At 45.8% G+C, this 70964-nt stretch overlaps 2 protein-coding genes across 9 annotated transcripts; one reads left to right on the top strand and one right to left on the bottom strand.

Annotated features, from left to right (window-relative positions):
- The first annotated feature begins 20854 nt into the window (after positions 1-20854).
- ALDH3A2 (aldehyde dehydrogenase 3 family member A2) lies at positions 20855-40630 on the top strand. 3 transcript variants are annotated; one of them, XM_045824624.1, is made up of 11 exons: positions 20855-21005; positions 21218-21380; positions 22727-22958; positions 23942-24027; positions 25980-26188; positions 27353-27470; positions 29947-30088; positions 31951-32117; positions 33656-33755; positions 36028-36263; positions 39006-40630. In XM_045824624.1, exons 2-11 carry the CDS (start codon positions 21228-21230, stop codon positions 39018-39020), a joined length of 1458 nt encoding a protein of 485 aa, XP_045680580.1. In that variant the 5' UTR covers positions 20855-21005; positions 21218-21227; the 3' UTR covers positions 39021-40630. The 3 variants fall into 3 exon arrangements, with proteins under 3 accessions (XP_045680580.1, XP_045680579.1, XP_045680581.1); XM_045824623.1 differs by having other exon boundaries at positions 21215-21380; XM_045824625.1 differs by having other exon boundaries at positions 20871-20905; positions 21215-21380.
- SLC47A2 (solute carrier family 47 member 2) lies at positions 36282-67844 on the bottom strand. Of its 6 annotated transcripts, none has more exons than XM_045824616.1 (18): positions 67647-67844; positions 66673-66774; positions 66326-66394; positions 65521-65669; positions 64807-64849; positions 62277-62321; positions 61952-62049; positions 61446-61543; positions 60326-60439; positions 59623-59690; positions 58531-58639; positions 57288-57363; positions 57014-57139; positions 56812-56881; positions 45825-45957; positions 45653-45747; positions 44143-44263; positions 42598-43157 (listed from the first exon to the last, which is right to left on the bottom strand). In XM_045824616.1, the coding sequence occupies exons 1-18, from the start codon at positions 67767-67769 to the stop codon at positions 42937-42939; spliced, it is 1860 nt and encodes a 619-aa protein (XP_045680572.1). In that variant the 5' UTR covers positions 67770-67844; the 3' UTR covers positions 42598-42936. The 6 variants fall into 6 exon arrangements, with proteins under 6 accessions (XP_045680576.1, XP_045680572.1, XP_045680573.1 ...); XM_045824617.1 differs by having other exon boundaries at positions 67633-67808; XM_045824620.1 differs by lacking the exons at positions 42598-43157; positions 44143-44263 and adding an exon at positions 36282-36779.
- Positions 67845-70964: the final 3120 nt, after the last annotated feature.

The raw sequence follows: 70964 nt of genomic DNA, 5'->3' as shown, positions 1-70964 counted from the left end.
ACAGACTATAAAACTCATGCACAAACCCAACAATGGGAACGTGCTGTATGCCTAACTCTATAGGGCCCATCGTCTATGCCAGTGCAAATGAATCTGAAGTAGCTCTGAAACAGTTGCCATCTATAGTGGGTGTGAACACCCAGGCCAGACATTTATGGGACTCATTTAAATCATCTGGGTTTTGGAAAATTTTGGATGTAAAATGCAATCTACAATGCTGTGTCTTAAAAGCCCAGGCATCTTGTTAAATTTGAAGCTTAAATTCTCAGTAGTTCAACAGGCTGGCATTAGAGAGCATTTTCAACAAGACTAGAATACTCCCTAGGGCAGAGGTGTCAAACTCATTTTCACAGGGGGCCACATCAGCCTCACAGTTGCCTTCAAAAGGCCAAATGTAATTTTAGGACTGTATAATGTACAAATGCCCCTTAACTGGGGGTGAGGAGTTCGGTGCTGCCGCCAGGTAGAAACAAGGTGCTGGGCCAGATAAAACAAGGTGAGGGGCCAGATTCAGCTCACAGGCCTTGTGTTTGCCACCTGTGCCCTAGAGGAAGGAGGTAGGCCATAGTTAAAAATAATAAACAATGGAAACCCATCTCAGTATTTGTGAAAGTCAAAAAGGCGAATGGTTATGCCCCTAATCTACACGGAGTACCGAATTCACCCAATCCTGGCCTATTGTATCTACCCCAGCAAATAGCAATATCTGGTATATGGGAAAGGGGCGTTTTTGCTAGGGAGGGTTAGAGAATTCTTCTGTTATACCAAGTGATTTTTATTGTAATAACACCAAGTTTATGTTGAAGACTACTGGAATATGGTGTAATACTGAAATTATAGGCAAAATAATTTTATCTGAGGTTAAAAAAGAGATTATGATAATATTGATACTGAAAATTCAATATTTTGGGAAATTGAACTTAGTCCTCTCCATGGAGTCATTTTTATGGAAACCAAGTGGCCAGAAAAAACAATAGAGCTTCTGGATAATGAAATAGTAAGAAGTCTTAATTCATCTGGCCAAACATATAAGGTACAAATGACAGTGGACGAAGGAGGAAAACATTATTAGCTTATGAAAGACGCTATGATGACACATGTGAAGGGTTTTCAGTTGGCTGGGATGCTTGTTTCCCTCAGACACTTCCTTGTCTAGTATTAGACGCTTTCTGTCCTAATCGGTTTACTACTGTTGCTCTTGTTCCTAGTATGTAAATGTTATACTAGATGCAGAAAAACAAAACCTAAGACAAGCAGCAAACTTGGATCATGGTAGCTCAAGAACGACAAATGATGCAGAATACTTTTGAACGAGGACAGAGAGGATCTGAGTGCCTCCCAGTCAGCTGCCTTTTTGAATAGTAACCATTTGACCTCGAATGCCATCTGAGGTTACAGTCTTGCCCCATCCCCAGCGTCTGCCCTGTTCAGCAAGACTGATGCTGTCTCTGAGACTGCCTAGGTATGAGCCTTCCCAGCAGCATGGGACCTTGTTATCCAACCAAATGGTGGGTCAGCAGTGCATCCTTTGGATTGATTTATAACCAAGAGAGGGATGTGTGGAAGAAAGGGGCCACATAGTAAACCTGACAAACTCAGGGGAGGTTGTATGGCAGCCTTAACTCAGAGACCTACAGTAACCACATGGGAAAGTCTGAAATTAAAACTCAGTAATTTAAAGCAGTTTCTGTCAGACAGTCATGTCCTAGACTAGAATCTTCCCTGACAAAAGTTGATCTTTACCTTAACTGAGCCTATACACTGCCTTTTTTGCATCTACAATAACATGCCTTTGGAATGTCTAAATACTTTTCTTTTCCCAGACCCTTCAAAACGCGGATACTGAACTAGAGCAAAGACTACAACCCCCCTCATTATTATTGAGTTAATTGTTGGCTGTTAACTGTACTGTACCCACCTATGTAAAAGAAGTGTGTGTCCATCATTTCACTTTTCATCCAGTCCCAGAAATTTCCCCACTTTGTTTTCTCCCACCTCCCTAATCTATCATCAGTGGATTTCACTTACATCCTCCCTTTTGATGTAATGTGTAGAGCAGGGTGCAGAACTCCATTTTTCCAGAGCATTTTCTCAATCTGTTGAGGTTTTTCTTCCTAGCAATTGTCAGTTTGGATCAAATAAAATCACAAAAATTCTCTACAGGTTTGAATGTTGACAAAACTTTTGTGCAACAGAGGACAGTATCAAAAAAGTGAAAAGACACCTACTGAATGGGAGAGAACATTTGGAAACCATACATCTGATAAGGGTCTAAGTATCAGACCTAAGAATATATACAATAAAACTCTTACAACTCAACAACAAAAAAGAGAAACAGCTCTATTTATAAATGGGCAAAGGACTTGAATAGACTCTTTTCCAAAAAAGATACACAGATGGCAAAAAAAAACCTATGGAACGATGCTTGGCATCCTTAATTTGCATTAGAAGTACAAATTAAAACCAACAGTGAAACACTTTACACCTACTAAGATGGTTAAAAAAAACAATAAAAAAATCATAGGTATACTAAAGGTACTAAATATCATTGAATTGTACACTTGAAATTTTATGTTATGTGGATTTTACTTCAAATTTTTTTTCTAAATGTTTTATTCTATGGTATACTTTTCTGTATCATGTTTGCAATATTTGGTTTTATCCTTCTCAGGATATAAGTTTGCTTCTCCTAATAAATTCTCTTTCTTTTTAGTTGTTTCTTTGCATAATTCATTTGTCACAGCTATCTGATCATCCTAGGCTGCCTTCTCACATTTCAGAGAGGGAGATGGAGGGCTAGTGGGAACACTGGTTACTTGGTGGGCTCTGCACTGGGCGTTACACTCTCAGTTACCCAGCATCTTTATGTTTAGGCTAAGCAAATCCCTGATGAAATGTTCTAAATATCTCCTGTCAGGACGGTGCAGCCCTAGCTGCCAGCATTCTGGGAGCTGGGTAGCAGAGGAAACATAAATTTATTTTTTAATCAATATGAAAGTTGCACAAAAATTTGTTAAAAAGCAAAAAACTAAAAATTACTATTTAGATAGATTTTATAGCCCCAAATATTATCAATACAACATTTTAAATTTTAAGAAAAACCTTATACAGCAATACCTGGGATAGGACTTAAACAGGCAATTAGTATACACTCACTAACAAGGTAAATATATTAACACAGAAATATAAATAAAACTAGATCAGCAATTAATTTTTGAGGACAATGAAATGCTCTCCTGAAAGAAGAAAGATATTCAATTATAAGAAATAGTAAAGGACACTTTACAGTTATAAGAATAGTAAAGAGCAGGGAAAATTAAATGTATAGATTTAAAAACCATGATAGAGTTCACATTTGGGAGAAAAGTTTACTTAAAATTTTAACTCCTGCCCTGGTCCATGTCATCTCAGTTGGTTGGAGCATTGTTCCATAGACTGAAAGACTACGGGTTTGATTCCCAGTCAGGGCACACACCCAGGCTGAGGATTCAATCCTTAGTTGGGATATGTACAAGAAGATAACCAATTGGTGTTTCTCTCTCACATTAACGTCTCTCTCTCTCTCAAAGCAATGAAAAAATGTCTTCGGGTGAGGTAAATAAATAAAATTATAATCCCTTTCTTGACTTTCAGTAGGATAGTACAGAATCTTGGAATAACAAAGAATGCATCACTAATATTCTTTTCATCAACAGTTGAGAGCAAAACCAATTTCCAGATGACAAAGTCGCTTCCCAGACACAAGGCATACCTCCGAGATTGTGGGTTGGTTCCAGACCACTACCATAAAGCAAGTCATAATCTTTTAACTAGCGGAGGGCCTTGCCTTCAGTTTGTAAAAACTTAACACCTGTGAAGTGCAATAAAGTGAAGCACAATAAAATGAGGTGTGCCTGTATGGAATATAAGGATCATTTCTACTTTGTGGGCTGTGGATAATTCTTCTATTTGAGCCATGACCATTGAGAACTGTCATTAAAATTCCTGCTAAAAGGACAGCAACAGCTAAAGTGATTTCATGATAGAAAATCAACTGTGTCACTGTCAAAGCATTCCCAAACAGTGGATACTGCCTACGGGTTGTATTCTTGCATTATCGTCAGGTTAATGGCTCTGTTCAGATGGTATCAGGCAAAACCACTCCACTAATTCCTTCATTTTCCAGGATAGTTCCATCTGTTTGCTTAGGACAATGCAATATTTAGTTATGGACTGGAGTGAGTTAAAACAATGTTACTAAAGGTAACATGAAGGGTTGCAGGTTTGATTCCTAGTCAGGACACATGCCTGGGTTGCAGGCCAGGTCCCCAGTAGGGGGTGCTCGAGAGGCAACCACACATTGATGTTTCTCTCCCTCTCTCCTTTCCATCCCCTCTCTAAAAATAAATAAATAAAAATATTTTTTTAAATGCAGATTTTTCTTTTTAAAAAAATAAAAAAATAAAGGTAACATGAAATACACTGTAAGCCATGATCATCAATCATTGGTTGGTATATGTGAAATTACATTAAAAACATTTCATAGGAGAACCCAGAGTTGATCTCCCACTTGTTACAGCAGAGACAATTTTACTGAACTAAAGTGCAGAATCTCATGAAACAAGCAACTCCAGCTCCACCAAGTGTCACCTTGTACAACGGAAACAGAGTGCACAAGAGGATGTTTGCTGTTTGTTGTTGGGGTAGACCCTCAACCCCTTTCAGCCCAGCTCAAACCTGTGCCTAAAACAACTGTCACAGAGGTAAATGAAATGCAAATCAAGTTAGGCTAGTAGTCTTTTGTTAAAACTTCATTTCAGCTACTGCTGAAAGTACTGCTAAAGGATTACAACATCTGGCACAGTGTTTTTGGATCCTGAAAATGACAATACCAATGGAACATTACACTAGACAACCACTTTTCTTCTCCCCAATACTCAGCTCACAATAATAATAAAAAAGCTGCTAGTTGCCATAGTTGCTAATTAACATATCTTTTTGCACCTGTGCCCATTAGTGTCACTAAACACCAAGAAAAGGAATAAAGGCTAAAGATAAATGGTGTTACCATCTAATGGATAGTCTTTGGTCCAACTTAATGTCCCATACACTTTATTCTCTCCATAAATCAAACCAAAGATAAGACAGATATACTTTTGGGTTGTTCAAAAAGTTTGTGTGGTTTTCTTCTGTAAAATAAAAGACACATTTTCATTCTCTCCAATAAGTTTAATCATTTGGATATTTTGAGTATGTTGGTTATCTCCCACATGGCATAACATTAATCATTCTCAGTTAATGTCTCAATTTCATTAGTATCAACTTCAACTGGTCTACCTGATTGTGGAGCATTGTCCAGTGAGAAATCTCCAACATGAAACTCACAAACCACTTTTGACACTTTTGATCAGTCACACCACCTTCTCCATACACTGCACAAATCTTTTTTTGCATTTCAGTTGCATTTTGACCTTTCTTGAAATAATAAAGCATAATATGCTGAAAATGTTTTGTATTTCCTTCCATCTTCGATATTAAAATGGCTGCACAAAAATTGACCACTTTTGATATTATTTAAAAATGCATGCTGCCCTGGCTGGCGTAGCTCAGTGGATTGAGCGTGGGCTGCGAACCAAAGTGTCGCAGGTTCGATTCCCAGTCAGGGTACAAGCCTGGTTTTCAGGCCATGACCCCCAGCAACCACACATTGATGTTTCTCTCTCTCTCTCTCTCTCTCTCCCTTCCCTCTCTAAAAATAAAAAAATAAATTAAAAAAATGCATGCTGATATGACAACTGTCACAATACAGTTTAATAAAATTATTTCAAATGAAGTTGAAGACAACTAAGCACTACTAGAGCCATCACATGGAAAAAACCAAATGAGCTTTTTGGCCAACCCAATACCTCACAATTAGAAAAATCAAAAGCGATATGAAACTAGAGGATGGTCAAAACTTAGACTGTGACAGTTTGTGTACATACTCCTGTCTCTTTATGAGTAATACTTCCCCTAAGCCAACTTCCCATCCATCTCCTCTCAAGCCTCAACACAATAAACAAGGCTGACACTTGATACAGACCTCAATCCTGTGCCCATAGGCATGGCTCTGCCCTGCGTACTTCCCACTGATCACAGGCAGTTAACATTGCTTTTCAGGAAGCCATGGACAAAAAGATTTACAGAAAGAGGACTAAAAACAGACAACAAATCAGTAAAAATATGAAACAAACTGCTATTTTTCTAAGATTACCACAACAAAATATTTTCTAAGGTAATTTTTTTGGTGAGTTCCAATTAGTATATGCTAAAGAAAGTCAAACAAAAAGGAGAATGTGCTGAAAATATGATTTTCTTCTGTTCCCAACCCCCACATTAAATACATTTCATGGTTCAAAGTAAGTCATGTCACCAATGTCAGTACCATTGTCAACCTAAAAGATTCCTCATCATCCCCGTGATCAGTTCAGCAACATTTCCAAAAGGACAACCTGTTACCTGCTCTGCGAATCCATTTTAGTGTATCCCAAACATACATGAAATAGAACACACCTTGAATGACACAAATCTCACTTCAGACCTGAAACCTATGAATGTGAAATGAATATCAATTTAGATCTTCTTCATTGCTGTTCCCTTCATCATTAAAATTCTTCCCGAACTACTTATTGGCAGGGTACACTTCAGTTGAATTAATGTCCCTAAAATTTTAAATAGTTATGGTCCAGGATTAGACCCAAGCCTACTATGGATCTATCGATGGTAATTAATTGGTCGATAAATAATATCATTAAAAAAACCCAAACTGCTGCTTTATACGCTGATTTAACAAATACTGGCTTTGTGCCAGGTATTGTTTTTAGTGCTGGAGACACAGAATCGAACAGACTAACAAGGTCAGTGCCCTCATGGAGCTCATATTCTGCTGAGGGAGACAAACAATAAACAAGGAAACTCAATAATTTTAAGAGGGGTAAGTGCATGAAAGCTATTGGGCAGAGTGCTGTCCTAATGACCTGTGCAGCTGCATGTCAGTGCGCTGCTCTCTGGTGGACGGAAGCCAGACAGTGAGCAGCCAGATGTGCTGGCCCCTCCTCCGAGAAAGGCCCTGGGCAGAGGCAAGAGCAGGCCTGAGCCCAGAGGAAACCAGCCCGCCTGTCCCAGGAGCAGAAAGGCCTGTTAGGAAGGGTAGGGGTGAAGTGGCATGGAGGGGAGAGGTTCAGGGAAGACGGACACTCAGGGTGGGCATTCAAGCCTGAAAGGATCCCGGTTTGATTCGGAGTCTTCATGGGCACCTGCTGGAGGGTTTTAGACTGGTGTGCCCATTTATGTATACGAGGCCTTATGTTTTCAAAGGCCACTTTGAAAACCATCTCTCCAACTGCTGAGGGGAAAAGGTTACTGAGAATATAAAGGGCCCCGTTTTAAAACGTAAAAATGCCTGTGTACTTATGAGATGAAACTATTTAGGCCACTTAAATATCAATTATATATCAAAGCAGATATAAAATATATTTTTTACTTTTGTACTTACATACACTTATACATTAACAATTTTACCAGAGAGCAAGCTGCTTTGACTGGAGATGGGATATGGTACATAAACGTTCATCACGTGTCTGGGGCCCCGCACAGGCGAACAACAGGACTGGACCTCCTACAGACTTCTGGCAAGTAGACAAACTGGAATAAACTTGTTGAGAATAATCTTGTTGAGAAGTAAGTGGACTGACAATTTTATAACCTTTGATCAAGTGATTCCATTCTTAGGAATCCATCCTAAGGAAAGATTCAGGAATGTCCTTAATATTTCATATACCTAGGGTGCTCATCACAATGTGATTCATAAGGAAGAGCAATTTAAATGTCCACTGTTAGGAAAGCATTAAATAAATGATATAAGGAAATGTTATACAGTTACTAAAAACCATGTCTTTAGCATGGGATAGGGGGAAATTACATATTCACTATAATTCCACATTTGTAAATCATAAAAATAAATACTGGGATAAAATAATTTAAAAATATAAAATAAAGCCCTGGCTGGTGTAGCTCAGCGGATTGAGCACAGGCTGCGAACCAAAGTGTCGCAGGTTCGATTCCCAGTCAGGGCACATGCCTGGGTTGCAGGCCACGGCCCCCAGCAACCACATGTTGATGTTTCTCTCTCTCTCTTTCTCCCTCCCTTCCCTTTCTAAAAATAAATAAATAAAATCTTAAAAAAAAAATATATATATATAAAATAAAATAAAATACTCTGCCTCAGCTTTTATATCTTAGAATTGAAATTATAGAAATTTAACTTTCTGTATATTTTATGTATTTTCAAAAAAATTCTATATTGTTAATGTATAACTAAAAATTTTAAATTGCTATTTAACAAATCTGAGCACTTACTAAATACACTAACAAGAAGCACTATGGCAGATAAGGACAGAAGTCTGACATGCTTTTATGTTGAAGGAGTTTAGAGTCTAGTAGGGGAGAGTTTTCCAATTTTTACTTTTTTAAAGTGCAGTTGAATTGTAAAACCCCAGCAGCTTATTAGGGCAGGGGCTCTTGCTATTTGATTAAATGGTATTTCCCCAAGTCTAGGACAATAGTTGGTAGAGATGAGACAGTAACAAATAATTGGCAGCTCTGTGTCCCAAACAGAGAATGATCCAGTCCAGCTTGACATTAATCAAATACTGCATAGGCTGTCAGCCTGTACTGAACTTTAAAAAGAGAGTTGGCATTGAAGACAGTTACTCATTAAGCCGTTAAATGACATTTCCAAAAAAGTCAAGATAAGAAGCTAAGCATCCTGTTTGTGTGGATGAAAGAAAGCTTTTGTGACAGCCACAAGACTAAAATTTCACAGAGAAGTAGAACAGATTAAAAAATGTTTAAATAGCAAAACATGTACTAGTAGGATATAAAACAAAAGGAGTTATTTGAATATATACTACAACATTCAGTTAATCTGATAGACTATTTTTTCCAAAGAAAATAAAATTGCTACTATGAAAATAGTATAAAAAAGGGAAACCCCATTTAAAATGGAGTCAAGAGGTCTGAAGGGGGAGCTCACATGCATTACCACCTCAGTTACAGAGCCCCACAGGAAAAGAGGGCACCTTGCATTCCGAACAGGAAGCACCTCTGCTACTCCAGCAGAAGAAAAATTTTCTCCTCAACTAGCAACACACCCAGCCAATGAGAAATCTCTGTGCTCAGCCAGTGGAAAGACACTGCACTTGGAACTCCGGGTTTCCTCCAATGGGCATTTTGTTTATAATGGCCCTTCTCAATGGCCCCCTTTTTCCCTGGAAAGTAAGCTTCCTCTCATTTGTTCTCAGGACTTGCCTATGGTTTTGCCATAGTTTGTATGTCCTGAATTGTAATTCCTCTGCTATTCCCAAGTAAACCCATTTCTGGTCAAATAACCTGTGGTTTTATTTTTAAGGTTGACATTACTGAAAGAAGTGTATAGAAAATGAAGATGTGAGTATATGTGCAGAATACATACAGTGCATGACAACTTACTCCCCCAAGCACATAATAGATTATTTGTATAATCCTATATATTTAGAATCTTGATAAATAGAGAATTTTTAAAAAGTATATAATTTGCCAAAGTTGACCCCCCAAAAGACAAAGTTTAAATAGACTGGTTTTCAGAGAAAAGATTGGGAAAACTATACAGATAAACTGCTCCAAAATACCAGGTCATAGAAGTGAGGCAGGAAAGAAAGAAGCTAGGAAAATTCCTAGGCAAGTGGAATGGAGAAACTGAGATGAGGAAATTAAACAAGGCCAAACAATTTGAAACCCTTACAGCCAGTTAGTGAATTGCAAGACCTTACCCACCCTAACCAAGGGCCCTTGAGAGCAAATGGTTTACACTGTTCCTCCCTGACCAGAGAACACAAGGCTTAAATTGCCCTCTTCAGGGACATAGAGGACAGAGACTCAGTTAATACCATTAATGCCAGCTAAATCCAAGGACAGATGAACTCAGGTGAACAAATAACAAAAACCCAATTAGAGCCAGATGAACCCAAAATAAAGTACAATGGTAAAACAGACCAAAGAATAATCCCAAACTTCCCTGATATATGCTGATGTTTCAGCATATTAAAAATGCATCTGGAAAACTGACAAATATTCTACTGAAACTCTCCTCTAAGATTCTTGCTGCAGAAGAAAAATAAAAATGCTTGACAAAGACCCAGTGCAAGCTCACTCTAGAGCATGCCCATGCCCCTTCTTAGACATAAACGTTTTGCTGCTTTTCTCCTACACTCTAAGGGTCCCTGTAAGACTTGCAACCAGGGAGGCAGCAGGCAGTGGCAGCTTGACCCAGGCTAACCCCTTGAATCTGTCTTCAAGGCTCCCTTTTCCTCTGACTTCCCAGTGAGCAGTCCCACCTTGGCTCACTTCTTCCCTGTAATGGTTCTAGAGAGCCAAAGCGGAGCACTGCCTGTGCTCCCTCTTATTGCTCCTTGTAACCTAAGTCCTTCCTTTGTTTCACTGACTCCAGCTTTAGTAAACATACTCTCAGAATCACCTGGACTTTTGTTGTGAAATCTTTCCTGCATGAAGTCAAGAGCCCATACATTACAGGCTGGCCCCAGGCAGCCCTGCTCTGAGCTCAGTCCCTGTCTGGCAATACAACTCCACCAAACCTTTATAAAACAAGTTGTTCCTATACTACATACATTCTCCTTATGAAGTGAATGTAATATTAATGTCATTAATATCAAACCCTAAGAAAGATTACACAAAAATCAAACTACGGGCCGATCTTACTTGTAAATATCTTTGCAAAATACTTATGTAAAACAAGAATCCAACAGCTCAATATAAGAATAGTACATATAATCAGAATTTTTCAATATGAGGAAAACAATATCATTTGTCATCATAGTAGATCTAAAGGAAAAATTATAAGATCATGTCTAGAGGCAATAAAGTCACTTGACAAAGTGCTCAACCATTCTTGTTGGAAACATTTAATAAAATAGGCTCCATAAATACCTTCTGAACAGGATTTTTAAAAGTATGCACACATAGACTTGTGTGTATTTGTGTGTGTGTACACATGTGAGCCCCAAACCCAGTATATACATAAAAGAGAAATATTGGAAGCATTAGCTCTAAAGTTCTGAACAAGACAAAGACACTAATACCATTAACACTACAATATTAATTCCATTAATACCACAACAATCTGTTGTAGCATTAGAGACATTAGGCAAGAAAAAGAAATCAATGGTAGTATAAAATCTTTTTTTATTATTTTTTAAAGATTTTATTTATTTATTTTTAGAGAGGGAAGGGAGGGAGATAGAGAGAGAGAGAGAGAAACATCAATGTGTGGTTGCTGGGGGTCATGGCCTGCAGCTCAGGCATGTGCCCTGACTGGGAATCGAACCTGCAACACTTTGGTTCGCAGCCTGTGCTCAATCCACTGAGCTACGCCAGCCAGGGCTGGTAGTATAAAATCTTGAAAAGGAAACTTTAAATTAAAATTATTTGTAGATAATGTTATTATGTCCTTGAAAAACCCATAAGAATCAACTGAAAACTAGTGCAAACTATATGAGGAATTCAGAACTGTAATGATATATAAAATTCATATACAGTAATTAGCAACAGCCACTTAAATTATATAATGAAAGGGAAGACCCATTTACAATGACAACAAAAGAATAAATTGTCTGGGAATATACTTAACAGGAAACACATAAAAGCTTTACAAAGAAATGATAAAAGCATGCCTGAGCAGAAGCTAGCATTTCCAAAATATTCATCAGATATTTGAACATAAATGTTGAGTGTATCAGAGTAGCACCCGTCTCAGACCAAGATAATAACAGAGAAACTTTCCTTCTTCCGTGCCTTTAAATTTTCTTTTTCTTGCCTAATTGCTTGATCTCCAACTTCCAAGATGTCCTTGTCTTGTTTCTGATCTTAGGAGAAAGCTTTCTGTCTTTCATTATTGAATATTACTTGGGCTGTCAGTTTATATATGGCCTTTATCATGTTGAAGAATCTTTCATCATTTTAAAATTACTTTTATAACTTATTCTCTCCCATTTCATTTTCTAAATTGTGGTAAAATGTATATAACATAAATTTACCATTTTAAAGTATGTATACAATTGAATGCCATTAAGTGCAGTCACTGTCCCAAGTCCCTTGTGATTTTAATGCCCCTATTATTTTTGGCAGCTAGAATTAAGTAATTTAATTCTGAATTAGGCCTTTGTTCACAGGTTAACCCCTCTTCCTGCCCCTTTTGTTCTCATAAATGTAGTCACAAGTTGCTGATGTGGTACCCCTCGGTCAAGCAGGAGGAGATAACTTCAGGGTCATGAGGGAAACTGATGAATTTATTTTATTGAACAGAAGATGTCTTCAAGGTAGCTGCACCAGCTGCTGCCACCCAAGAGTCTGTGACTAAAGAAACACAGCCTTCTCTCTCAGTTCCCAGAACCTGCCTCAACCCTACTCCCCAACTGCACAGAACTCCCTGCTTTTAGTTTTTGAGAGAGTTGGATTTGAGAGATCTCACTCTCTGAACCCCTCACCTCAGCCAAATCAGATAAACCGGTCTCTCTTGCAAGCACCAGCATCTCGATGTTTTGGCCTATTAGTACATCCAGTACTCGAACCTGATTTTGGGGAGGTATTCAGTAACATCAGCACCATCCATCCATCTCTAGAACTTTTTCATCACCCCAAATGGAAACCTTCAACTGTGACCTCTTGTTGTCCCCATTCCCCTCCAGGCCTTGGTAACTACCATTCTCTCTGTGTCTGTGAATTCGACTACTCTAGGTGCCCCATGTATCTGGGATCATGCAGTATCTGTCTCCAGTTCACTTTATGTACTTTTGTCAAACTTCCTTTATTATATTTCTTACTTACTCTACCTTTTGTTGTTTTTATTTGGCTTTCATCTCTGTTAAAGTGTTCTTTTTCTCTTTCATTTCTTTCCTGAGTTTTAATTCTTTTTTTAAATATATTTTATTGATTATGCTATTACAGTTGCCCTATTCTCCCCCTTCAGTCCTCTCCACCCTGCACGCCCCCTCCCACCCACATTCCCCCCTTTTAGTTCATGTCCATGTGTCATACATATAAGTTCTTTAGCTTCTACATTTCCATACTATCCTTACCTTCCCCCTGTCTATTTTCTACCTACCATCTATGTTACTTATTCTCTGTACCTTTTCCCCCTCTCCTCCTCCCACTCCCCTGTTGCTAACCCTCCATGTGATCTCCATTTCTGTCCTTCTGTTCCTGTTCTAGTTGTTTGCTTAATTTGTTTTTTTTTTAGGTGTGGTTGTTAATAATTGTGAGTTTGCTGTCATTTTACTGTACATGTTTTTTAACTTCTTTTTCTTAGATAAGTTCCTTTAACATTTCATAAAATGAGGGCTTGGTGATGATGAACTCCTGTAACTTGACCTTATCTGAGAAGCACTTTATCTGCCCTTTCATTCTAAATGAAACCTTTGCTGGATAGAGCAATCTTGGATGTAGGTCCTTGCCTTTCAGGACTTCAAATACTTCTTTCCAGCCTATTCTTGCCTATAAGGTCTCTTTTGAGAAATCAGCTGACAGTCTTATGGGAATTCCTTTGTAGGTGACTGTCTCCTTATCTCTTGCTGCTTCTAGGATTCTCTCCATTTTTATCTTGGCTAATGTAATCATGATGTGCCTTGGTGTGTTTCTCCTTGGGTCCAACTTCTCTGGGACTCTCTGAGCTTCCTGGACTTCCTGGAAGTCTATTTATTTATTTATTTATTTATTTATTTATTTATTTATTTTTTGCCAGACTGAGGAAGTTTTCCTCTGTTATTTGTTCAAATAACTTTTCTACTTGTTGCTCTTCCTCTTCTCCTTCTGGTACCCCTATAAGTTGGAAGTTGGAACATTTGAAGATGTCCTGGAGGTTCCTAAGCCTTTCCTCATTCTTTTGAATTTTTATTTCTTCATTCTTTTCTGACCGTATGTTTCTTTCTTCCTTCTGGTCCACTCCATTGATTTGAGTCCCAGTTTCCTTCCCATCACTATGGGTTCTCTGTACATTTTCCTTTATTTCACTTAGCATTGCCTTCATTTTTTCATCTAATATGTGACCAAATTCAACAATTTCTGTGAGCATCCTGATTACCAGTGCTTTGAACTGTGCATCTGATAGGTTGCCTATCTCTTCGTTGCTTAGTTGTATTTTTTCTGGAGCTTTGATCTGTTCGTTCATTTGGGCCATTATTTTGTTTTGTCTTGACGTGCCTGTAAGGGGAATGTTCACCAGGGTGGGTCAACTCAGTCACTGGGTTGTGATGCTGTACATGGGGGAGGGATCTAAGAGGGAACAATGGTGCTTGCTCCACACTCCGCCGGATTTCAGTCCCTTCCCCCGCTTCCCCCAAGCTAACTGGGCCCTTCTGGAGCTGATTGCCATGTGGGTGGGCTGTGTACACCCTGGGACCATGTGGGTCTCTCCAATGAACTTTCCTGTGAGGCTGGGAGTTCCTCCTGGAACCTCAACCCCCACAGGTGTTTTCAATCAGTGTTTTGAGGCTTTATTTCCCCACGCTGGGACCCTGGGATGCGCAGTCTGTCTCACTTCCCAATTTTGCCTGGTTTATCTGCGTGCAAATGTGGGGCTGCCTGGTCCACCAGTCACCTTGTGCGCTGCACCCCTCCACAACCCACCACCTGGCTGGGTCTGCCAGCTGCCACCTTGCTGAGTCCTCTCTGCACGGCCACCCGATTCTGCCCCTCCTACCGGTCTGGATGAATGTGTCTACTTTAACTCCTTGGTTGTCAGACTTCCATACAGTTCAATTTTCTGTCAGTACTGGTTGTTTTTTGTCTCTAAATTGTCGTTGTCCTTATTTTGGTTGTGCGAGGAGGCACAGTGTGTTTATCTATGCCTCCATCTTGGCCAGAAGTCTTTACTGAGTTTTAATTCTTGTTTTTCTTCTTCTATAGTCTTATTTTCTATCCTTCAATCTTGTACAGTATTTCTTTGGGCTTTTATTCTTTTTTTTCAAAGATTATGTTTCATTCTTTCAAGAGATTGTGAGAATTACACATCTGGATACTTCTTCTTTTGTAGAAGACTTTTATCTCCTTTCTCCTAGAGGTATATGTATGCATGTGTGTGCTACCTATGCATGGGTCCTGTGTTTGCTCTTTTCTATTCCTGATCTGTGGACACAAGCAGCTATGTTAGGCATGTATTTGCTGAAGAGTGTGGTCAGAGTTAGGACAGGTGTCCAAGGCAGTCTGAGGATTCAGTTCAGGTTTGTTGTCTTAAACACCTTTCATAAAATCTGCTATTCCCTGCCATGGAAATATATGTAAATAGTCAATAAATGCATGACAAGGTGACTACTATGGTTAGTCATCAGGCAAATGCAAATTAACATCACAACAAGACAGCACTATATACCCACCAGAATGGTTAAGTTGAAAAAAAAACCCCTGCATTATCAAGCATTAAGCAGAGAAGAGGTAAGCTACCAGACTGTCGTATGGTACTGGTGGTGTTGACGGGAGGCACCAGGTTCTTCTTGCTGACGGATGTAAAGAATTACATTTCAGCAAATCTAGTAGTATGAAATCAGTTTATTAGTGGTGCATTCCCATGGAAGAGAACAGGACTGGGTAGAACAGGGGATAAAAGACAAAGTTTCAGGGCAAAGCGGGGTGAGAAAAGCAAGAGAGGCTGAAGACCAGGGTGGCAAGCCCCTGGGCAGCCTGAGGCCGAGTGGCCAGAGGCCGATGGCCCAAGAGTCAAGAGCACCCTGAGCCCCCGAGAGAGAGCAAGTCCTTTGTTCTGAGGACTTATATAGTTGGTGGGATAGAAGGAAAAAAAGTTACATATTGGTTAATGAGTAAATGTGGTACCAGCTTTCCTGGGGGAATGTTGTTACTGAATAACAAGGTGGGGCCTAAGGGCGATATACTATTACCGAAAGGAACCCCCCAGCTTCATTATTTCCACCGCCTATAGGAAAGACATCTCTCAGTGCCAGAGATTTGTGAAAAGGAAAGGAAATGTTTATTTAATGCTATACAGACTTAAAGTAGTGGCCTATTGTCTTCATCAGAATCCCAAGTCCCTTAAAACACCCACAAACACACACAGTCCTTCATTCCCCCTTTGCCCAGTCTGGGGTACCATATCTCAGGAAAAGATTAGGAGTCCGTGGCTCAGGCAGCTCCCGGTTCTTCCCAGTAATCCCTCTCAGCTGGTAGGCCTCCCTTGGTTCCCAGCACCATCATCTGTGTCGCTGGGATCTCTGCTAAAGCTGGGTGGTGGTTCCCCCTTCTAAAGCTGCGGGGGGTCCCCACTCTGGCAAAGCCGTGTGGTTCTCTCTCCGCAATGGCTGCGGAGGTCCTCCCTCTGCCAGAACCGCGTGATTCTCTCTCCAATGGCTGCTGCGTCTTGGTTTAAATCCCCGCGCCAATCTTCCTCCACAGGCCCATTTCCGAATCCACCCACAATTGACTACACTTGACCGCACTCTCATATCCTTCCAGCTTTACTGGGCTGCCATTGTGAGTCTGGGCAGGCGTGGAGCCTTGTCTTGGAGCCAATCTTCTCCAAGCTCCCATGCAGGCACTGTAACTCGGGGGACCTGCCCCCAAGTTAAGTCTTGGTGGGGAAGTTACTTCCATTCCCCTGGCTCAGAGCATGGCCACAGCTATTTAACGTATCTATACAACCAGTTAAAGGTTATAGATATGTTAAATGACCACACCAGAGGTTAGCTGCAAAGCTGTTGCTATGCAAAACAGCTCTCAGTGGCCCTGCTCCATTTGTCCCTTCCCCCAGCCCACACCTGTGGAAGGGGGTGAGGACATCCTAATATTTCCTAAACACCTTGAGTTCTGGACCCCATTCCAAATCCCTATTTGGGGTCCCCCCTCTTGGCTGCACCCTGTTACAAACACATTTGCCTATTTCATGTTGGGTGATATTCCAAACACACTGAGTGATCAGCAGTTTTTGACAAAAAATGGCATGATCCCTGTACCCCAACTTCCCTATTCACTCGATCTTGCCCAAAGCTACTTTTTTTGTTTCCCCAGATAAAAAAAGCCCTCGAAGGGAAGTGTTTTGCCAATGTAGAAGAGGTGAAACAAAAAACAGCAGAAGCACTAAAAGGCATCAAACTCAACAAGTTCAAAAAATGTTTTGAGCAGTAGAAAAAACATCTGGATAGTAGTATTGCATCAAATGGAGAGTTCTTTGAAGGTGACCAAAACTTAAACATGAAAGAATAAACACACAATTTTTAATAAATAAATTCTGTTTTTTGGGGGGGGTACCCCCTCATATACCATATTCAAAAGCCAGGAGAATGTTTCAACTTCAAAATTTGGTAAAAGAATTCCCAGGCTCCTTTTTGGTTCTATAAATATAATACATTTTTCTGCTAAGCATTTGGATGTGGTTTTAAAATATGTCTGAAAAAAAATGTCACCAATTGATTTCTACAGCTAATGAATGTTCAAGAGTTGATAAGGAGCCAAACCCTTGCTGATTGTGCCATTAGACTCAAAATAGATTATTTTAAAGCTATCCTCACATGTTATCCTCAGCAGGAATAGCCCTTTGCTACTCAGATATTAATTGCTTTAGATGATACTGATTTGTGTTCTATTTTCTATTGAAAATCTGTTCATTACTTACATTTAAAAAATTTTGGCATGGTTCATACCTCAATTTATTCTAGTCTCTTACATAATGTTTATTAGCTTTGGGTTACAAATGGCCACTCAGATCAGATTAAAAAAATAATTGGGTAAACTCTGTGGTGAACTTTGAGCTGATTTAAAACATTGCTACACAGTTCTAGATATTGACATTGGACAGTTGGCCTGCTATGCACAGGTAGCCCATGCAGTTAGTTATGGAGTTGCTTTTAAGACTTGGTGCTGTTGAAGGCTACGACTTTCCCCTGAAATGTAAGAAGACTGCTCACCTGCAGTCTCCCATTTAACCATGACATCTCTTGGTGGACTTTTTTTTTCTCTCCAAAAGGACACAATGGAGAAGTGGAGGTAATGAAGAGTTTGATGGTCATGCCTACTTCCTTCCTTTACCAAGAATCTGTTTATTTTTTAAAATATTTTATTTACTTATTTTTAGAGATAGGGGAAGGTGGGGAGAAAGAGGAGAGAGACATTGATTTGAGAAACATCTATCATACATTGACTGTAAGCTCCACCACTGAACCTGCAACCCAGACATGTGCCCTGACCTGGAATCAAACCCGAGACCTTTTACTTGACAGGATGATGTTCAACCCACTAAGCCACATCAGCCAGGGAAAGAATCTCTCTTTAAATAAGCCTCAAATTTTACAGGCTGCTGAGAAAACCACACTGAGGGACAGTGCCAAGACACTGAGACTATGAGGCAGGAGGTAGTCAGGAAGGAAGCTCCCGAGGCCCCGCAGGGCTGAGGTAGAAAACACCTATACATGACAAAGACCCCCTAAGACGGGTTGTTCCTGTTTTCTGGGATAACTCTGAATCATAGAATGCGCCTGCGCGCTACCCCTGCTTCATTATAATATCATTATAATGAAATAACATTGTGGGACTCCCTTCTCCAGTAGCCAATCAAGAAAGTCATGGGAAACCACGTACGCGCAGTAGCTTTGAAATCCAACTCCTTGTACCTGCGCAGGAAAAGCCCGCCAAAGACTAGCAGGGGGCTTCTGCCCCTATAAGAATGGAATCCCCCAGCCCACGTGCCCTTTTTTCCTCTGCTCAGAGCTGGCTCACTCCTGTGTCCTGTGGTGTGTACTATCACTTAATAAACCTCCCCTCTTTCTTTATGCTATAAACTTTGTGTGTTCGGTTCAATTCTTTGTTCTCGATCACTAAGAACCTGGTTACCTGTGCACACCTGTGCACACCTGTGACAACTAGAGTATTTGAGAGTTTACTACTCATTTTCTCGAGTACCTACTATTGGCCTTGTTCTATAATAAGAATGATATTATAGTGAACATGAAAAAGTCCCTGACTTTTAAGACATTCAGTGGGGAAGAGAGACATAAAGAAATAAACTAAAACAGAGTAAGGGACAGAGCAGCAGAACTTGCTACTTTAGACATGATGGTCAGTGAAGGCTTCTTTAAGGATGTAGCATTTAAGCAGAGATTGAACTAAGTGAGGAAGTTAGCTGAGCACTCAGGCAAAGAAAACAGCAGAGTGCAAAAGCTCTGAGGTGAGAACACAGTTAGCATTCAATGAACAGCAAGGAAACTAAGAAAACCACTCCAACTAAGTGAGAGAATAATACAAAATGAAGTCTGAGAGGAAGCCGGGGGCCAGGTCATATAGGGCTTGAAGAATATGGAGTAGTTTTGGACTTCATTCTAAATGTCATAGTAAGCAGAAAGTTGTGAGCAGGGAAGTAACATGGTCAAGGTACTCTCTGAAAGGGTTGCCGACAGGTAGGTGGGGAAAAGGCTGTATATATAGCAAGTTGTACTAGTCAGGATCCAGCCATGAAAAGAGAAACTGCTCTATAGTTATTTTAGGTGCAGGGAATTTTAAGAGTAATAAACATCAAAAGGAAGCCTGGGGTGATGTAGATTAGACGCTGTTCCAAATACCCCTGGATGGAACCCACAGGAGGGGGACCTGATTTTGTGCCATTTGGAGATGCTGTCACCACCCTCCTTGATGTACTAGATGTGCCACCTCGACCAAGGAAGGAACTGCTAAAGTCAGGAATCATCCCACCTCCACTTCCACTATGGAAATGGCCAGCAACTGGCACACGATTGAATCCAGGAGCAAAAGTTACTTTCCTCTCCCTGCCTTTTTACTACCTGCTCAGGCCTCCCACTGGCAGGAGCCAGGTGGTCTGAGAGCTGGGCCCCTGCACTACAAAGTGTAGAATGGCACATGCAGATCTGAGGCCTGACAGACCACCTCCAGAGTGCAGGGAAGTGGGGAAGCTGGTAGGATGCTGATGTATCTCCAGTGCAGGTGGAAATGATTCTGACTTGGACTGGGGAGAAGTGGTCGGCTTCAATCTATTTGTTTGAAGACAGGGCCAAAGAAAAGCTTCAGGGACAATTCCAAGGCCTTTGGCCTGAGTGGGATGAAAGGCACTACCATTTATCGAGATTGGGAACACTGGAGGATGTGTGCATTTTGCTTGATGGATGAGGATACATCAAAAGTTCTACTTGAAGCAAACTTGCTGATGCCTACTGGAAGTTCAAATACAGGTGAATGAGAGGTAGTTGAACAGATGTACCCCTTGGAGTTCAGAGGAAAGGGTGAGACCGCAGGTGGAATTTGAAACCTCTCTGACCACCTCCTCAGGACTGGATGAGGAGCAACTGTCAACAGCGAAGAGGGCCAAGGACACAGCCCTGGGGCACCTGAGCCCTAAGCAGGGGTGTCAAACTCATTTTCACCAAGGCCATGTCAGCGTGGCGGTTGCCTTCAAAGGGCCAGATGTAATTTCAACTCCTTAACAGTTAAGGAGTAGTTACATTTATACAGTCCTAAAATTATTTTGGCCCTTGAAAGCAGCCTCAAGGCTGATGTGGGCCCCGTGAAAATGAGTTTGACACCCCAGCCTTAGAAGTACGGAAAGGGAGAGAGGTCTTCCTAAAGAGAACCCAGAGGGCCCAGCCAGGGAGCACAGGGTGGCAGGAAACAAGCCAGGGTAACTTCAGAAAATACTGATGATGTGCTGCGGCTGCGCGGGATGCGGCAGGGGCTGCCTCCCGCGTTCGTCACGCCCCCCTCCCCCCCGGCCGCCACCAATCGGAGGCCGGAGGAGCAAGGGCCCCCCCCCCCCCCCCCCCCCCCCGCCAGGCGTGAGCCCAGCGTCCATCCTGGTGGTGAGCGCTTCCTGTTGGTGAGCTTCCTGCTGGTGAGCGCATCCTGCCTAGCGTCCGACTCTCCTTGTCACCCCAAGCCTCTTCTCTCGGACCTTTCGTGGCCGGCCCCAGAACCACTCAAGGACACGTCTGGTCAGCAGGCCGCAACCCCAACACCCCCACCAGGGCTGGCCCCAGGGAGTGGGCGGGGCCGATGACTGTGGGGTCACGCGGCTGGGGGTCGGTCTTGCGGGGCTCACGGGACCCGGGGCGAGGGGCAGACGGCAGCGGCGCCCGCCCGCCGCTGGCGTCCATCACGCTCCTGCTGCCACGGCGACCCGCGACATCTCCTGTCTTCTTAGCAGGAGGAAAACCATGGAGCGCCACGTCCAGCGTGTTCGCGACGCCTTCGGGACCGGCCGGTCGCGACCCCTGCGGTTCCGGCTGCAGCAGCTGGAGGCTCTGCGCAGGATGGTGCAGGAACATGAGAAGGACATCCTGGCGGCCATCGCCTCCGACTTGTGCAAGGTACGCCCTACTTGGAGAGTGCACTGCTCCTGAGCTTTTGCTTTTCATTATTTTTGATTTTGCAGGTACGGTGGGAGTATTATTTCCAGCAGTTAAGATGAAGCAAAAATTCCCCTGACTTTCTCGACCCTCCCACCTTGCTTAGCGACAGCCCTGTTGTGCGTGTCAGCAAACACAGAAATGTTACATTTTCTGGCTTTTTGTGAAATGCCATATATATATTTTTTGGCCTGTTTTCTGTTGCATTTATGATTGTTTTCCCATAGAAATTTTTTGTATATCATGGATTTCGGTAATTTGTCATTGTAATATATTGCAGGTATTTTTTCCCTATTTCTTGTTTTCCAACTTTGTTTACTGTTTCTTTGTAGACGAGGGTTTTGGTTGTTTTGCAATTAAATTATCCTCCATGACTTCGTTTTAGGTCGTTGTTTCTCCAGCTCTAGTGCATTGGCAAATCACCTGGGGAATCTTGTTAAAATGCAAATTATGGTTCAGAAAGTCTGAGATTCTAAGTTTCTAATAAGGTCCAGGTGATGCCCTGCTGCCTGTTTTGGAACCAAGCTTTGAGTAGCAAGGGTTTGGGTAGTATTAGGTCATAAAAATATTCCTTTATATTTTCTAATAATATTGTCATTTTGTTTTTACTTTTTATCTTTATTCCGGGGGTAACAAGACATTGCTCTGGCTCCTGCTTACTTCCTCATGTCCCCCAATCAAAGATTATTTTGAAGAATAATAACATTAATAGTAATAGTAACAACAGTATAAAATATCCTTTAGTGTACTTTAGGTGGAGAGGGTCTGTAGTATCAAATAAACAAGATGGGATCATTAAGATTTTTAAAGGTCAAAATCATTTATTCTACAACTATCAAATGTTTGTGTGAATAAAGGCGTATATAGAATTACTAAAGGAATGTAGTAAGTTCCTTGACCTTGAGTTTTAAATTTGGTTGGGAAACAAAACACACACAGACGAAACGTGAGTATAGTTATAAGCCATTGTATTAAGGGTGAAATATTAAGGTACAGGTTAAAAGCATAGTTGCTATGGTGATCAAAGCAAGCCATTATTAATCAGGGAAGTCATCCTGAAAGGTATGTTTAAGCCTGCTTTTCAGTGGCTTGGATCACTAAAGAAAGATTTAGAGGGCTTGAATATATTAGAGAGGAAGTTAGCAAGTCTTGATTGAGAGTTTGGAGGGTGCAACAGAAATCTGGATGGCAAATCAGCTAGTCTGATAACACCAGTGTTCCCCACAGGTGTACCTGGCCTGAAGTTTTTGACATCAGGGCCAATGTGTCATACTCATGCAAGGTTTACTGTGATTTTCTCCTAACAGAGTGAACTTAATGCATACAGTCAAGAAGTCATTACCATTCTTGGGGAAATTGATCTTGTGCTAGAGAAGCTTCCTGAATGGGTCACTGGTAAACCAGCCCAGAAGAACCTGCTCACCATGCTGGATGAGGCCTACATTCAACCAGAGCCCTTGGGAGTAGTGTTGATTCTAGGAGCTTGGAACTACCCCTTTGTTCTCAGCATTCAGCCGCTGATAGGAGCCATTGCTGCAGGTCTGATGTCAGTTTATGTCTTTATACCATTTTAGAGGGTCTTATTCTCTCGTTGATTATAAATTAAGGATGGTGGCTAATTAAATACATTTGCTTTGATGGTATGCCTTGGTTTACACCAGCAGTGTACTGAGAATTCACAAATATATATTTTTAAAAATGGGCTCCATAGATTTGCAGAGTAACTTTCTTCCCCCAGATTTTATTTATTTATTTTTAGAGAGTGGGGAATGGAGGGAGAAAGATGGAGAAAAACGTGGATTATCTGCCTCTGGAATGTGCCCCAAACTGGGGACAGAACCCACAACTCAGGCATATGCCCTGACTGGGAATCAACCCCGCAACTTTTTGCTTCTCAGGATGACACCCAACCAACTGAATGACACTGGTCAGGGACAGCATAACTATTTTTCGTAGCACCCAGGAAATAAACTTATGAGGGTATAAAGGCATAAGTATAGCCTCAGGAATTTGGGATCAGGCATCCATATTCTAATGTAGTGTCACTTGCCAGCTCTGGCCTTGGATAAACCATTTGATTCAGTCTGACCATTTCTTCATTCAGGTAAGGGCTTTGGTAGTAAAGCTAGCTTGGGTTTCTAGTAAATGCCAAGAGATTACGTCTCACTTCTGCAGGATTCAGGTCAATAGCTTTATGTTGACAAGGCCTTTTTGCCCAATAATTGCAAGACAGAGAATAAAATCCAAGAGTGGGAGTGGGAGAAAAGTGATGGAAAGATAGAGTGGGGGAGGCTGATGGAGCCTATTGTCAGATACCTGAAAATAATGAGAACCAAGAAGTTAGCATTTGAAAAACCGAGACAAGCTCTTATGCTCATGATGAGGAAGAAAGAGCAGCATGAAGAGCAAAAGAAATAATTGGAATACTTAGCCTGAATTCCCTACATGAACACCCTTTTGGTAGCTATTAAAAAGTTTAGTTGAGCATTAGATGATAATATCCTGCATTTTGCTTTATTTAGGGAATGCTGTGATTATCAAGCCTTCTGAAGTAAGTGAAAATACAGCCAACATCTTGGCTAGGCTCCTTCCCCAGTATTTAGACCAGGTAAGAATGTCTTGACCATTTTCAGCACATCTGCTTATTGTGGGGAGCACCCATCTGACCTCTCTACTAGTGTGTGTGATTGATAGCTGGGGATCTGTTTGCGTTTCCTTAAGCTTCCAGCAGCTGGTTTAATAAAAGAAGTTAAGCTCCAAAATAAACTGTGGAATAGCTCAGCTGCTGTGGTTGGGAAATACATTTGGGCCCCTGGCTTCATAGGCACCCCTGCTATGTATAGATCCTCTTCTGCCATCTGGCATTTTGGATTGACCTTTGTTTGATTTTAGATGTATTTATCTAATCGTGTCTAACATGGTTTTAGATGTATTCATTTAGAGAGAGAATTATTTAATGAGGAACTAGTGCTGTGCTGGGCTGACGACCTCTCTTGTCTCAGTGGAGCACGACTGTGTAACAACACTTGTGTTTTTAAAGTGAGCCTGTGTGTGGCATGAAACTATGGAAGGAAAATGGCCTCCTGAGCCAGAGTGGGGACCATCACTCGGGTTAAAGTGCTGGCATTTGAGAGTATCAAAGCCAAATGATGGGAATGATCTCAACCACAGGTGGTTCACCCCTCCATTCAAATCCGAGGTCCTCACACCTTCCCCGGGAGGGGGTGCAGGAGGCCCCACCATGGAGTTGGGACTGTTAGTTCCACGGGGACTTGCTGTAGGAAGGAGTCCTTATCTCATTTTCATTGACAGATGGCTTTAAAATGTCATACTTGTAACTGCAAATATATAATAATCTAGAGGCCAACTCTGGCCCTTGGAATAATACTGTTCTTTGTCATCGTAAGCGCTGTTACAGCAGCCCACAGAACAATGTTGTTCTGATGGCTGTGGTTGTCTAGCTCAGAAGAAGGATAAAAACAGTGAGATGTCATGGATTGAGTAGGACTTGGAACCAGAAGATAGAGTTTGAAGGTCCTACTTTGCCCCTGGCTGGGAGTAAATTTTTCACTGTCTGACAGTCCAGATGGATAAGAGTAATGCCCACCCCACCTCACTTAGCTTGTTGTGGGGATCGATCACACATGCTCTGCTGATTCAGTCATATGCAAGTTAAAACTTGAAACATTTTTTTGGCAGTTGAACTGTGAAGTGAATGAGGACTAATTAGCCCTCCTAATTAGCGAGAGACCAAGCGGAGCATGAGGTCCACAAGCCAACTTTTACTTCATGCCTGCACCTCAGAATCTTTTGAACTCATCTCTTGTCTTCTTTGCCATCTATTCTGTCATTACTTTACATGTTGTTTTTCAAGATGTTTCCTCTTTCATAATAGTTTTAATAGTAGCACAGTCATGCGAGGGTTCAGTCCAAGCTGTGTGACTGCTTCCTGGTGACAGATGAAGAAACTCAGGCTGAGAGATGTTCAGTGCTTGCCAAAGGTCTTGTGAGCTGGGTAAGTCACAGAGCGAAGATTTAGCCCAGACCTGACTTCAAAAGCAAGTATTCTCGCCTGTTATGCTTTGCAGACCATTCATTCAGCAGACGTTTGCTTGGTTCCTACCACAGGCTAAGCCCTGCGCTGTGTTGTGTAGGGAGAGAGTGTTCAGGTTAAGACATGAGGGTGGGGCCTATCCTGTGGTCATTCACAGCAGCCACTGTTTTCTTACCCAAATCTCCAACCTGCACAGCCCCCGTCTTAAACATTTCCCTGGTCAAGTCTACCCATCTGCTCTCTTCTCTTTGTTGTCTTCATTGATGAGCTCATGTTGGAAACACTGTGCCCTCCAGTCAGTTCCACAGAAGGCTGATGGCTCTCAGATGCCATCTGACTCTGTTCTGCCCTTTTCCGTTGTCTGCTCCCTTTCTGTCCTCGCAGGGGCTGGCCTCCAACTTTTCGTGGTTTTACTCAATGTTACGAGTTTCTGGTGAAGAAACTGCTCATGTCACACAATTGGGTTAATCTGGCAGTGTGAGTGTTTATGTCTGTCTTTCTTTAAGGACCTGTATGTTGTTGTTAATGGCGGTGTTGACAAAGCCACAGAGCTTCTGAAGCAGCGATTTGACCACATTTTTTATACTGGAAACACTGCAGTTGGAAAAATTGTCATGCAAGCTGCTGCCAAGCATCTGACTCCTGTGACCCTTGAACTAGGAGGCAAGAGTCCATGTTACATTGACAAAGATTGTGACCTGGACATCGCCTGCAGGTGAGCCTGGCTCTCTGGTCATCTGGGGTTGGCCTAGCAGAGTGGAGACTTTTCCAAATAGGTGAATGTGTCCTCTTTGCACTGGAACCCATGCCTCCTGACCCCGAGCAAGAAGTATTGTTCAGCTTCGGTGGTTGATGTCCTCAGGGGCAGCAGGAGTCTTTCCCTTTGTGCCACTGCCTACAGAGATGAGCAGTAGGTCATGACATGACAAGATTTCCCTTAGGAGTTGTGGAGAAGGTGCTTTCTGTTCTTTAGATTATAGATCTGTAAGAAATGGTACTATTTTGCTGCTAGATGATCCAGGAAGTAGGTAATCCAAAGCACTGTGTATGCCTAATAAAAATCTTTAAATTTTCAATAGAAAGGTTGTTATGTTGATCTCTTAACTGAGTTCCTTTGTTGGTAAAACCAGTATTACTTTTCTTTTAACTTAGACTAGCATCTTGCATCAAGGAACTAGAAAACAAAAGGTTTCAGATTCTCTCTGCTAAATCAGGTTTAGCTATCAGAAAGTTCCAAAACCCAGAACTGACCATGTGCTCAGGGTGCTGTGGCTTTCTCTCCCCTTCAGAGATGGGCAGCAAGGACGAGATGTAGAGGGTTGGGCCGGGGTGACGCTGGCTTCGTAAGTAGAAGTCTGCTTGCCACAACGGAGGGTGGGACCTTCCATTGGTTAATGTTTACGTCATGAACTTTGGTCTCTACATGGGTACAGTTTGCCAGTGCAGGGAGGGGCTCTTGTTCTGCAAGCCTGAACGCCTTGCCAGCAGGACCTAAAGCTGCAGCCAGAAGAGGCTGAGTCTTTGTGGAACTCCTGTCATCTCTGATGTTCTCTTGGCTGGAGTGGGAGGAGGAAGTGGGTATGGGGAGGCTGTCTCTTTTCTTGTAGCAAGGAATGGCTTCACTGCTCTACAATCCCATTTCCCATGAGCTGGCATGAGAATTTCCCTGCCCTTTCAAGTACTTCCCACAGTTTGGAAAATGCATTCTAAGTTCCAGTCAGCTGATTTAGAGATGAGTTCTTAAAACATTTATATTTTTTTATAAAGATTACCAAGTAAGTTTATGGCTACAGGCTAGTTAGAAACAGTCAAACAATGCAAAATTATGTAACAGATGAATCATAGACCTAATTCTAGGGCTTCTGGTTTTCCACCTCAGACGCATAGCTTGGGGGAAGTACATGAACTGCGGTCAAACCTGCATTGCTCCTGACTACATCCTCTGTGAACCATCTATCCAGAATCAAGTTGTGCAGAAGATTAAGGACAATGTGAAGGTTTGTGCTTAATACGTCTGATTTCATTGGTTTCATTAAGGTGGTTCAAATCAACTCTTTATAGATTCCCTCCCTTTCCCAGGAAAATTCCAGTGTGACTAAATTTAACTATTGGCTGATTAAAAATGCTCTGTGCCCTTTTTATAGAATGCCTACTGAGAGCAAGGTTAGGCTGGTGTTAAACCCACTTAGATTAATTGATTTGTTGATGAAACAACTGGTTAATTGTGGCATATATTTTAAAACAGGAATTTTCAACCTTTTTCATTGCATGCCACGCATACAAACTAATTACTAAAATCCAGCACACTGAAAAATACAGTTTTTGACAATTTCTGCCCCCCCTAAAAAACAGTATAATTTGGAGTCATTCACACTGGGTGGTTGCTGTTGTGTGGCTGTTGTCACTTTTTATTTGACAGTCTAGGGAAAAAGGTCAGTGTTCCTGACTACATAGTTAGGTACTGCATGTTTTACAAATTGTTGCAGCATGCTGGGTGAAAAATCAGTGCTTTAAAATAAAGTAAGTAACCAAGTTTTGTGGTTTCGAGAGAATGTTGCTAATGCTTGGAAGTATAATCAGGGTTCTTTGGCATAGTGGTCATTGCTAGGTAAGGTGATCAGTTCTTGTGTATGTAGAGTGTTTAGGAAAGCCAATAGTTTGGAGGAGTGAGTTAATCAAATACCTATTTACTGTATATTCTTGGCATGGTTATCAGTTTTTTAGTGCATTTAAAGGTCTTCAGCGAGCGAATCAAGGCAGGCTGGTTGGTGGTGTCCTGAGCTCAGCCTCGAAGATACGTATAATTTGGAATGAGGCAAGGAATGGGATGAGCCAGTGTGACAGAGTTCACCAGTGGGCCATTATGCCACTGGGTGGGAGAGAGAATTGAAATGGTTGTCCACTTGACAGGTGCTAACTGAGCACTGAGAGAAAGCATCAAGAGCACCAAAGAATAACATTGTGAGCAGAGACTATAAACTCTACCAGGAAAGGTAGAGAAGTACGGTGCTCTGGACAGGGTGACTGTGGGCCTGAGCACCAGGGGTCTTGGGCAGAAGTGATGCGACTGAAGACGATGCCAGACAAGGAGAACATGAGAGGGAAAGTGGCTAGATTTGGGGAATGTGGGCTGACAAAGAGCAGCTTAAAGACTTCCGTAGACTGGAAATACGTGGGAATGGGAGAGGACATGCTTAGCAGGGTAGGGTGACAAGCTCGTCTTCATAGGAGTGAGCCTGCAGTCTTTCTTTGAGGCATTTCATACATTTAACACAGGAGTTCTCCACTGAGGTCGCTAGGGAGCCACATAAGAGAAGTTCCCAGTTGTGCCCTCCAGACTGGGATTCAGGTGGTCTGGGGTCTCCTGGTGATGCTGAGGCACAGCCACATTGAAAACCATGGTTGTTGGCACTGGAGCTGGGGCCCAGGGACTTGCATTTCAGCATGCAGCTTAGACATCTTCCACCGCCCAGACCGGAGGCTGTTTGTGGAGAGTAGGGGAGCAGGGCTCCTCGTGGTCTGAGAGTAAGCTGAGAGCTTTCATAAGGCTTTGAAGTGATGCAGCAATTCAATGATTTTTGTGTTTGTTTTACATAATAAATATTGATTATATGGCCTTTGGGGTTGTTTTACTACTTTAATTTACCAAAACTGTACTTTGATCTTCTGAGTGGTTTCCCTGTTATCTGAGCCTGGAGGAAATACCAGTCTAGAGAAGTTATAAAACAATGAGATAGCACAGAGCTTGGCAAACTGTTTCTGTAAAGGGCCAGCTGGTGAACAGTTCAGGCTTTGCAGGCCAGAGGGTCTCTGCTGCAGTAAGACAGCTCTGTGCGAGAGAGCAGCCACAGAGGAGGGGCAAACCAGGGTGACCCTGGAATAGAGTGAGGCCTCCTTCTGCACCTGCTCTTGCATGAGATCTACTTGAACCCCTGAAACCATGGAACATGATAAGTGTGTGTGCGTGCTTTAATTCTCATCCTTGACATGCCAAGGAGTTCATAGCTAGTACAGATTCCCCTTGACATACAGTGGGGCTACATCCTGATAAACCCATTATAAATTGAATATGTAAATTGGAATTCATTTAGTACACCTAACCTACTGAACATCATAGCTTAGTTTAGCTTACCTGAAATGTGCTCAGAACACTTACATTCACCTGCACTTGGGCAGTCATCTTGCTGCTGTTGCCCAATGTGAGATAGCGTTGTACCACGTACCACTGGTCCGGCAAAAGATCAAACTTCGAAGTATGGCTTCTACTGAATGCCTATCACTTCAATACCATCATAAAATCCAGAAATCAGGAGTTGAACCCTGTAAGTCAGGCACAGTCTGCACTGTTGAAGTACTTGGTGGGGTGGGTGTGATGGCATAAAGCTGATTTGATTTGGGGGCATGAGTAGATTTTATACTTATTAAATTGAAATCAGGATCTTTTGTGACAATTAAACATTATTGCTTTCATAGGAATTTTATGGAGAAAACATAAAAGAATCTCCTGATTATGAAAGAATCATCAATCTTCGTCATTTTAAGAGATTACTAAGTTTGCTTGAAGGACAAAAGATAGCTTTTGGTGGGGACACTGATGAAGCCACCCGCTACATAGGTAATGGAAATCCACCTTTTCTCATGGGGCAGTGGCAATTTGACAGTTTTATTGACACTGTTTACTGACGACAAACAGATATTTAGTGTTTAAAAAACTATTAAATACTGCTTTCTGGTGTACTTTTATAAACCCTTAAAAGATGGTCACGTGTATGCACTTGTTTAATGATATCACCTGTGTTGTGATAGGTTTTTTTATATTTACACATATGTTATCTAATTTTCTTCTTCCTTAGTGCCCTGAGAAGCAGAATAGAGCTCTGTGTGATTAGTCCCAGTGTGTGGGTGGAAAAACAGCACAAAGGAAGAAGCAGCTCAGCCATGATTCCACAAGCAGCTGCTGCCAGAGCTGTTGCAGAAATAACTTTTTTGCTCTGTTGTGTTTGACATTATTTGTTTACTATCTTTCTGTGTTTTTTACCCTTTGCCATAATTATGTATTAGCTTGAATTTTAAGCACATTTTTCTAAATAAACATAAAAGAAGAATTACACATTTAGTTGGCAGAAAAACTGCCCCAACTAGCTTTACTTATCTTCTTTTATCTGATAGGATGCTGTGAATTACAAAAAAAAAAAAAAAAGAAACTTAAAACAAACTTAAAGGACTTAAGCAATAAGGAAAATGTATTCTCCAATAATGAGCAGTCCCACAGTACTTCTGGCCTGTGAATTCATTGGCTCAGGAATAGCCTCGTAAAACCCCATCCTCAGCATATTGACTTTCCCCACTTCTAGGCTAATTAACAGCAGGACTAAAGGTCTATCATGATTAGCTCAGACTACTTAGGGGCTTTCCTCCGACCTAGAGTCAGGGTCATCTTACCTGAGCACATGGCTATGCAGAGGAGGGTGGACACCCGAACCAATCAGTCCTCTGACGAGGGAAGCAGCTTTTACATTAGTGGAGTGTGCTGGCAAGAGCTGCCACCACATTGCTGAAGCCTCGTAGGAAACTGAGAGCAAAGGGAAAGAGCCGCCTCGTCATTGTCAGGTGTCTTCCTTTCTGGTTGACCATCCAGTGCGATCACAGACTCTTTTTGAGAGAGGTGACTGACTCGAGTGAGTGTTGGGATGCTCTGCAAAGCTTCTTCAACATCCAGACCACCCTGCTTTCTTGTGCGCCTTCCCCATAGTGGCTGGAACACTGAACTAAGGGTTAGGGACTGTTGACCATTTAAATATGCTTTCTTAATCTATAATGGAATGGAAATAAAGGTCAATGAGATTCTATGAAAGAAAGCACTTGAATTAAGAAACGCCCTGGCCAGGTGGTTCTGTTGATTGGAGTGACATCCTGTGCACTAAAAAGCAGTTATAGATTTGATTTGTCATGGAATATACATGGGTTGCAGGTGCAGTCCCTGGTTAGGGCGCATATAGGGTACAGGAGACAACTGATCAATATCCATCTCAGCCAATCAATCTCTCCCTCTCTCCCCCTCCCTCCCTCCCACCCTCTTCCCTCCTCTAAAAAATTCAGTAAACATATCTTTGGGTGAGGATTAAAAAAAAAGAATTACTGATTTCATCCATAGAGGGTCTGTCTGCTCCCAGAAAGATGTGAACATAATCTCTTGCTATGAACATAAATATGAATATGGCTATGAATGTGTTAAACATGTATAGCTTATATCCAGGTATATATCTTTATTTTGGTTTGCATGAGGATCCTCTGGTTCATGTGCTTGTGGTCATTTAATTTGCACAGTTTGACCACACACTCAGGACTTTTTCCCAATGGATGGCACTTGGGTAGGAATAGAGACAGGACGGATTGATGACCTGATGAAAAAAGTGTAAGGTGAGCGTTTTGCATTTCTGTCTTCTGTAACATTTTCACTGCCTATTTCCTTTTTAGCCCCAACAATACTTACTGACGTTGATCCTGAAACCAAGGTGATGCAAGAAGAAATTTTTGGACCAATTCTTCCAATAGTGCCTGTGAAGAATGAGGATGAAGCCATAAAATTCATAAATGAACGTGAAAAGCCCTTGGCTCTTTATGTGTTTTCTCATAACAATAAGGTAAACTGTAGAGAACAGCAAACTGTGATAAGCCACTACTGTAACTCGGGTTCCCTCTTTGTGGTAAAGCAAATGATGGTGTATTATGTGTGATACCAGAATCCACCAACTGAGGCTTTGCTCCTAGATTGCTGTCTTGGGTAATAAGACCCTGGGGTTCTGGCTGTAACCTTTCCTATGCTCCTTGGGAAAGATCTGTGTCTCCACGGGTGACTGTCACAAGTTTTTTAACTCAAGTACCTCCCCTGTTGTTGGAAGAATTTCATGTACTGCCATTAGGAGCTTTTCTGACATGAATCTGCTGTACGTTTCTGTGTAAGAGCTCCCTACCTCCTTTTACCCAGATGGTATTCACAGCCACTCGGGCGGGGTTGTGTGGGACAGAGACCTCTGTGACACCTTCAGTTCCTCCAGTTACATTGCTTTGTTGTGATGATGGTATAACTGTACCTATAGGGGAACATTTTATGCCATGTGACAGCAGCATGGCCACTGGAAAGGTGCAGTAAGTGTGGCTGATTTATTTGCATCACAAGGGTACTGGCTGCTGCTCAGGGACAGTGGTCTCAAGGTGGGCAAGTAGGTTCAAGAGCCCTCTGAAGAAAAGCGAGATCTAAAGGGGAAGATGGGACAGTCGAGGTTTGAGCTTACGATTCAAATGTATCGGTGAGCCTCTGGTGGTGGTAGACAGGTGGGATTGTTGCAGCTTCAGGAGCTGGTGGTGCTGCTGAGGTGCAGATCACTGTAGGTGTGCTAAGTGAGACGGGAATACAGCTCAGTAAAGAAGGGATGATGCACAAGCGGAGGTCTGGCATTTTAAATGTCCTTAGGTGATGCAGTGGATGGGACCCTAAAACTCAAGTCTCCTGGCCAGGGTGCACTTGAGGGGAGTGCTTCTGCTGGGTGCACAGCAGTTGGGTGATCTGTGGTGAGTAGTCCCCTGCTGTTGCCTAGGAAGAACCCTCAGGTTTGTTGGCACCCAGGGCGGGTGACTTGTACCATTCGGCAAGTGTCTTTTTCCCTGTCAGGGGCTTAGGACAGCAATCTAGTTCTTCAGAAACTGGCACTAAATCTTAAATATTTGTTGCATTTCAAAACAACTTAAGTCATATTCTGTAGTTTAAAGCAGAGATAGAGAAATACTAACAATTTTTAAAAGCCAGAGTGTAGTTTGAATGGTCTCTTACTTTAAAAAAATGCTTTTGCTGCCATTTTGGGTAGTCTAACTTAATAGGACCAATTCGGGGCTGCTTCCCTCAAAGCGCTAGATGTACGTCTGAGAGGTTAAATAGTGAGCGTGTTTGCTGTCTGTCCTTTGGTCTGGGGATCTGCCTCTCCTTGAGTTGTTCCATGACTTGGGAAGAGCAAGAGACTCCGGTGTTCTAGAGAGGATGGCAGAAAGACTTATTTTTGGTGAAGCTCTTGGCACGGTGTCTACAAACTCAAATAGCTGTGCCAGCACTTGAAGGCAGACCGTGTGTTCCAGCACCCAGCCCGCTGTGGCGCTCCTGACTCGGAACCTATGTTCTGTTGCTCAGCTTGTCCGACAGATGATTGACAGCACATCCAGTGGCGGAGTCACAGCCAACGACGTGATCATGCACTTCATGCTCAGCTCTCTGCCCTTTGGAGGCGTGGGTGAGTGTCCTCTATCCTGCCCACAGCAGGCCCTCCTCAGGCTCTCACAGACATCTGCTGCTGGGGTGGCTCTGCTCCACGGTCCCCTCCTGACCACCTCGCAGGGAGTCCCTGCCCTGCCAGGCTCTCTGCTGCGTGACCCGTCTCTGCCCTGTCACCCCCCCCTCCCATCCTTGGTAGCACTTACCAGTCTGTCATTATTTTGCTCCTTTCATTGCTTGTCTACTGTCCTTCTCCCAGATTTAGGGGTTTAGGGGGGCCAACAGTCAGGTCTCAAATAATAATGCCCCTGTCTTTGGTTGAAGGGCAGTAGCATACGAGAGGCTCAGAATGCCAGAGCAGACTGCCGGCCAAGCATTTTCAGGTCCCTGTGTGTCTGCAGGGGTGGCGTTAAGTGGTGCTCTCTGGGCTGCTCCCCAGCCCTCTGCCCCGGGGATGGCCACTGCCTGAGTTGGTTTGCACTGTGAGAAGAGCCTCCCGTGTTCCAGAGAGGCTGGGCCTAAAGGGGCCCCCTCTCCGCTGAGCTCTGTGGGCACAGCCTGCTGCTCCCTCTGGGCTGTGACCTACCCGCCTCTTTTTCACCTGGGATGACGGACCTCATTTTTTTATTGTTTGCTTTGGAATCTAAGCTTCTCTATTATCTATTATCTATTATCTATTAGAGATGTTACAAATGAACAAATGTATAAGAACTCGCATAGCAAAAAGCAAACAGTAAAAGCCATTGTCTTGGAAGCTCCTGCTTTGCCTCTCCGTGACAGCATAAACAAACTACTCCATGCGAATGTGGTGGCCTGGTCTGCCTGTTAACCACCTCTTCCTGCTTAAGGCAAGCTTGTCTCAGGAAACCCTGGGCTGCTTTCCAGATTGCCACAGGTCCCTGTCTGGGACATAAACGTATTGCCAGCACCCAGCGCAGTGATTCACATAAAGGACAGGTGGGGAGATGCTGGGCTGGGGGACATTGCAAGGTTGAGACTGGCACTGGTGGTTACTTGATGGTGGCAGGGTTGCTGGTGGAAAGATGGTGGCAGGGTTGCTGGTGGAAAGGGAGTGGAGGTTTTGGGGTGTAGAGCAGCACGGTTTGCTGGTGGACCAGGTGTGTTTGGGTATGGAGAGGTAGTGAATGAAAGAAGGGCTGATTAGCAGGATTTGGGCTGCAGTCACTAATGTTTCACTGCCCCCATTCTTAAAGGGTTACATTAGCCTCTGGGTGTCTGGTTCCTCCACACGCACAGGATCCTGCTCGCACCCACAGCAGCGGCCAGACACTGCTCCCTGTAAGGGCACAGGCGCCTACGGAGCGCAGACATGGTGGCCCGGGCACAGACCTGTCTTTGACAGGTGACATTGGGCACCATTGACCCCTTCTGTGTGACAAAACCAACCTCTTTCCCCTAAGTGCGAAAGGAAGTTGGGCTTACTAAGAAAACTTGGAAAAGGTAGAACTAGAACCCAAAGCAAAAAAATTTAAATTTTTGTATCTAAAGATAATCTCTGGTGTATGCCCTTAAAATGCTTTTCAAAATGCCTATCTTTTGATATATATTGCCAAATTTCCCTGCCACTCCAGCTGTCATCTCAGTGGTGGGCTGGCAGCCTGGCCCTGTGAACTGCCTCCTGACCCCCTGTTGCCCGGTGCAGGTGCCAGTGCGCCCCGCCCCAGGGTCTGCCCCGCACACAGCCTGGGTCAGAGGAGTGAAAGCTGCACAGAGCGGGGCTCCTTGGGAGGGCAGAGGTTCACACTTACTTGTTGTCACCCAGCTGCATGACCCTGTCCTGCTGGACTTGGTTCCTTTCCGGGAGCTTAGAGGAAGCTGTGGGTAACTAAAGCTGCGTGGGATGGCGGGCACAGAACACACACACAGCACTTAAGTGCAGCCAGTCTGGGTTTATGTTCTGCTTTGCATTTTTCATCTTGGGTGGGTCCCCTGACCCTGCTAAGCTCCCTTTCCCTCTCTGGAATTGGGGGTGGTGATAGTTTGTGACCCCGTGGGATTGTGAGAGGGAGAGCAGAGAACGCATAGCACTGTCCCTGGCCTCAGTGAGGGCCCTGGCCGGAGAGCTGAACGTGCTGGCCCTACTCTACAGAGCACTCTTTGCACAGGGAGGCTCAGCTTGCTGGGGCTCTGGAAAGGTTCCCTGAAAAGAGCCACGTGTGCTGGCCAAGAAGATAAACAGGGCAGGGGCGAGAGGCAGTGGGGAGCGTTTACATAGAGAAGTAGCTGGTGTCACCTACAGCGGAGCCTCCTTTGTCAATTCCCTGTTTCAGGTTCAAGCGGGATGGGAGCTTATCACGGACAACATAGTTTCGATACTTTTTCTCATCATCGTGCCTGTTTATTAAAGAGTTTAAAGAGAGAAAGTGCTAACAAACTCAGATATCCTCCCAACAGCCAGTCAAAGGTGAACTGGGCCAAGTTTTTCCTCTTGAAACGGTTCAACAAAGGAAAACTCAGCCTGCTGCTCCTTGCTTTCCTGGGCATCATGGCCGCTGTGTTCGTCAAGGTGAGTCGTGCTGACCCACCTGAGTGGCTGCGCGCTGCACTGCTTGTGTCCTGGGGGCTCCTCTAGTTTCTGAATTAACTCCGTTGGCGAACTCGGGCCTACTGGCCAGCCACCTGCTTTTGTAAGATGGTCTCACGGGGGCACAGCCACCCCCCCTTGCTTGCTGGGAACCTCGGCTGCTCTGGGCCCAGAGCCCCAGTGGCTGCAGGGCCTCCATCACCACGGGAGCTGTGGACAAAGCTCCGAGCCAGCTGGCCCTCGGAACCTTCCATTCTTGGCGCCTCAGTCTCGGTTTTGCTCTGAGTGCGCACGAAAGCGGTGGGCCAGGCTGTGGAGGCAGAGAGTCCTGTGGTGCATGAGAGTGCTGGGAAAACAACTTCTGGGAGGGAAGTTGGCAGGCTGTTCCTCTGAATTTGACCGCCATGTGAAGCCTGTCCTTGGTGACTAGTTCTTATAGACGTGGGCTTGCTGAGAGGCCCTCCCGACTGCTGGCTTCCCAAGGCAGCTTGTGCGTCCCTGCGGGGAAGGAGAAAATCCACGGTAAGGACAGTGAGGAAGGACAGGCCAAGGTGTGGTCTCTCGGGACTCTCAGCCAGCTGTCTGTGACACCAGAGGGAACCTATTGACAACACATATGAGGAATGGGCTGGAAAATAGCTGTGTTTATATCCGTATTTTGTGTAAATTTAATTTGAAAGGGGGTTGGCTCGTAGTATCACAGCTGGTGCAATTGGAGATACCAGCTGCCTTTGAAATCATCTGGGTTTTCTCGGAAATTCCGAGCCGAGCTGGGGAGAAAGGCCCTGTGGGTTTTTCTGGCCGTGTGGTGAGCAGTGAGCAGTGAGCAGCATAGTTCAGAGCCCAGCTCTATGTGCCAAGAGTGTGGTAGGAACGCCTCCTTTTGTTCACATGAAGTGGGCCTTGTGGGGCATGTCTTCTTTTAGGCGTTTGTTTTTCTACAGCTGGAGGCTTAGGGGTTATTGGGAAAAGAAGGTTTAAGTTGTCTTCAGGCACTTAGGACTTTGTCCCAGAGTATCAGGGTGTAAAAACTTCTCCACGATTTGAAAAGGGTGAGGGTGGGTTTCTGGAGTCTAAAGAAGTGTAGAGGCGATGGCCTAGCAGGGTCTGGCACACGTCATTTCCACAAGGGGGCTCCCCGGAGCAGCGCCAGCCCCCAGTCTCCGCCGTTCAGACACTGAGCTCTTTGTTTCACAGTCTGAGGATCTTCTGAAAACCTCTAAGTCCCTTTTTGTTTTGAGTAGTTGTTTTGGTTTTTAAAAATGTGCCTTTAGAGTCCGTGGTAGCAAATTAGTGTGTGCAATCTAGGAGCCTTCTGCCATTCTTCTTCAATCTTCCTGAGGTCCGAGGCGCGTTTGGGTCTCCAGTCAGTGTATGCCTCTCCGCTTTTCCTGACACACCAGCCCCGGCTCAACACGTGTCCTCTTGGTCGGGATGGACTCCTTAGCCTCGTGAAACGCTTGGTGGTCCTCACCGTGCTCCCAGGCCGGCCGTGGTTCTCGGAAGACTCCCACGGGGCAGGGTACCCTGCCAGGCAGGCTGGGACCTGCCAGGCAGGCTGGGACCGGCCAGGCAGGCTCTGCCCAAAGTTCCCAAAGGGTTTGGCAGACAGGCCTTTCTCCCTAAGGGACCAGAGGAGCAGCAATGTATAAACATGTTCAGCTGGGAACGAGAAATGTGGCTTTGAGATCAACTGAGATAACTTTGGGCAAGGCCCTTTCTGAGCCTACCTGCCCGTAGGCCTCGGCTCGCCCACCGACAGAGGGAGGGAGTGGGCGTGAGTGGGCGGCCGGCCCCTTTGTGCTCCACCCCCAGTTCCCAGAGCTGTGAGCGGGTGTGTGAGTTGTCTGGACTGGTTTGGGTTCAGCGTGAGACTAGGTAAAGGTTTGGTTTTCTTTTCCTCTTGCTGCTGCTCTGCTCTTCGCTTGGAGCTTTTATCCATTTTTTAAAACATTGACTCACCTTTTATTTCACATATTTTACTGGAGGAATCTTTATTTATTGTAATTGTGAACATTTTTCTGAAATTGCTTTCCTGTACTAGTTGTTTTGTTTATGTGTGGATGTGATTTTATTCACTTTGCCAGAATTAGGATGGATTTGAAACACTTTTAAATGGGAAATCAAAAGGGAGCATGTCAGAATCTCAGAGCGGGAGGCAGTTTTCTCTGTACACGTAAGTGTGTACATACAAGTACACAAGAGAAGGTTCCAGTGAAACTTAACACAAGCGACAGAAAGCACTGGTCGTGGAGGGTGTGGGTTCGGCCTTTGGAAATCAAATATGCCACTTGAACTCGAAGGTCGTGTTGTGGCAGCGCCTCTTCGGCCTCAGTGGGTGTGGGCTGGGTTCCGTCCTGCTCTGGCGTTTTAGTGGCTTTGGCCCTGCTCACCAGTTTTCAGATTTCACGTAGAGACTTTCAGCTTCCTGCTGACAATGTGAGGACAGTAAATGAGCATTTTAAACTCCTGTCTCTACTCTAAGTTGACCCGGTGATACCGGCCAGAACACCGCCTCCCTCATCAGCTGTCTTGTTCCTGTTTTGAGGGGAGAGCATAATCTTTTATCCTCCGTTCAAATCGCACTTGGACTTCTTGGGGACAGGGGTGACACACTTTCCTGTATAACGCACTTAGAGCCCCAGGCCCAGCTCACGCTCCAGAGCCGGTTCGGTGGGTTTCTAAACCAGCAGAGTGACCTGCACCCCTTTCTCCTCTGTCCAGGCTGGATACTACTGAAGAGTGATCCTGTTCAACCTCCTTCCTAGGTGCCTCCACTGAATTCTTCCTCTGTCAAATAGTAAATGAACCAGTAATGTTAACATCTTACCAGAAACAGTAAGAAAATATACAGCACTGTAATCAGCCCTAAAAGTCATTGCCAAGCACCCTGATTAAACTTGCCATTTCAGCCCAAGCCCACACTGCCCCCTAAGTGAGGAGACTCGGAAAACCTGCTCTGGATTGTGGTACCCAGATCTTAGCGCTCTGGGCTAGGGGAGGAGAGTGTCTCAGGCTAAACCGCGCTCCCTGGGAGATGGAGTCTCAGAACCTCTCAGTGACTGTCTCACTCCAGTTCATGGCTCAAGGGACACCCCGTCTGTCCCCGCTGCTGCCTCCATCACTCTGGAAACTTCGAAGAGCTCAGCGCTACCTGGGGTCACCACCAGTCCTCTGCACTCCACAGAGATGAGACAGATCTTCCCAGGCACTTGAACGGGGTGGGATGCAGGAGAGTCCTTGTCCCTTGTCCCTTGGGACTGGAGACCTGACCTCCAGGAGTTGGCCCTTCCATCAAACGTGCCACCTAACAAGTGCTTTTCATCCTTTCTCAACCACTCACCGCCTTGCCTTGTGTCTGGTTTGTATCAGCCTCTTCTCCCTGTCCACAAGGGCTCGTTGTGACCAGTCACACCCGAAGCATCTTGTAAATCCTGGGACTTCCTGGAGGACAGTTGCCAGTTTCATTCAAGTGTCACCTGTCATTCTTATGATGTAGGAGTTGTAGACTTCAACCTCTGACAGAACCTAACTGGCATTTTTAAATGTAGTAATAACAGTACTGTACTTATAACAGCACTGACCCTCTGTCAGGACCCTGAAGTTGCTAATGAGTGGACCTCCAAGGACAAATCTTCACGTTTTTTATTTCTATAGCATAATGAAACTCAATTTCATTTTTTTAAACTTCAGAGAGGCCCCTTCTGAAATAAATATAACCTACAGAACTTAATGTGGGGAAACCATTTCCTCTCTGTCATGGACAAGAAGCCCTGAATATTCAGGATTTTGGAGCTTGAGAGCCTGGGGCTGATGGTGATTATTTGGAGAAGGCTGCAGAAGAACTCTGTACATCATAGCAGCTCGCGGTGCTGAAGGGGATGGAAAATGGAGGGAGTTCTCCTGACCACTGACAAGACCCAGATACTGTGCAGTGCTAAGGAGGAGTCTGGAGGAGGGTAGCCACTTGTGGGCAGGGCCGTGTGACTGGCTGAGGGTGCCCTACTCTTCCTCCCTTTTGAAAACAGACTCCACCCACACAGTGAGAATGTACTTTATAGAATGTATAATCAACTTTGTTGAATGAATTTGTTCTATTAAAGCTGTCTAAAGTATGTTAGTCTTTATCACAAGATGAAGTGTCAAGAATTAATCACTAGACTAGGAAAAAGATGCTTCAACTGTGTCTCCAACTATCAGAATAATCAATTATTAAAAAGTCCTAGACACAATTTCAATATAGCATTCTCATTTAGCATATTGTACACTACTATAATTCCTAGTTAAACCAAATTATTGACTTGTCTGCGAGTATGTTCTTCAAAATAAACATATTATATTTGATAAAACTGGCATGATTTCAATAATACTCTTCGTGTGGAGCCTCAAATATCATTTGGAGATAATTCTTTGGTCATAAATTTTCTCCAATTTTACTTTGTTTTTGTCAAAGGCAGTTATTTGTCAACTTTTAAGTCATGCTTTCTCATTTTAAATTCTTAGCTAAGAAGATAGTTTTCACGTTTTACTTTGTCATTGGCTTTTTGTTATTTGTTTTTTTGTTTCGAGAGTGCGTTTCCTAAAGCTGGGACAGGGAAACAAGGGCGGGCTTGGCGTAGAGGCAGCGCCAGGAGAGCCCAGCGTGCCGCTTTGGCTCCCTTAGTTCTTCGGTGTACCTGTGTAGTAACTAGGCTTTCTCCAACTGCATCCTCTGTGTTCTGGTAATTTAGAATAAATCTATGTATGGTCTTTATAGCTATTCCTGCCACAGAGCTCCTAACATCCTTGGGATTTCCTAAGTGACGAGAGCGATAGAGGTCTTGTTAACTGTAATGATACAACTTTTGGACAGGACCTAAGGACAGGGTCTAGTTGCCAAGGAAACCTACTTTGTGATTAGTGGGTTGGAACATTCAGTTCCACCCCCAGACCTCGGGGTGGGGGGAGGGATGCTGGAGGTTGAGTTATGTCACCAAGGCCCAATGAGTTGATCGATGCCTACAGAATGAAGGCTTCATAAACCCCAAAGGACAGCGTGTGGAGGGCAGGACCCCAACCCCACACCTGGCCCTGTGCATTGCTTCCAGCTGCTGTCCCTTAGTTATATATCTTTTATAGTGAACTGGTCATCTGTGGTCAGTGAGCCACTGTTAACAAATTGAATGAACCCCAGGAGGGGTTCCTGGACCCTCCAATCTGCAGCTGGTTGGTCAGAAGCACAGGTGACAACCTGGACTTGTGACTGGGGTCTGAAGTTGGAGCTGAGGGTGGGAGAAGGGAGGACAGTCCTGTGGGGGTGAGCCCTTCACCTGTGGGATCTTATGTTGCCTCCAGGTAGACAGGGACGGTCAGTGGGTGTCAGAATTGCTGAGTGGCATGGAGAAAGCACACACCAGAATCGGTGTCAGGATCTTCTCCCCAGGCCCCCTTCACTGATCTGACTCCATGAGGTTTTACTTGAAAGTGGTCCCACTGCCCATCTTGCCTGGTGGGGTCTGTCCAGTCTGCTTGCGCATTAAAGGCCCAGCTCGTGTGGAGCCTGTGAAGTGCCAGTGTGGTTCCCACACTCAGTCAACTGGGGAATACTTTGTCCTCAATACCTGTGAGCTGTAGAGCACAGCTGGAGAAACAGTATTACTTAGCCATGCCCTGTACCTTGGTGTTTTATTTGGTGCTAGAAGCTCACTAATGAAAGGGGTACATCACAGACAAGGACAGAGGCTGAGCAGGAGGCCTGGGATATCTCCACGGGCACTGAAAACACCATGAAGCTGAATTCATAGCATGTTGGTGCTTCAAGACAGGGAGTTAAACTCTTCGCATTCTTTTTCCTATTGTCCTTGATCAGTAAATCCATTCTCTGTGTTAGTGTGTTTATAGCTATTTATAGCGAAGGCACCTTGGCAGTGGAGGCCAGTCTGCCCTCCACTTGCCATGGAGGTATGCGGCCTGAGATAGCAAGGAGCCCAGAAACATTCACCAGTCTCAGAAGAGGCATCCTAGGATGTGGCCCAACACTGAGTTCACCCTGAGGCCCTGTGGCAGAATGATCTGGGTTTCACTGCCCTTGTTTGTCTCACATCGCTCCTGTAAGAATGAGGGCTTCTCAAGGCCTGTGATGGGAATGTCAGTGGGATGAAAGGGTTGGAGGAAAGGCAAGGAAGAGTCTGTGGATAGCCTCCCAGGCTGCGGGGGAGGGGGATGCATCTCACAGTAGGAGTTAGGGGAGCCGGCAACAGATGGGGCTCTCGGCCCACTACCTCCTTTTCCAGAGCTTCCTAAAGGTTTTGTGAACAGACCTGGGCAGAAGACCATGGCTAGGAAATGCATACTTTTTAATGTCATGGTTTTGTTTTGATTTGAAATGTCCAACCTGAAGCTGTTTACATTATTGAATCATAGTGGTGATCCCAGTTTCCTCACTCTTTGGTCAGCTGGTGTCTTCCAAAGGGCAGTCCAGGTCAGAGGAGAGAAAGCCATTTAACCATGACAGGATTGTCAGTCTGCACAATTCAGGCCCCTCTGTCACAGGAGGCACCTGCTGAAGGCCCTTTTCTGAGGACTGGTCCAAAGGGTCCACATGCAGTGGACCTCACTGGTGCTTTGGGAGGGCAGACCTGTGGGGATGCAGTGGAGGCAGCCACTCCTGGCTTCCCTAGTGCCTGTGGGTCAGGATCCTCACGATGAGCCCCGCAGTAAGTGTGGCCACTGCTGCCCCCAGAGCGGCCCCTCGGCGGAGGGCCAGCTGTCTCCCTGACAGTCTGCGGGAAGGAGCTGGAAGGGTGTGGGCTGCCTCTGGAGTCCTGAAGAGGTCCACATGGCACTCGGGCCATGAGTACATCATCAGGGTAATGCCAGGGCTGCTGCTCGTGGCCACTGCAGAGACAAACAGGAGCAAATTCAGCAACGCTGGTGGTAGCGTGAAGATCCTTGGAGGCAGGAAGCCAAAGCTAACTGCCTGGTTGCGTGCGTCCTGCTGTGGGACTGGTTAGCTGACCTCTGCACTTGACAATAAAAATGCCTGTGTGATAGAAACACGTCTGCTATTCTGTAGCAGGGTCAGAGGAGGGGAGCAGGTAGGAGAGCATCTGAAACTGAAGTTGAGGGACAGATGAAGTTAGTTACTGCTAAGAGAGTGGATGGAGCATGTTCTGTCTCAGCCTTTCCTTGTCAGGACATATGACACATTGAATGTAACTTTCACATATGACTTCAGAATGCATATTAAGTGTTTAGTTGACCGAGCCATTCCCAGAGTCTCAGCTGGCTCATCGTTGTGCCGGTCTGGGCATCCCTGGCTGAGACTCGGCCACTTGGATGACAAAGGGCTTTGGGCTGCATGCTGCAGCCTGGCACTCAGTGCAAGCCCTGAGGCACGAGGGCGCCTGTGCCTTGAGCTGCGGCCCTTGTTTCATCTCAGAGATACTGGACATAAAGCAGAGGTGCCTGTCTGTCTGACAGGTGCAGAGGGGAGACAGGGGAGGTGCCCAGACCAGCAGTGGTAGGCCAGGTCGTGGCCTCCTGCCCTGAGCTGGAGCTGAATGGTGAGAACACACTTCAGTCCGATGGGTCCAGGCTCGGATCTGATCTCCTGCCTTTGCCAGTTGAGGGTCGGTGAGGAAGAGGCTGAAGCTCTCAGCCTCGCCTCCTCATCTGACTATGGGGCTATAGCTTGCTGCCTCACTAGGCTAGGGATATGAAGGATGCTAGTGTCCTCTTCCTGGGGCTTACTGTATCATTTTCATGTGGTGAGGATTGGGCTTGCTTGGCTCCCCATCACTTGAGACACGTAGGACAGCCCGGAGCAGCGTGCCCCTGGCATGTTCACAGGAGCCCCGTGGAAGCATCCTGGCAGCGTTACCTGAAGCTGCAGCAGCTGTGTCAGGCCCGAGCCTGGGGGTCGTGCTCGCTTCACTGGCCTCAGTCGCCTCATCCGCTGTGCCCGCCTTGCCCTGCTGTGGCAACCCCATGCGCTTCTGGGCCTAAAGGAGAGAGCTGGCCTGGGTTAGCCTGCCAGCCCTCCCGTTCACTGCTGGCCTTGCTGGGGAAGGCCATCAGGAAGATGTCACTGCTGGTTCAACTGGGAGCTGGACCTGGAATTGGAGGCTCCCACTCCCTCCCCTGTACCTGTAACCAGTGCTCTGCTTGCCTTCCCTGCCCTCCAAGGTGTGTAGGGACACAGCCGCGAGAGGGCGATGTGCTGATGAGATGACCCACACTAGGCACATGACTGAGGCCCAGTTATAAGGCTTCTGTATAAGCTCTGAAGATTCTGGCAGGTGGGTGCAGAGTCATCTAGCTATCACCTCAGACAAGCCTCCTATGTAGGTTCCCTTGCTTGTTGAATTTGCTGCTTGGCAATCTGAAGTGGCCTCCCTCTTTCTGTGGTCTCTCCCTGCCCTCCGCCTACTGGGGGTGGTTTCTGATTACACCCCAGAAGCTCCCTGACTGGATGTTGTGATGCATCCACCTCCTGCCTTTAAAACATTGCATGCTATGCTAAGTGAAATAAGCCAGGCAGTGAAAGACAAATACCACATGATCTCACCTTTAACAGGAACCTAAACAACAAAACAAACAAACAAGCAAAATATAACCAAAGACACTGAAATAGAGAACAGGCTGACAGTGACTAGAGGGGAGAGGGGAGGGAATTTTAGGGGGAAAGAGGAAGGGTTTACAGGAACAAGTATAAAGGACACATGGACAAAAACTACGGGGTGTGGAAATGGGAGGTAGGTGGGGAGGACTGGGGGGTGGGCTGGGGTGGGAGTAAAAGAATACTGTACTTGAACAACAATTAAAATAAGAAATGAAAAATAAACTGCACGCTAAAGCAGAACACACTCATATACTTGTAGTTGGTGGGTGGGGCGTGTGCTTTAAAGTGGTGCTATTTTAAATCCATATTTACCATTATCTTACATGCCGAGATGAACCTGCTTCCCACCTGAGGGCAAAACTGCCCTGCTGGGAATCGGGGTCTTCAAGAAAACACACCCTCTGTGCTCTGCCTTCAGGCTGAGCCAGGCCACTTCTGTGTCTGAGGAGCAAACTCGAGCCTTTCCCAGAGGAGGGTGGACAGAATAATGTATTACCTCCCCCAAAGTCATGCACACTCCCAGATACACGTGGGTTCAGACGGCTGGCCAAGGGCGGTGTTTGGGCATGTGTTTCTCCATAGTCGGAGGGTGTGCAGCTTGCATGGGCACTGTCTGGATCCAGTTCCAGTGACAGGAGCAGATGTTGAGGCTGTGGCCTGACCCATCACTGCTGCTGAGGCCTAATGTGCTCTGGGGATTTCCGCTGAGCGGTCACTTCACCTGGTTGGCCAGGTGAGCGTGTCTCCAGGCCAGGGGCTGTAGACTCACCTCCTCTGCAGCTAGCTTCCAGTTTATCCGGGCAGTGTAGGTGACAAAGGCAGCAGCTGCCAGCAGGACACAGGCCAGCATGCCCAGCCAGAGGCCTATGGGAGACAAGTGACAATGGGGAGAGTGTCCAGGGACAACTCAGGCTCCCCTGACTTTTCCTCTCACCACGTACCCACGATCCCCATTCCCACCAGGAAGGTCAGAACGATGCCTAGTGGGAGTCCGATGATGTAATAGGCGATCGCATTAGCCAGGGCTCCGAAGGCTTGCCTGCCGGTTCCCCTCAGGACTCCACTATAGACGCACTGGGAGGGAGGCAGAAGGGGGTTAGCGGTGATGAGACAGAGGGCGGTCTAATGTGACAGACACTTGCTAAGCAAGTCCCATCACATGGCCCACTGTAATCTCATGACACGAGGGTGCACTTAGCCCCCTTTCTTCCAGGAGAAGACTGGGCCAGGGAGGTCAAGCCACTTGCCCAGCATCACACAAAGCAGCTGTGTCTTGAACACAACTGCAGAGCCTCAGCCTGTACCTCCACACCACCACTGCCTCATGAGAGAGTGCAGGTCTGGGAGGCTGGACTAACTCCATACAAAGATGTGATGCATTGGTTTTCTATTTTTGCTGTGGCAAATTGCTGCAAATGGAGTGGCTTATGATGAGACATGTTTATTATTTTGTAGTTGTGGAGATTAGAAGTCCAAAATGGTTTTCACTGAGCTCAAGTCAACACTGCTTCCTTCTGGAGGTCCCAGGGACAACGTTTCTTTGCCTTTTGAAGCATCTGGAAGCTGCCTGCTTCCCCTGGCTCCCAATCTCTGACCACAAGGGCCTCGCTGCCCCTCTGCTTCTGCAGTCACATCTCTGACTCTGCCCTGCTCTCTCACTCATGAGGACCCTTGTGATTACTCTGAGCCACCTGGACAATCCAGGAAGGTCTCCATCTGCAGATCCTTTGTGACATCTGCAAAATCCTCCTCCCAAACAGCCTACCATTCACAGGCCCCAGGATTAAAACAGGCTTTCTTTGGGGGCCATTGTTCCGCCTACTACATGAAAGTGAAGGGGTTGTCTTATTCCATCCAAGATGGGCAGCCCCTGCCCGCTCTGGAGAAAGTACAGATGCTGCTTTATTTTACCAGTCTCGGCCTCCCAAACTGACCCCAGACCAAATGAACTGGGGGACACAGGTATAACTCATGCTCTGTCAGCACTGTTGATCAATGGATACATTATGGTCTTTATTTTGTTACGATGATGAATGTGGAGTTTTTGTGGTTTGCTTTTATAAGTTGAAGCAAAGATGTTACACATTGGGGGTAGGAGGTGTGTGCCTCTTGAACTTTGAAATATGGTGCACACATTTCTCATTATTATATATCATGACACAGAAGATGATGATTTTGGTTATAAAAAAAACTTCTCCAAAATTATGACTGATATGCTGTGGACCAGTATTCTTACCCCGGGGGGCAGCCTTGCCCTCCAGGAGGTGTTGGTGATGGCTTTGGTTGTAACTGGGGCTGCTATTGCCATCTAGTGGGTGGAGACCGGGATCCTGCTGAACATCCTACACTGCACAGGGCAGCCCCTCAACAAGGGATGGCCCTGCCCCAAATGCCAGTAGTGTCAAGGTGGAGAGGCCCTTTAGAGCATGGTGACGCACAATAACCATCTCAATAGCAGTCACAGGAAGGGCCAGTAGCCCTGCCAGCCCTAGGTTGTAGATCTATTTTGGAGAAGCAGTGAGCCAGTAGACAGACAGGGACTCAGTGGAGCGCTCCATGAAGTAAAGCAGCAGGTTGGGGGTGGGGAGCTTGGTGAGTTCTCCATGTACCGAAGGTTGGCTGGAGGCTGTGCATAGGTGTAGCAGAGACTGGAGCAGACCCATGCCACCCACACAGCCCAGATGGTGGAGCTTGTGCTTGGACAGAAGAGATGCAGGGGGACCCAGAAGGAAGTAAAAGCTGGACAGACTTGAAACAACCTGAAGTTGGAAAGTGCCCCCAATCCACATGAGGAGCCTTCAGCAGAAAATGGAAGCCTTCCGCTGATCGGAGATGTCCGAACACCATAGTCAACCACAGTCAGTAACTGGCTGAACACTGAGCTATGCAGACGTAGGAGTGACTCCTAGGAACCTAAGTGTAAAAATAAACAAGAAAGAAACCAAACAACAAAACTAAGCAGAGATAGCAGCTGCAGACTGGAGGCAGGACTCACAAGAATAGTCCAGGCAAGTGAATGAATGCACAGCAGTGCCTGGGGAAGGGCTGCACGCAACAGACTCCCAGGCGGGCAAGTGCTAGGCTCCAGGCAGGTCTTGGGACAGTTAGAAACACTGCACTCATGCAAAATGTGGTATGTTCTCTGACCACAACAGAATTCAGTTAGAGATACCTCCCAGAAAGAAATCTGGGAACAACCCAACTATTTGGAAATTAAACAACACACTTCTAAACTCCTGGGTCAAAGGATAACTCACAAGAGAACATTTGAAATATTTTAAACTGAATGAAAAGAAAGAACATATCAAAATGTGTTAGATGCAATTAAAGCAGTAAGTACTATGGGTGATATGCATAGTTATAAATGCCTACATCAGAAAAGAAGAGAGGTGTCCCGAATCAATAGACTAATATTCCTTTACAAAGAAACTAGTAAAGGAGAGCAAACTAGCTCTGGCTGATGTGGCTCGGTTACTTGGAGCATCATCTCATAAACCAAAAGGTTATGGGTTAGATTCCTGGTCAGGGCACATGCCTAGGTTGAGGGGTGTGTGTGTGCCTCTCTCTCCCTTCCTCTGGAATATATATATACATACATACACACATATTTTTTTTTTTGCTTTTAAAAAATTGTATTTATTTTTAGAGAGATGGGAAGGGAGGGAGAAAGAGAGGGAGAGAAACATCCATGTGTGAGAGATGTATCAGTTGGTTACCTCTCACCGCCCCCCCCCCCCCACCGCCCACAACCCAGGTGTGTGCCCTGATTTGGATTTGATCCAGCAACAATTTTGGTTCACAGGTCAGCACTGAATCCACTGAGCCACACCAGCCAGGGCCATATATATATTTTTTGAAGAAGAAGAAGAAGAAGAGCAAACTATACCTAAATAAAGCAGAAAGATGGGAATAATGACATTTAGAGTGGAAATCATTGACAAGAGAAAAACAACAGAGAAAATCACTGAAACCAAAAATTGTAGTTCTTTGGTAAGATCTGAAAAGCTGACAAACACTTACCAGGGATTTGATGTTGGTAAGTAAGACCAAGAAAATGAGAAAGTAAAGACACAAATGACCAAAATCAAGAACAAAAAAAGGGATGTTACTACTGACTATAAAGAAAAGGATTGTAAGGGAATATTATGAGCAACTTCATGCCAAGGAACTAGAGAATTTAGTTGAAGTGAATAAGTTCCTGGAAAGACATATATTACCAAAATGAACTCAACAAGAAATAGAAGGTGAATAGACCTATAACAAATAAATTAATTGAATTAATTTAAAATCTGTCAAAGTCTTAGCCTAGATGGCATCATTGGTGAATTCTATCGAATATTTAAAGAAAAAATAATGCCAATTTTTTACAAACTCAAAAAGCATAAGAGCAGACAATGCTTCCAAAACTATTCTGTGAGGCCAATGTTACCCTGATACTAAAGCCAGATCAAGATATTATGATGAAAAGATAAAAATTATAGACGAGTATCCATCATGAATGTAGATGCAAAATCTTTAAGAAAATATTAGCAAACCAAATTCAGCTATATATAGGAAAGATATACACCATGATCAGGGGTGGTTTTCCCAGGAATGCAAGGTATAACATCTGAAAATCAGTATAATTATGCCATATTAATAGAATAAAGGACAAAAACCACGGATAAATGGTGGATTTTATGGATAAAAACCATGGATAAATGATTATCCCAACAGATGCATGAAAGTATTCTTCAAATCCATGGGAAAATGTTTCAGCACACTAGGAGTGGAAGGGCTCTTTCTTAGCCTGATAAAGGGCATTTATAAAAACCCTGCAGATCACATAGTTAATGCTGAAAGACTGCACACTCCCCCTACACTGGGCACAGGTGTACATGAAAGATCTTGCCACTTCCATTCAATATTGCACTGGAGGTTCTAGCCAAAGAAAAGGGGGAGTAAAACTATTTATTCACAAGATGACATGATCCTATAAGTTGAAAAATCTTAAGGACTCCACACACCAAAAAACTAGTAGAATGGGTTTATCCAGGTCACAGGGCAAAAGATCAATAAACAAAGATCAATTATATTTCTATAAACTAGCAATGAACAAGCTAAAAACCAAGAAAAAAGTTCCATTCACAAGGGCATGAAAAAGAACAAAATATTATGGGATAAACTTAACAAAAATAGTGTGAGATCTGTCCACTGACCAGTGGCCTACAAACTATTGCTACATTAGAGAAGGTCTAGCTAACTGGAGAGATGTTCCTGTCCACGGAATGTTAAGATGACACCTCTTCCCAAGGTGTGCTATAGATTCAACATAATTCCTTCCAAAATCCCAGTAGGCTTTTTAGTAGAAATTAAAAGCTGATCCTAAAATACATGGGAAATGTAAAAGATCTAGTAGAGCCAAAGCAATAAAAAAAGAAAACAACAAAGTTGGAAAATTCATAACTGATTTCAATGCACACTAAAGCTACAGTAATTAAGACAGTGTGATACTGGCACAGGATAGATATACAAATCAATGCAACATAATTGTGAATCTAGAAATACACCAGTACATTTATGACTAATTGATTTTTGACAAAGATGCCAAGAAAATCCACTGGGGAGAGGATAGCCTTGCACACGCCAGTAAATAGTACTGGGACAACTGGACATGGGTAAGCAAAAAGATAAATTTAGATACTTATCTCATACCATACACAAAATGACCTCAAAATAAACCATAAACCTAAGCATAAGAGCTAACACTATAAAATGTCTGGAAGAAATCGTAGGAGAAAAATTTTGTGCCCTTGGGTTTGGCAAAGAGTTCTCAGATATGACAGTAAAGCATGAGCCTTAAGAGAAAAGAAATTGAGGCACTGACTATGTTAAGAGTGCAAACTTTTGCAGCTCAAAGGAGACCGGTAAGGAAATGAAAGGCAAGCCACAGCCTGGGCTTGCAAATCATACTTCTGATAAAGAACTTGCATGTAGAACATATAGCGAATTCTTGCAACTCAATAATAATAAGAAGGTAAATATTGGGTTGCTCATTTAGTTTTTTCTGTAAAAGACACATTTTTCATTTTCACCAATAACTTCATTGGTTTGGATATTTTTATTATGTTGGCAGCTATCTTCTGCATGGTATTACGTTGTTTGTTCTCAACCTCTCTATTTGATTGCTATCAACTTCACTTGGTCTACCTGACTGTGGGGCATCATCCAGTGAGAAATCTCCAGCGTGAAACTTAGAAAACCACTCTTGACATGTTTGATCATCTTTTCTGCACACAGTACAAATCTTTTTTTTGCATTTCAGTTGCACTTTTACCTTTCTTGAAATAATAAAGCATAATATGCTGAAAATGTCACATATTTCCTTCCATCTTCCATATTAAAATGGCTACACAAAAATTCACCAATTTGGGTAAGTTTTTTTTAATGCACACTGATATGGCAGCTGTCACCATACAATCTAACAAAATTGTTTCAAATGAAGTTAAAGACAACTAAATACTACCAGACCCATCTTACAGAAAAAAAGAACCAGTTAAACTTTTTGGCCAGCCCTATATTATTTATGGGTTGAATTGTGTCCCCCCAAAAGATGTTAAAGTCTCAGTTTTCAGGACCTGGGAAGGTGACCTTAATTGGAAATAGGGGCTTTGCAGATGATGGAGTGGAAATGAGGTCATCAGGGTGGGCCCTAACCCGGAATGACAGGTGTACTTATAAAAAGGGGGAATTTGAACAGAGGTGGACAGACACGCCCAGAGGAAAACAATGTGGAGAGACACAGGGAGAAGACAGCAATTGAGGAGCCCTCGGGATCCTGGGAGCCAGGGGAGAGGCCTTGAACAGATCCTTCCCTGGTGTCTTCAGTGGAAACCTGCTCCTTGAGCTAGGACTTCTGATCTCCAGAACTGGGAGATGACAAATTCTGCTATTTTAAGTCGCTCAGCTTTTGGTACTATGCTACAGCAGCCCTAGAAAGCTAAGACAACAAACAACCCAATTTTCAAGTGGGCTAATGACTTGAATAGGCACTGAAAAAGGCATACAAATGGATCATAAACACACACAAAAAAGGGCTCAACATTAGTCATAACAGAAATGCATGCTAAACCACAGTGAGAAACCAGTACAGGCCCACTAGGATGGCTACAGTGAAAATGAGGGACAATCCCAGAGAGCTATTTTGTGGATATCGACAAACTGATTCTAAAGGTAATGTGGAAAGGCAAAAAACCCCAAATAGCCAACACAATGTTAAAGGAGAACAATGTCAGAGGACCGACACTACTCAACTTCAGGACTTAACTACAAAGCTACGGTAACCACACGGTGTGGTGTTGACACCAGAATAGACGAAACGATCAATGGAGCAGAGCACTCAGTAATAGACCTGTGCAAACACGCAACTGATTTTTAACAAAGGAACAAGGCAATTCAATGGAGAAAGGAGGTTTTGTTTTGTTTTGTTTTGTTGCTGTTGTTTTTGCTAGAAATGGTGTTGGGACAACTGGACATCCACAGGCAAAAAGAATGAATACAGATGCCCCTTGACCTACCTATCCACTGTAAGTTAAAAATATCATAAGTCAAAATGCACTTGATACATCTAATCTACCAAACCTCATATAGCTTAGCCTAGCCTGCCTTAAATGTGCTCAAAACACTTACATTAGCCAAGAGTTGGACAAAATCATCTAATGCCTATTTATAATATAGTAAGTATCTCATGTAACTTATATATATAGCTCTCATGCCATTGCAAAATCAAAAACTCGTTAACTCAACTATCATAAGTCAGGGGCCACATGTGTAGACATGCATCTTATACCTTTCATAAACAGTAAAAGGGATCATACACCTAAATGCAAAGTACAAAACTGGGAGGCTCTCAGGAGATGCTATAAGAGGAAATCTAGGTGAAGGTGATGACTTTTTAGATATGATACCGAAAACATGATCCATGAAAGAAAAAATTGAGAAGTTGGACTTCATTAATGTTAAACACATCTGCTCTATGAAAGACTTGGTTAAGAAAATGAAAAGAAAAGCCACAGGCTGGCAGAAAATTCTTTGCAAAACCTGCATCTGATAGACTGGTATTCAAAATATACAAAAATTCTTAAAACAACAACAACAAAAAACCCAATGTAAAAATGGATAAAAGATCTGAACAGACACCTCACCAGAGAAGATACACTGACAACAGATAAGCATATGAAAAGATGCTTTACATCATATGTCCTCAGGGAACTGCAAATTACAACAGTGAGGCACCACTACACACCTATCAGAATAGCTAAAGTCTCAAATACTGACAGCACCAAATGCTGATGAAGAGGTAGAGCAACAGGAACTCTCACTGCTGATGGGGAAACAAAATGGTACAGCCAGTTCAAAAAACAGATGGACAATTTCTTATACAGTTAAAAATATAATAATAGTACCATACCCTTCAACAATTGTGCTCCCAGGTACAGGCAGAAAGAGTTGAAAACTATGTCTGCACAAAAACCTGCACAAGAATGTTTATAGCTTTATTCGTGATTGCCAAAACTTAGAAGCCATCGAGATGTTCTTCAGTGGATGAGTGGATAAACTGCAGTCCATCCAGACAATGGAATATTGGTGCTGAAAAGAAATGAGCTCTCAAGCTATGAATAGGCGAGGAGGAACTTTAAGTGCATGCTGCTAAGTGAAAGTAGCCGATGTGAAAATGTTACATACAGTACAATTTCAACTATAAGACATCTCCAGAATGCAAAACATGGAGACAGTAAAAATATCAGGGACTGCCATGGGTTCAGGGAGGGGGTCCCCAGGGCGAAGGGGAGAAATGAGTGTGTAGTACACAGAGGAGTTCTATGTAATGAGGTTATTCCTATACTATATTGGTGGGTACACTTCATTACATACTTGTCAAAACCCATGGAATGTACAACCAAGAGCTGAACCCTAATGTGAACCATGGACTTCAGTTAGTAATAACACATCGATAGTCTTTCATCAATTTTACAAACATGCCGCACTAACATAACTGTTGATAATAGAGAAAATTGAGGGGAGGGAGGTGGTTTATGGTCATAAAGAGAAAACCACGGGCCAAAAAAGGCAGCACTTGTGCTAAAACCCATGAGAGTAAACTTAGATTTCACACTTGATCTAGTTGCAGTCTCAGCCTCTCCCAGAAATATAATCTTAATCGACCAGTCTGGAATTTTCTGATCAATACTGGAAAGGTCATCTGTCACAGGGGCCCTCTCCATCCCCCACAGAAAGGAGAGGCAACCCGCATGATAACAACCCTGCCCTTCTCTTCCCCCAAAGAAAAGATGTCTGGGGCCCAGAAATAATCCTTTCTTTTCTTTTGATCTATATCCTTGCCTCACCCATTTCCTATAAAAACCTTCCACTTTGTCCAACCCCTCTGAGCACCCTTCTCATTGCTAGATGGGATGCTGCCTTCATGAATCACTTAATAAATCCAACTAGATTTCAAACAGAATTTGTTTTTTAACAATGGAAACTCTGATTTTTTTGCCCTATTTTTCTGTGAACTGAAAACTGCTCTTAAAAATAAAACCTGTAACTTCTTTAAAAGACAAACAATGCCAAGATTTGGCAAAGAAGCAGCAAAGGTAGAATTCTCACACACTGCTGGTGGGGATGTAACACGGTAGAGCTGAGATGGGTATGTCACGAACAGCTGCGATCCATCAAAGCTACGAGAGCTCTCAAGAAGGTGGAAGATCACCCCACATCGGATGTATGGCTTAATACTGACAGAGACCAGTTTGATCCAACATGGCAACTAATTTTACCTAATGGTCACCCCAGCCTCATTATATGCTCATTGTAATATGTTATCATGCTAATCAACACACCTGGCACCTTTCCTGATCAGAAATGAAAAGTCTACATAGAAGGACAGAAATTGGCCAACAGAGACCCTCTGAGAAATCACCCCTTTTCCAGGAAGACCCTGAATATTTCTCACCCTTATTGAAGACCTCCCTTACTTAAATGAACCTCAGAAAGGAAGCAAATTCTGCTAAAGGTGTGGGGGCGCTTCTCTGTGGAGTAGCCCACTCCCTGTCTCAATGCTTCACTAACAAACTCTCTTCCACTTCAAATTCTGTGCTGGCTATAGTTCGGATTCTTTCCTGCATGAAGCCAAGAACCCACAGTCATGCCTGGACCCTCAGGTCCCTGGACCCCCACAATGCCTGCATCACAGCCACTTTGGGAAACACTTTGGCAGTTTCTTAGAAAGTTAAACATAAACTAATCATTCAACCCAACAATTCAACTCCTAGGACTCTCCCAAGAGGAAGGAAAACATACATCCACAGAAAGACTTGTACAAGACTGTTCCCAGCAGCCTTAGTCATAATAGCCAAAAAACGAGAAACAACCCACATGTTCACTAACTGATGAATGGATGAGCAAATGTGTTACATCCACACAATGGACTGTTATTTGGTCATAAGAAGGACTGAAGTCCTGAAAAATGCTGCCACATGGATAAGCCTCAAACACATTATCCTAAGAGAAAAGGGGCAGTCACAAAAGACTATGTATGATTTCCTTTGTATGTAATGTTCAAAAAAGGCAAAGCTCACACACCCAGAAAGCACATCAGCGGGCTGTCTGGGGCTGGCCAGGGACTGACTGCAGAACACGCCCCCGGAAATTCAGGGGAGTTGATGGAAAGATTCTAAAGCCGGATTGCAGCAATGGTGGCACACCTCTGAGTTTATTTAAAATCATTAAATTACTCACTTAAAATGCATGAATTTTATGGTATATAAATTATAACTCAATAAAAGAACAAAAAATAAAAATAAGGTTAGTGGAAAACATGAATTAAGAATAATGTCAACATAGATAGGCAGAAAGACAACAGAATGCAGATACACGAGCTCTCAGGCCCCTTACGACTGGCAGCTGCCGGTTTGTCTCCAAGCTCCAGAGCCAGCAGAGAAGTGCTGCCCACCGGAGAGGAAGCATACTTCATTTCTTGAGAACTGCAAAGCTGTTCCCAACCATTATCAGTGGTCAGGAGAAAAAACATGAATAGTATCCTAACAGCATCCTGAAGAAAGCAATAATAGATTCCATAAGATAGTTTCTTTCAATGTTCCATGATAAAAACTACAGTATGATGACAGAACACAGCCCAGGGGAAGCAGTTCCGCCGAGGCTAAGAGCATGTGTTCCGAGTGTGTCTCCTGAATGCCCAGCTAGATCCCAAGGTGAATTCTAGAATATGTAGCGGACTGGATAGTATGCCCCGAGTCCTATGGGAAAACCCCCATAAATACAATTTCAGTGGGTTATTTTTTTGAGTGCAGGAGCTCTGTGTCACTACTTAAGCCCACACATCCTACATAGAGCTGTTGGATGTTATGTAAGGGATGCATTCCTGAAGGACTCACTCAACCCAGGATGCAAAGGAGAGGACACTGGATTTCAAATCTGGCGTCTAAAGTGAGACTTCAGTATTTTTTTATGCCATGCTTTTAAAAACTCACATAATTCAAATCTGCACTAAATGGGATCTGTCCTTTCATGGTCAAAGGGACAGAAAATTCAAGTCACTCTGTATTCTGGGTTCACTCCCTTTCTCAGAAATGTCCCTATGCCCTAGCTCCAGGGCAGGGTTGCTGTTGAGCTCCTGCCAGTCAGGGGCACCAGTCAGTGTCCGTGGCCCTGCTCATGAGGAACAAGGAAGGAAGAGGATTTGAGAGTTTGCACTGGTACAATTTTTCAGTGCTCTGCTAATCTGTACTCGTCTTTTGGGCTGCTGGAATTGCAGAAGGCAAGGGGGAGTCACTATTGTGAATACAAATTCACAATAGTGACATGAGCAAATACTTTGGGCATTTACTGTGAGGCCTCAGGAAGGGCAGGCGCATCAGCAGTACTCACACAGATGCCCTCAAAGAGCTGAAAGATGATGTAAATGGGCAAGACCTTGCTCACCAGGGCGATGGCTTCTCTGCAGAAGAACAGAAAAGAGCGTTCATTGGGAGCACGAAGACATGACTATATTTCTAGGGACCCAGTTATATCCCTTTATTATACCACCTCCCCAAAATGTTGGGAATTGAGGTTGCTGCCCCTCACACACCCAACACCCCTAGCCCTGGGTTTCTGCATGTCTGTGGGTCTTCCTAAGCTCCAGAAGAGCCCCAGTTTTGTGCTGTCCCTCGATGAGCATCTTGTCTCTGGACGAGCAGGAGGTGGAGGCCCTGGCCTGCGGCACAAGCACAGACACTGGCCTCCTCTCTGTGAGGACAACACCAGGGCCGAGCCAGGTGTGTGACAAATCTCTGAGGACTGAGGGCTGGCGGCAAGTCCCTCTGACATCTCCCAGAAGTCAGTGAAGAAAACCGATTACCTACTCATCATTGGTAAAAATATACCCCAGTTTATTTCTGAGGATGCTCAACAGGGCACTGATAACCAGCGAGATGCCAACTGAAAGAAACAAAAGAAGAGCATTTGGCTAAAAACAACCCACGGCAGGTGGGGGGCCGGATGGGGGAGTTCCTGCCCCGGTAAGTACAAGTCAGCCCCACCCTCAGCACCAATGTCCCCTGCTTTAGAGTAATTCATTTGGACTATGGCATTCTTTTGCCGTCCTGTAGAAAGGACTACATATAAAATGCCTTTCTTGTCCTGGCTGGTGTAGCTCAGTTGGTTGCAGCATTGTCCCACAGACCAAAAGTTTGTGGGTTCAATTCCTGGTCAGGGCACCTACCCAGGTTGTGGGTTCGATCCCTGGTCAGGGCACAGATGACTGTACCGTGGTCAAGGTTTAGATGAGAAGACAATCAATTGATGTTTGTCTCTCACATTGATGTTTATTTCTTTCTTTCCCTACCCCTTCCCCTCTCTCTAAAAGCAATGAAGAAAATTTCCTTGGGTGAGGATTTTTTTTTTAATGTTAAAATGCCTTTCCTCCCATGATTCTCAAAGTAGGGTTTCCTAGACTAGCAGCAACAGGATTACCTGGTAACATGTTAGAAATGTAGAATCTCAGATCCCCATCCCCAACCTGCTGAGCCAGAAACTCCACCTGGTGAGGCCAGGCAATCTGTGGTTTTTGCCCTGGCTTCCAGGGGACTGCAGAGCATGCAGAAGCCTGAGAACTGCTGCTCTCCATCAAGGAGCTGATCTGGACCCTGTCAGCCTCGGGACGCAGAGAGCCTTGGTGGAGGACACAAGACTGGTTCCTTCTGAGGGTAGGATGTCCAGGTCCTAAGCTCCTGGGGATGCTGGGAGGGCAAGCTTGCAGAGAACCCTGGGCAGCTGGCAGGCAAGGCTCAGGGAAGAGGAGCCTTCAAAGGGTCACACTAAGGGGAGTGGCAGTGTGAGCTGTCCCTGCAAGGGCCCAGGAGCCCCAGCAACAGAGGAGGAGAGAAGGGACATGTCAGGCAAGGGAGGCATTTGCTGCTCACTGGGTCGAGGGCTGGGGCACCATCCACTTACTGGCAGGCAGTGCTCTGGGCCCGAATCCAGGTATTGCAGGTTTGGAAGGTAAACCTGTCCACTCCCACGGCTAGCCCCGCCTCCCACAGGCCAGGCTCTCCCCTGGCTTTCCAAGCCCTGCCCCCCACCCACCCAAGAGAGGACTCCACCCACCTACACAGAGCACGCCTGAGACAGCTGATCTTTTTGCCTGCACAGTGTCTGAAGCTCCCAGGAACATCCCTACTCGGACACAGACTGAGATGCTGAGCCCCGCTGGAACCTGGGAACAGGGGAAGGAGGCACTGTCAGTGGAGCCAGCCTCTGCCCCATGGCAGGCAACTGCTGTGCCGGAAGGAGTTCCCGGGCCAGCAATGGCCCTGTGGCCCAGGTCCTGGTGCAAGAGGGCAGGAGGTCAGTGTGAGCCCAGGGAGGCCCTGGAGAGGAGAGGGTATTCATGGCTGCTGGAAACAGGGGGTGGCATCTGAGGTTGGGAGATGGGTGGGGACACCCCAAGTGAGCCAGCCAGCCCCCCATCCACTCCATCCATTCCGTTAAACATCACAGGCAGACTGGCTACAGTCAAAATTGCTGTGTAAATGAATTTTTTAAAGGTGAATATGGCCCTAAGTATGCCATAAAAGCTCCATTTAAGGAAAAAAAGTGTGTTTTTTTCTTAAATGGAAAAAATTGGTAAAAATAAGAATCTATAAAAATAAGAATCACCTTGTAAATGAGTTTTGTAACTGTATACATTTGTGAATCCTTTGCTTAGACAGGAGCTCACAGATTACATGCCCCCAGGAGCCTGGCAGATTTTTACATGAGTGACAAGGGACAGCCCATGCTGCTGTAGGGAAAGGAGGGCCTGGGGACTGAGTGGGAGAAGAGCAATGCCCCACCAGGGTATGCTGTCACCTAGCTCTCTCCAAAGGGGGTGCAGGAACAAGGGCTCACCACTAGGCAGAATGTCCATTTTTCAAGAAAATGCAAAAATCCAGATGATGATGTGAAATCTCTCAGTTTTTAAATGGTGTTAATTAGGTCCAAAAAATTGTAGCATCATATGAGTTCAGTGTTACCTGCAGGGCGGAGGCTGCGGGTTGCCTGAGTGTGAGTATGCAGGGCCTGGGCCTGCTGGTGGGCATGGGAATTCGGGGAGGGACCCCAGGAGTGGCAGCCTGCCCCCCTCCCACAATGCTCCCAGGGCAGTGGGGGGTGTGGGCCAGGGTGGTGGGCATGGCAAAGGCAGCCCCAGAGCCTCACCATGTAGATGACTGTGGCCACCTCGTAGAGGATAGCCTGGGCCGAGAGGTCCAGCACGCTGCGCAGGCCTGTGGGAGACAGAGACTAAGGGGCCCTGGGCTGACAGAATACCCCTCCGCTCAGGAGGCCAAGGGTAAATGATTTTGCAGGGCAGATTCATTACAAAAATGTTCCTGCTTGGCCTTCAGCCTTCTAGGAAAATCCTGCCCAGTTATAGAATTTGCTGCAGTCTGTTTCCTGGTGTGGTTTGTCTCTCAAGCTGAACTCCTTGAAGGATATGGCATGGCATGAAAAGAGCTAGCCCGGGACCAGGAAACCCAAGTTCAGGTCTCTGCTCTGCCACTGTGTGACTCTGGACAGTCTCTCTTGTTCTTGGGGTTTGGTTTTCCTATCTGTAAACAGGGCAGCATTTGGATGAGAAGGTCTCTGGGGTGACTGCAGCGCTGGCCTTGAGTTGACTGGGCACCAAATACCCACACCTGCCCCACCCACTCGTGCCTGCCTGCTGGTCCCTTCAACCTCCCCTCCCCCACTGACTCCACCACCTCTGCTGGGGCGCTGTGGCAGTGCCTTCTGGGAGCTCACAGAAGGATGGGGAGGTGAGTGAGCAATGGACCTAACCTGGGCCTGGGCCAGCCCCGGAGGGGGCTTCTGAGCTGGGGGAGCCGCCCACAGGGTCCCCTGGTCCTGCTCGTCTACATACCCATGAGGAAGCTCCAGATCTCGTAGGCCCACCACTCGATGCACAGCATAAGCATGCTGGGGACGGCCAGGCGGAAGAAGGGGCCCCAGTCCTGCAGGCACTGGATGGACCAGCCTAGGAACAGAATCTCTGAGAGCTGAGCAGCAGCGACCCTATGAGCCTACCTTCTGCCCACTCCTGGGCTCAGCTCAGCAGGTCCAACCACTTGGTATTGTACACAGAGCATGCCAGCTGGTCCAATGCTGGTGGGGGATGGGGGTGGGGGGCAGAGAACTCAGGGACAGGGCACCAGTTCCCTTGGCCAGTGCCATGGAGCAGCTCAAGACAGGAGCCTCAGGCACAGCAGGGCTTCCCGTTGGGCTTGTGACACCACAGGACCGTGGGCAAGGACGCTGCCCTTTCTGGGCTCTGTTTCGTCATCTGAAAATTTGAGTTATCTTTGCCTTGCCTCCCCGGAAGTGTTTTTGGGAGGACAGCACAAGCTCAAGGATGCAGAAGGATGCTACAGGCAGAGGGCAGTGGTGACTCAAGAGGGCTCCACCCTACGGGACTCGCTGGGGGCCCCAGGGCTGCTCCTTCGATGCCTGGGAACAGAGCCCACAGGTTACAGAGCCAGGCTTCCGGAGGCAGGAAAGCTTGGAGCCTGAAGCCTGGGAGGAGACAAGCATGGAGTCCAGGCCCCACCATGGACCATCTTTGGGGCCAATTACTTAACCTCTCGCTGCCTCAATTTCCTCCATGTAAATAAAATAGAATAATAAGGTGTCATGAGTACCAGGTGTCCAGGCACTAAGGCCATGGCTGACACTTGGAATTTTACCTGTGTTCTTACTCTAATTGTCATCCTGGCATCAAGGACCCAGCAGACAGCTTCCTGGGCCTGTCTCCAGCAGGGCTCTGCACTGTGGCACATGGCATGAGGGGATCCTGGGACTTGGGGGTGGGAGTTCTGAGGGATGGAGCAAAGGGAAGGGCCCCCCCCAAGGAAATAGAGGCAGGTGGGGGATGGGGCTCCTTCCATAGGACTCCAGCTGAGCCCTCTTCTTGCCAAAGGAACACCCTGTGTCTGGACTGGCCTGCCTGATGCTCTGCACCCCCGAAAGCAGGGCAGTCTCCCCACCTGCCCATGTAGCCATGTGTAGCTTTTTCAGCATGATGTAGAGGAACAGGAAGGTCATCTGCACAATGTGGGCGACGGTGCTGGCATAAGCAGAGCCCCTGGGGAAGCCGGGAGAGCAGGGCTGGACCTGGGCCAGCTCTGTCCCTGGGGAAGGTGCTCCCATGCTGGAGCCCGCAGGGCATGGAGGGACACAGGCAAGGCTCGCTCAGCAGCTGGTCCCGGTGCTGGCCCCACCCAGGAGCCACTGACGCTGCCGGCACCACGACCACCCTATCCTGCCAGGCACCCCTCTCAGCCTCTCACAGAAGGCAGGCACACCGTTGGGGAGGGGTCCCTCTCTCTTTGGTGGCAAGTCCCCATCAAGTTCCTCAGGACACCCCACTTCTGGATGGTGCGAGTAGCCTCCACGAGAGAGACAAGGATGATAACTGGCCTGCCCCAGTGAGGGGTGGGGAACTTGGTGGGCAGTGTTCCCCGACCAGGCCTCTGCAGCCCACTGGCCTCACCTGACCCCCAGGTCCAGCACAGAAACCAGGATGTAGTTGGCCAAGCCATTGATGCCGTTGCCCACGACGCCACTGAGGACTTGGGGCCAGACGATTCCCTGAAATAAATGAAAACTGGCCTTGCTAAGGGGTGGACAGGACCAGGGGAGTGTGGACGAGCATGGGCACATCTAGGACACATGCAGCTCCTCACTGGCCCCTATACCAGAGTGCAGGACATGGCACTGTGGATTCACAGGTGGTACAGAGGGGAGACAGCCCCAGGCACCCCTCCCCACTGGAACAGGGCGGTGTGCTGGCCACCCCTCCAGCCAGGACCCTGTACCTGATTTTGCAAATATTTTGCCAGCAGGTTGTAAAGAAAAACCACCTGTATAAAATAAAATATATACACACAAATAAACAACAACTACTAAAAAACAACCAGATGAACATTAACAGATATTTCTTAGATATCTGAGTTTGGGGGCAATTACTTCATCAAAGTATGTCTGACACCCAGCAGGTAGGCTTCACCTGGGTGTGCGCTTGGCCCTACCTATGGGAGAGAGGACCCAAGGGCCCCGCTGGGCCACAGGGGGAGGTGAGCAGGCAGGAGGCGCTGGCTCAGAGAGCGAGCACTTCAGAGGCCTGTGCAGGAGGCAGGGCCCAGCAGGGTTTCTGGCTGCCAACCCTGGCCTTCCATCAGCTTAGGAGGGCTGCCCCAGGGGCCGTGCACAGGACACGCCAGAGCCCAAGCCCATGGGTTGTGACTACCCTAGGGTCTGGCTACTGCCCTTCTGTACTCTGTCAAAGCCATCCTGTCCCCTCCCTTCCCTTAGCCCTCTGCTTCTTTTTTAGTGTAGCACAGGGGTTAAGAGCATGAAGCTAGAACTACACTGCCTGAGTTTAAATACTGGTTCTACCTCTTAGGGGCTGTGTGATTCCAGGCAAATTACATAACCTTTCTTGCCTGTTTCCTCATCTGTAATGAGTATAATAATGTGTGAATGTGTGTATACTTAATATTTATACATATACATATATATGTGTAAAGTGCTCACAAAACAGTATTTGGCATATTTAAGCGTTCCAAGTGTTAGATAAGCATTGTGTAAGTATTTTTATTGTTAATTAAATTTTGTGGCTGCATTTTGTGGGAGAGACTTGATTCATTTGATAAAGGAGTTGCCAGAGTGATAACTTTATAGGTGTTTTCCTGCCCGGGCACAATGGCCCCATTGAACAAGGTACCATCATCTCTGTCTGAAGAGCCAAAACATGGTTTCCATGGAGCTGGCCGGGCCCCAAAGAGGTCAGGACACTGGGATTTCAGTGTGGGTGTAGCTGGGGATCACCCTGCCAGACCTGGGCACCTTTTAGTGCAATCTGAAGTCACATGACCTATTCCCTTCCCAGGTCTCTCCTCCAGAACTTCGCCCCCTGGTGCCTGGGAGGACAAAGGGGTGCTGAAGTTCCAGAGACAGAAGACAACTCCAGCTGGCAAGACCATGCCTGATTCAGAACTGCCTGAGAGTAAGTGACGTGTCACCAAGCTTGGACAAATCTAATAGTGGGCAGTGGATTCCAGAGTAGATGCACAGACCACTGGGTCAGGCCGGAAATCTCAGGAACTGCCCCAAGTGGACACACTGCTTATTTAGTACTCCGTAAACTCATGAAGAAAAGAAAGAAGGGAATAGTCAATAATTAGTCTTAGAAAGAGTTCTTTAAATGGATTAAAGTCTTAGATATAAAAATGGAAACCATAAAAAGATTCAAAGAGAATATGGCAAATTTTAGATAATATTGATATGAGTTAAGTGTTTTTAAGCTCATCAAAGACAGATATAAAGAATAAGTTAGGTTATGGACTGTTACATATACATTAAAAATTCTTTAAGTCAAATATATCAAAAAATTAAAAGGCAAGTGACAAACTGAAAAGTGTTTGCAACATATATGACAAAGAGTTAAGCTATTATTTAACATGTTGTTATAATTAGAGAAAGATTAACCCACTAAAATAAGCAAAGGGTATATAAACAATTCACAGAAGAAAAACAAATGATCGATAAATACATGAAAAAATGTTCAACTTCATTGGCAATAAAATACATGTTAAAATTACTTCTAATTGGAAAACATTAATAATGCTCTGCTGATGAGGGCATTGCTAGTGGGAGTACAACTGGTACAAATTGGTATCAAAAGCCATTGACAGAATGAGTCTAATTCCAATAATGCATCTTAAGGAAATCATCACAAATGTTCACAAAGTTTTTCTATAAGAATGATTATTTATAATAGCGACTATTGGAAACAACCTGAATACCTAACATGTAGAGATTGGTTAATAAGTCATGGCACAATAGGATGCTATGTAGCCTTTGAAATGGCTGTTACGTGAGCTATTCAAACATGTCAAGAGACTAATGACATATTTGAAAGGGAAAAAGCAGATTATAATGCAATATACACACGCTGGCCTCATTTCAAACGGGGTGTGTGTGTGTGTGCTTGAAACCACAACTCATGAATAGAAGTAACCTGAAAAGAGAACCTATGTTCTCTCTGGGTGGTAGGATTATAGGTGATTTGGAATTTTTCTTCCCCAGGCTTTCTACAGTTTCTCCAATAAATGGTTTTCTAACCAGAAAAACACATTCTGTTACCTTTTAAAAGCCCGGTCTGCACCGGTGGGAAGGGGAACTTCTCTCCCACCCCTCCAAGCATCCTCACCGCACAGAGGAAGTCGCTGCAGGGCCAGGACCCTCCCCAGCGGGGGGTGGGGGTGGGGGTGGGAGTGGGAAGGCAGAAAGCCGGGACCCGGAGAGGGCCCCTGCACCCGCCCGGCTGGCAGGCAGCCCGCTTACCGGAAGTGACGGTATGGCGATCAGCACGTACTCCTGGGTCAGCCTGCAAGAGGAGCGGAGGCTGACCGGCGGTGCCCTTGTCAGGGGGGCCCGGGGGCGGGGGCGCGTTGCAGGAACCCGGGTTTGAGGACAGGCTTCCCCAGGCCCCGGGCAGGTCTCGGCCCAGACCCGGGAGCTTCAGTAAGTACTAGGGGAGGTGCCAGGAGGAGGAAGCAAGGACCCAACCTCAGGGGCCTCGTAACTAGGGAACTTAAATTTGGAGTAAAACGTGGTAAGGGGGTAAAAAAGGTTCTCTCTTTTCAAGAAATAACCAGATGAAGTGCACATAATATAAAATGAGCAAGGCACTCCTCTGAGGGACCTTTCTAAAGGTAATAAAAACCGTGTAATTCATCAGAAATTGTTTCGGTTCTCTTTCTCCTTTCTGGAATGTGGGGTGGTGCGCACTTCATTTTTTCTAAAACGTCGGTGAAGCTCCAACTAGTGCTGGGACACAGACGGAAATACCGTGCAAATCCTCGTCTTGCTCTTTGCTGTGAATTAAAACTGGCCGTTCGTCTGCCCCCTGCTGGTCACAGCTAGATCACCACACTGCGCGGAGGAATCCCCAAACCTAAGCCGGAACCTCCCGATGCTTACGACTGCTTGCGGGGCCTGGAGGGGGGTTCCTTTGGGGGCTCTTTCCCTGGCTTCCCAGCAGGAGCCAGGCGGTACCTGGACACGTCTGGGTCCTGCCCGAGGAGCAGTAGAATCTGCTGGGTGTTGAGGAAGAGCGCCCAGCAGGGGAAGCAGCAGAGAAGCAGGAGGAGCACTCCCCTCTGCAGGATGTCGCCCACCTGCGTCTTGTTGGGGCTGCCGAAGCTCTGCAAAACAGCAGTCCGCGCTGAGCCCCTCCTCCGTCCCCGGGTGCTTGGCCCGCGGTGCCAGAGCCGTTGGATGGCTCCTGCTCACAATAGGCACCATGCAGTGCCCTCAGGGGCAGAGGTTTGTCAGCCTCTGCAGGGGTTCAGCCGGCTCACAGGATTACAATAGCGGCTATTTGCTGAGTGCCAACCTCTGTCCACCCACTGTCCCCAGTTCTCCAAGGCACCTGGTGAGGAAAGTGTTATTTCCCCACATCACAGTGGAAGCAAACGAGGCTCCGAGAGCACTGTCAAGTCACCCTGCTAGGAAGTGGCAGCCAGGGCCGACCCAGGTTCCCAGGTCCACCGTAAGCCAAGAACTCTGGGTCCCCGAGGGCAAGGGGTCCCCTGTATGCACCCTCAGCATTTGAGCAGGGCAGAGAACTGCCCCCGCCCCTTTCCAGGATTCTCTAGCCTGCCTATCCAGACTCTTTCAAAGGGGAGGGTCCAGTCTTCTGACAGCACCTGATCCTCAGGGGCTGCGTGGACAGAAGACAGCTGCCCCGTCGGGTTCAGGGAGCATTGAGGGGCTTGGGAGGGGGTCCCCAGCACCCACCATTTCTGCAGCAGTTGAGGGATTGGCTCTGGTCCTGCCTAGCTCTAGGAGGCTCACCTACCTGGGACATCAAGGTGTCACATGCTGAAGAAAAGCCGAATCCTATGGAAACTCCGCAAACATTGACAAACTGAAGCCACACAGGAGAGAACACAGGGGTTGTCAGGCAGAGCCCAAGGAGGGGACCCTGCATGTGGGGCAAGTTCACTGAGCAACAGCTGTGATGTGCATCTGAGCCAGACACCCCCTTCTGCTGAGGTCCTGCCCGCGTGTGCTGTGTCCCACCTTGTGAAGGCCTCAGGTCCCAGCTGTGAATGCAGCTGTCAGCCCTCAGGCAGTATTTTCTCCCTGGAACCTTGGGGGAGGAACCCGGGAGGGACAGTCCTACACAGTCCTGGCTGTACTCACGGCCACTGCCAGGGTCACCGATGCCAGCTCCACTTTGCCCAGATGCCCGCAGAACGCCGAGCTCACGACATAGATCATGAAGGACAGCACCTGAAACAGAACCTGGAGGGGACAGCCTGGGTCAGGGGCGCTGCTCCACTGCACCGTAGCCTGCTGCCTGGCATTCACACCGGTGATCTGCATCAGCCACCAGGCATGTGGCCCCATAATGTGGCTGAGGCTGACACAGCAACCAGGACTGGGAGAGAGTGACCCGAGTGCTGCTCCTCCTGCACTGGCAGCAGCCTGTTAACTCCAGGCGGCTGTTCCCCTGCCTGACCATGCAGGAATGCACAGGGACACCTGCTCAGAGCCTGGGATCCCGAGCCCAACGCAGGCATCCAGTCCTGCAGTGATGTCGTTACTGTAACCGTTTGGCCAGGCCACACACAAATAAGAGGAGGGATAAAATCCATCAAAAGCTTAGCAATGGATATGTCCAGGTGGTGAGATTGGAGATGAATTTCTTTCTTCTTTACAATTTTTATTTTGTCTAAAACTTTTACAGGGAGCACATATCTATTAGCTTTTCTGGTCAAAACAAAATGTACCTAAAGCCATTTTTCTTTGGCAATAAAAAGGGCAGAGGGCCCATTCTTCCCTGCAAACGACTCTTTGGGGAGATCTGTAGGCTCCCACATCAATGGATCCCACATCACCTGTCATCATGAGATGTTTCAACCCCGCATTCCTGTGGGATTCTGAAGGAGGATACACCAGTCCCTGCTGAGCATGGCCAGGTCCCACAGGCCCCCACCCCCGGCACTGTCCAGGGACAGTTGTCCTGCTGTCACCTGCTCTGGGCAGCAGCCCCAGGTGCAGTCTGAACACAGTCAATGTGGGAAGTTCCTGGGGCAGGGCTATGAGCCACCCCGACACACCCCAAATGGTGCCTGGACAGCCGCTAGCGCCGAGCCTCACCTCCGCCTCCTTACCAGGGGTCCGGACAGGACAAAGAGCTTCCATGCCTCAGCCCTAAAGCCCACGGGGACCAGCCTGCAGAGGGCAGGGCCACGGCCCCCTTGGTCCAGGGGAACTGTGTCCTGGAGACTGTCCATTCCAAGCTTTCTGCTTGCTGGCCACCTGCTCGCCTGAGCACTCCCACAGGCAGCCTTGGCCGGCCGCAGCCCGTGTTGCCCTGTGCCCTGGCTAATGAGTAAGTGTGGGGGGTAGGGGTGGAAGGTCTGCTTTGCCTCCCTGGATAGCCTACTGGCTCCAGCCACGGGAGGAGATAGCATAGAGCCCTGAACACGTGGAAGTCACCCAGGCTGATGTTTGTGGGTGCCTTGTGCCTGCTCTCCCCAAGGGTCAGCAGCACAGCCCCAGGAGGAGCAGGATGAGAGCTGTGCAGAGGGGCAGGGCCTGGGGGTGGGCTGGGACACTGGGAGTTTTACACCTCAGCAGGATTGTGCCCAGATGTCTCCCATTTCACAGATGAAGAAATGGAGGCTCAGAGAGCCAGGCAGCAGATCCCAGGTTCCACGCAGTGGGGCTGCCTCAAGAACCTTGCCCTGGGAGGGCTGGGCTCCAGTCTCTCCCATATGCTCGGCTGGTTCCCACCCCCAAACCCTGCAGTGAGAGGGTGGCCAGAAGATCCCCTGGCACAGCCCCCAGAGCTGCATGGAGGGAGTGAGTCAGGACAAAAAACAAGCAGAAGGTGCTCTTTCCAGCCCTCTCCAGGGCTGCCTCGCACCACGCCCTTCCCCACATTCACGCACAACCTCCCTCATTCACACAGAGTTCCAAAGCGCTCCCCTGGCTTGGGCATCTGGGTTACCTGGGCAATGTCTGTTCCCTGTCCTGCCAAGCTCCAACTGGGGTATTCCACAGCCTGTGCACTCATAGTAACTTTACCACCGACGAAGGAAAAAGGGAAGAAGTTTTATTACCATTGGAACTATCACTAGTGTATGACACAAAAATGGAGGGATCCAGATTAAAAGCTACAACGCTCTGGTTACAAGGTCGTTGCCAGTATTCACTATGTCATCCTCCGGTGCAGTGTCCTCTTCCATGTCTTTGTCATCTCTGCCTGGTTCTCAGCTGGGTAGGCTTCCTCTTCTGAAAGGGTAACTGAAAAACTTTCCTTTGCTCCCAGGGCCTGAGCCTGGGGGGTGTCTGTTATGTGGACCCCGCTGCTCCCACTTGGTGGAGTGTGTGTGGGAGGGCATCCGAAGTCTCACCCAGGGGCCTGCGGTGGCCAGCAGGGGTGCCTCCCGTTGGCCGGGGCTCTGCGGAAACCGGCACATGCACACATGCCCCTGCTTCACCGGGCTTCTCTGTGCAGCGAGGGCTTCTCCGAGTGTGGTATTGGCCTGAAGAGGAGCCATCCCAGGAGCTCAGGCGGGAGCTACATCCAAGTCAGGACCCCGCCTGAAAGGTGACAGAGGTCACTTCTGCCTTGTTCAGTTGGCCAGAGCTCCATGCAGGCTGGCTGAGACTTGAAGGAAGAGGACTCAGCTCTGCTTCCAAAGGGACACGTGGCAGAGATTCTGCAGTCCTGCCCTCCAGCACAAACAGATGCACGGTCCCCACTTTCATCCTACATCCATTCCCTTGCCTCTTGTCCAGCTCATTCCCAGCGCCCAGCCCTGGACAAGGGCAAAGTGATAAAGTCTCTGGCCCTACTGGTGAGGGGGCTCAGGACCCTCACAGGGAAGAAGGATCCAAAGCTACCAAGTCCCGGGAAGAGTAGTGAGGCAGAAGATAGAACAGGAAATTCTGAAACACTGCAGCTGTCCTCAGTAAGCATTCTGGTTTCTGAGAATGGCCATGTGACACCTCATAATAATTAGCACTGTGGTTTCCTCCCTGGGTGGGCAATCAAGAAGGATTGTGAGAACCCTGGCTGGCCTGGCTCAGTGGATTGAGTGCTGGCCTGTGACCCAAATGGTCACTTATTCAATTCCTAGCCAGGGCACATGCCTGGGTTGTGGGCCAGGTCCCCTGTAGGTGGGGTGGGAAAGGTAATCACACATTGATGTTTCTCTTCCTCTCTTTCTCCCTCCCTTCCCCTCTCTAAAATAAATAAATAAATAAATAAATAAAATCTTAAAAATACATACATTCTTTTTTTAAAAAAGGAGGATTCTGGGAAATCACATGTGTAGAAGCTTAAGTAAAAACCCTATAAGTCTGTATTCATTTAATAGAAGAGGGCCATTCCCTAGTCTCCATTCCTTGGCCAGAGATGGTCTGCTTCCATGTCTTGGGAAGTGTAGTTTCCTTAAATTCCCCACTTGTTTTGCCTTGCAATATATGTGTGGTCAGTCTAATTCTTTGTTCACAACCACCAAGCACCTGACCCTGTCTCCATCTGCAGCAGTAGGAGGTGGGGTGAGGGGGAAGGGGGCACAGAGAGTCATTGCAAGGCTCCCAACACATCTTGGAGGTTTCCAACCAAAGAGAGGGAGCCTTCCTGGGTAGCTGGATCCCCACATTTGGCAGCATCACTGTGCCATGAGACATTTGATATGCTGGGTAGGGCTCAGTAACCATGAGGTAACGAAGCAGGGAACTGGGCCAGAAGCCACTGGCTTAGGCCAATTCAGTGGCCCTGCAACCACAAGGCTGCCTCTGGCTTCCCACCAGCTCAGAGCCAGCCCCAAAACACACTGTCCCCAGCTGCAAGTCCTGCAGCACTAGGATAATTCTACTGTGCAGAGGGACTGGTGCTTAGACCCTGCCCTTAGATAACATTGCCCAGGGTCCTGCCAGGCACTGTGGGAGCCAGGGCCTCTGGTAACCTGGTTACTTGTTAATTCCATTCACTCCGTACACTTGGTTACACATCACCAGCCTGAAGCTACTGAGTTTGCCTTTGGCCTCTGAGCTTTGCACCCCCAGGCCTGCTGATCTCTGGATTTCCACATGAGAAAGCGTGCTGTGAGAGTAGGAAAAAGTGACTCTAGCCTTAGAATCCAAATGGCCTTCTTGAGGGTGAGCGGTGTGGCCTACTTCCTGTATGGTGGGCATTCTTGACATTCAGTCCACCCTCCCGTCCTCCCAGGGACAACCTGCACCCAAGCAAGTCACCTCAATGAACCCTCACAGTTGCCATGCACTGTGGCCAAGGGTGGACATAGGGCCATGTCAGTGTGACCCTCTTCTGCTGACCTTGAGATTTCCATGCTGAAGTCTCTGTACCTTCTCTGCACCCCAATTTCCAGAATAATCTTTCCAAGATGCCACAGTCATCCTGCTGGAGAGTTTCATTTGCTGATTATTGCTACCAACTTATCATAAATACTGTC

The sequence above is a fragment of the Phyllostomus hastatus genome, unplaced genomic scaffold, assembly GCF_019186645.2.
Source record: "Phyllostomus hastatus isolate PE091 unplaced genomic scaffold, TTU_PhHast_1.1 phas_scaffold_55, whole genome shotgun sequence".
NCBI lineage: Eukaryota > Metazoa > Chordata > Mammalia > Chiroptera > Phyllostomidae > Phyllostomus > Phyllostomus hastatus.
Note: the sequence above shows the minus strand (reverse complement) of the source record. Positions and strands in the feature narration are given on the sequence as shown.

Coding starts and splice junctions, on each gene's coding strand:
- ALDH3A2 (XM_045824624.1), top strand. CDS start 21,228: ATGGAGCGCCACGTCCAGCGTGTTCGCGACGCCTTCGGGACCGGCCGG. Junction 21,381..22,726: donor TCGCCTCCGACTTGTGCAAG/GTACGCCCTACT, acceptor TTCTCCTAACAG/AGTGAACTTAATGCATACAG. Junction 22,959..23,941: donor GATAGGAGCCATTGCTGCAG/GTCTGATGTCAG, acceptor TGCTTTATTTAG/GGAATGCTGTGATTATCAAG.
- SLC47A2 (XM_045824616.1), bottom strand. CDS start 67,769: ATGGACAGTCTCCAGGACACAGTTCCCCTGGACCAAGGGGGCCGTGGC. Junction 57,140..57,287: donor TATATTTTTACCAATGATGA/GTAGGTAATCGG, acceptor CTTGTGCCGCAG/GCCAGGGCCTCCACCTCCTG. Junction 43,158..44,142: donor CACAGCTGCTGCAGCTTCAG/GTAACGCTGCCA, acceptor TTGTCTCTGCAG/TGGCCACGAGCAGCAGCCCT.